The 72089-nt window shown below is 38.2% G+C and overlaps 4 protein-coding genes across 4 annotated transcripts; 2 read left to right on the top strand and 2 right to left on the bottom strand.

Moving 5' to 3' along the window:
- Nucleotides 1–13174: 13174 nt before the first annotated feature.
- On the bottom strand, nt 13175–14883 carry LOC145134059 (cytochrome P450 93A3-like). Its single transcript, XM_079068981.1, has 2 exons — nt 13896–14883; nt 13175–13812 (listed from the first exon to the last, which is right to left on the bottom strand). The coding sequence occupies exons 1-2, from the start codon at nt 14793–14795 to the stop codon at nt 13189–13191; spliced, it is 1524 nt and encodes a 507-aa protein (XP_078925107.1). The 5' UTR covers nt 14796–14883; the 3' UTR covers nt 13175–13188.
- Nucleotides 14884–29529: 14646 nt separating this feature from the next.
- On the bottom strand, nt 29530–31324 carry LOC145128731 (protein POLYCHOME-like). Its single transcript, XM_079063536.1, has 3 exons — nt 31174–31324; nt 30490–30927; nt 29530–30252 (listed from the first exon to the last, which is right to left on the bottom strand). The coding sequence occupies exons 2-3, from the start codon at nt 30910–30912 to the stop codon at nt 29869–29871; spliced, it is 807 nt and encodes a 268-aa protein (XP_078919662.1). The 5' UTR covers nt 30913–30927; nt 31174–31324; the 3' UTR covers nt 29530–29868.
- Nucleotides 31325–60214: 28890 nt separating this feature from the next.
- Nucleotides 60215–62417, top strand: LOC145128981 (Cornichon family protein). The gene is made up of 4 exons (XM_079063747.1): nt 60215–60454; nt 61525–61706; nt 61814–61936; nt 62075–62417. Exons 1-4 carry the CDS (start codon nt 60380–60382, stop codon nt 62145–62147), a joined length of 453 nt encoding a protein of 150 aa, XP_078919873.1. The 5' UTR covers nt 60215–60379; the 3' UTR covers nt 62148–62417.
- Nucleotides 62418–63749: 1332 nt separating this feature from the next.
- Nucleotides 63750–65928, top strand: LOC145128319 (Pentatricopeptide repeat (PPR) superfamily protein). The gene is made up of 2 exons (XM_079063124.1): nt 63750–64328; nt 64403–65928. Exons 1-2 carry the CDS (start codon nt 63818–63820, stop codon nt 65845–65847), a joined length of 1956 nt encoding a protein of 651 aa, XP_078919250.1. The 5' UTR covers nt 63750–63817; the 3' UTR covers nt 65848–65928.
- The last annotated feature ends 6161 nt before the right edge of the window (nt 65929–72089 follow it).

The following is a 72089-nucleotide window of genomic DNA, read 5'->3' as shown; positions in this document are numbered from 1 at the left end:
TAGAAGTACAAAACAATAATAGCCGCCAACCTTAAATAAAGTATACAAATCAAGAACGCAATATATATAAGTTAATTATCTAAGTTGGTTATGTATGTAAAGGTTGAGTCACTCCTATAAATAGCATGATCACCTATGTTTAGTCTTAGATGAACCAATACATCAACTGAATTAGGGTTAGATAAACGATAAAATAGAAACCACACATATACAAACACAAATCAAAAGCATACATAAGTGTATCAGAAATATATCCCACAAAGTAAGTAAAAATAAGTATCAAAATAAAACCCAAAACATCAACCTACTCTCTACTCTCATACTCACCATCCTCGTTCTTCATACCCTCCTCGCTATCATCATCAGTATCCCCGGGATGTATGTTGGAAGTGCCAACACCATCATGACAGGTACCTATCGGCTGAGTAGGTGCTGGAACAACAGGACCCGCCTAAGGAAAAGGTGGATGGTCCATCCCTAGATGTTGCATCACCCCAGCAATCGAAGCCATGATCCAGCGACGCTCCTCCTATGCAGCATCCAAAAGTCGCATCACATCGTGTAGATTCAGCTCTGGCTGATCAAGCTCGACAGGCCTAGGTCTCTGACGCCTCTCGAAGGCAGGCTCGCAGATGACCTCCGGCTCCACCTGTTAAATAGGCTCCACAATATCATCGTCTGGAATCCTCCATTGTTGTCCTACTCCTCGAACCAATACATTCATCTTCCCTAGAGTGGTAGTACTCATGTCTCTGATAGGAATAGGAACCATCACGCTAGTGTCAACCTCATAAGATAGGGCCAACCGAGTGACCTAATGACCCCCGCAAATCCTTCTCGAAGGAAAGGAACCTAGAGTTATACCAGATAAATAGAGAGAAAGAGAAAAGGGAATATGGAGGCAAACCTCAGTCTGAGTGAGGTACCACATATAGAAAAGGTCGTCAGAAGGAACCTTATCACACTCCTCCCGGTGACAAATAGCAGAGGCGCCCAATCAGTGGATCAACCGATAAATAGTAGATCTAAAGGTGCTCTCCTTTGCCGTCCTAGAGACATAGGTCCCCCTAGCATGACCCTAGACCTATATATATTTTACTCTTGTGGTGGATAAGTAATACATCTGTCAAGATAAGTATAAACATGAGGACTTGCAGTCTCCTCCGTTGTATAAATCCCTAGACGTCTCCCCAGCTCAATCAGGCTGCAGGAGTGGGATACGCCTCCCAGGAAAAAGTTAAAGACTGATCTATCAGCACATCTCGTCAACGCCTTGTCGAAGCGGACTGTCGAAAAGAACTCCCATCAGAGCTCTTTGTAGACCACCTCCCGAACCCCAACAGCCCGCCACCATCCATGGCAAACAAAAAGCTCAAGACCCCTATCATCCAGCAAGACACAGATAAGGAATGGCTTTAGACGATTCGTCAACCCAGTCTCATCCGCAACCCTCCAGGAAAGAGCCTGGGGAACGCCGATCTTCTTGGACAGAAGAGCGATTAGGCAAGAGACGAAGGAACTCCGATCAGGTAGATAATCGGGGAACTGTAAGAAAGGGATGTGATGCCAGTTAGGTGCTATCTAGCATGCAGCTTTTTGACCTCATCTCGACATATCTGAAGAAAAAAGGTAGACAAAAGACAGTTAGGAATAAGCTAGATTAGTTAATGCTGCAAATGGTGTTGAAATGGACCACATGCGCAAAGGTGCACGCTGCATGCGATTGCACACATCACACATGCCTTTACACGGCGTGCTCCAAGAACACGAAGAACAGAAGGTTTAGAAAACCGTTGTTTCGTCCAATTTTCAACCCAATAACCATGTACGGATGTTCAACTAGGCTTCTAGAGCACAAACAAGTAGTTCATTTCACCTAAAACATTGCCAATTTACGGATTTAGCTAAAAATTTAGAAATTTTTTCAAAATCTAAAAACTCAAAATGAGGATCAATGGATGAAATAAACTCGAAATGGAGTATCTATGAAGTAAAATTGGTAGTATGATTAGCTAAATTTCTCATCCATTTCACAAAATTAATCAAAATCCATCAATTGGTAAAAACCTTCAAAAAAACCCTAAAACACGAAATTTAGCCTAAATAGGAGATAGGAGTAAGTAAGAAGGATACTTGGAAGTAGAGGAGTCGAAAGAGATGCAGAAGTCGAAGCTTGGGAGCAGGCACGCGATGCGTGCATCGTGTGTGTGGGACCCAATCGAAACAGAAGAAGGGGGCCAACGAAATGTTGGAAAAGTGTAGAATGAGGCTAAAAAATGACTTTAATGTTGATCTGTTGTAGGTACACGCGGCGCAGATTATGTGCGTGGCGCTCATGATCAAAATTTTTGAAAGTTGTCACTTTTTACCCAAAATTTTTGATACCTTTGATATTAAGAACCTTTAGGAATTTTATCTATTTAGAAGCCTAAGGGCAAGGAAGAGAGATTTCCTTGGAATAATAAGAAATTTCCATTTGTAATATAAGTTGCTAGGGAAGCAACAATAGCATACCATAACAAGGAAGCTCCATGAGAGTTGCTAGGGAAGCAACAATAGCATGTCGTAATAAGGGAGAAAATGACAGGTACATAGGATAAAAGCAAAGTCTTTAGGTTAACAAGCGATAAGAAGACAAGTTGTTAGGAAAGCAACTATAATACCCTACAAATGGGAAAGTAGTATTATCCCAATAAATCAAGGATAGAATGACAAAATCATTAGGAACAACGAGTAACCTTCTTGCTGTCATATCAGGATAACAACCCTTCAATGTTAATCTTGATTGCCCCAACCACCATTTATACCATGATTCAACGTCAAGTCTCCGATGTATTAGGGAATCTTAGAGCTAGTAAAGATGAGGTAAGCAATAAGGAAGGTAGTCAAATGACAAAAACCTAACAGGTATTTATTAACAGTAAGCCGAAATCTTTTTATGGAGACATAGGAGTAGATAGTTTGATCCAATGGATAAAAGAGATAGAGAGCAAGTGTGCTGGTGAACATAGAGTTAAGTTCGCAACATGCATGTTTATGTGAAGAGCTCTCATCTGGTGGAATATCCAGGTCAACACTTTAGGCGTAGACAAAGCCTATGCAACCTCCTGGGAAGAGCTAAAGAAGCATATGATAAAGGAATTCTGTTCTGGAAAAGACATGGCACGGGCGGAGCAGGAATTCAGTCATCTTAGCACCAAGGAATCAGGCATGGCCTTCTATACGGTATGCTTTGAGTACCTAGTCACCATATGCTTTGATTTGGGCAACTCGGAGATCCAGAAGATCAATGCATATCTCGAAGGGTTAGTTCGCCATATCAGGATCGAGGTGCAAGCACACCAGCCCAATACATATGAGGAAGCTAAATATTTATAGCCTTCAGTGTCAAGGAACCTGTGCCCCAGAACTCAAGAAGGAGTAAGAAGAATTCCAAAGAACATAAGAACAAGTGGGAAGGAATCACCAAGGGCAAATCTAGTCAACCCTTATGGAAGGAAAGAGATGAAAGGAAGCCTCGTGAGAGATCACCCACTCCACCAAGGGGATACTTAGGAAGACTCCCCGTATGTAGTAATTATGGACTTCATCATATGGGAAAATGTGAGGAGTTTAGGTGCAACAACTGCAAAAGACCGGGGCACATCGCAAACGTTTTCAAGAATCAACCAGGCCAGTAAAAGGGAATATTGGATGTTAGAATAAGAGGTTTAGGAAAATTCTCATACAAATGATTATGTAATGTTTAACAAGGGAATTGGAAACTATTGAAGTTGTACTCATTGTTATTATATATATATATATATATATATATATATATATATATATATATATATATATATATATATATATATATTGAGTACAAGTAGTAATAGGAAAATAAACGTAGAAATCCTTCCAGAAATCCATATCAATACTAAAATAAAAGGTTTAGGTTTCCTATTGGTATAAAATAAGGATGAAATCAAATAGAATTTAAAAAGACAAATGTTAGACTCTAATGATAAGGTTGAAGAATTAGAAGTAGGAACTACAAAGGAAATTTAGTTGTCCCAATAAAAAGGAAAACGCTCGATCCCTTATTAAGAAACCGGTCTCTCCTAATAAGGTTACCCTAAGGGTCCGAGTTTCGGGAAGAAATTCCTAAAACAGGGGGAGAATGTGACAATTGGGATATTCCCATCATCGACCGTCGTTAGAGATTAGCATTAACAAATAATGATAATAGAGCTTTTCATATTTCAAGAAAAATATGATCAGTTATATGATAGAGTAAAAATGAGTGATCAAATAGTTACACCACTTTTAATAATGGCCAGTATATTTAGAAAGTACACAAAAAAGTGGTCCCAATGATATAAACTTTGTAAAAATCCGACTTTGATTGGAGGAGTTATGATTTTATAAAAAGTAAAAATTAACCATGTTAATGACGTTATTAACGTCAAAAGGCATAAAGAAATCGGTTGATTTTTGGCTAACGTCACTAAAAGGAAAATCGTAGTACTCCGAGAGATAAGAACTTTAAAAGGTAAAAGGTCAAAAACGGAGCTCGTATGAATAAGATACGATTTTTCGAAAAATATAAATTACGGGTTAAAAATAAAAGTTAAAATTTGGCAACGCAACCTTAAGGAAAGTTTTAGTACTAGTAGAGATCTACACAAATATATAAAGAGGGTAAGAAACAAGATTCATATAAGGAAGATATGGATTTTTATAAGAGATTTAGATTTGCACGCCAAGTGCGCGCCATGCTCGAGGCGCACGTCTGACACCCATATTCATCGAGATTAGAGAGACGTGGACCATCGGAAGTGTGACACGTGGCAAACTCTGGATGGAGCCACGAGTCGAATGCACCTCACGCGTGAGGTGCGCCGCGCGCATAAACACTATAAATAGAGGTGCTCACATTCTGATTTCCTCACGCCCAAAACTCTCTCTCTCTCTCTCTCTCTCTATCTATCTATCTATCTATCTATCTATCTATCTATCTATCTATCTATTTATCTATCTATCTCTATATGATCTATCTATCTATCTATCTATCTATCTATCTATCTATCTATCTATCTCTCAAGCTATTTCGGAAGTCCTCCCAATGGCACGAAGCTTAGAGTGCAGTAGCAAGGATGTTTCAGATTACGCTACTAGAGTGATTTCATAGCCCCATTTTACTATTTTAAAAGTTTTACGGCGGAATACATGCTTATCAAACTGCTTTATCAAAATATATTTATATTTATAAATATCAATCGTTATATAAAGCATGAAACCTTAGATAATGTAGCTATAGATATTATACCTAGTTGTAAATTATGATATTGTGCCTAAGAGTTATCATGTCTGATAGTCTACGAAGAGATATTACCTAGATGTTATGATGGCCAATTTCCTAGGATAACATAGTACCTAGAAGTAATGCTAGTCAAATATAGGGATATGCATTGTACCTAATCGTTACTCTACCCAAATAGTTCTCAAATTAACCATAATTAGGGAATATATGCATGGAAAGTAATATATATATATATATATATATATATATATATACACACTAGATAATTATGAGATCGAAAAGATATAATTATCAAATATAAAAGTAAAAAAGATTTATATTGTGATAGTTATAGGTAATCACTAATAAAGAAAAGATAAAAGAGAAAATACTTAAGGTTTACGCGTTAGTAAGCTGTTATTATTCATCGTTAGCCTGATTAAATTCGGCTACCCCGAACTTGTAATTATTAATCTTGCGAGAGCTAGAAATATATGTATAGATCTATATGGGGTTTGACACCCCCACCTGCGATTGCTAGCTACAATCCCGACATGATAACTTTCTTATTACTCACTATTCGACGTCCGATGAAGCGTCGTGCGGGGAAATCACTAGTCAAACAACGTTGATTATGAGGGCTCATGATAATACATTATAACCACCTAAGAGATCCTACTATCAAGAGGAATAACTTAGAGTGGTAGATAAAATACGTTAGGATTAATAAAATATCCTAAAAGATAAAAGGATAGGATCGGTAAATGTCCTACAAAGATAGTAAGTGACGATTAATAAAATATCCTGAAATATAATAAGATAGGATCTGTAAATATCCTACAAAGATTGTAAGCTAGGAATGGTAAAGCATCCTATAAAGATAATAAGTTAGGTTTAGCAGAATGTCCTAAAAAGATAATAAGATAAGAGATAATATAATAAAGCATAGGAACCAAGAATTTAAGAAAAACAATTTTAATCATTGTAAAAATTTCTAGAAAGTTTTCAAAAGAGTTTATTATGTTTATCTCAAAACCTGTGAACTCACCAACATCAAGTTGACGTTTCCAAAAATCGCATGTGTTCCTAGGATGAAGAAAGGATCAACACAAGGAAGAAAAATTGGCTTGAAGATAGTTAGGTTTTATTTATTCCATGTAATAAACGACATTGATTTAATAAAAGGTATTTTTCGTTTGCGCTCTATATTTGGGTAATCTATGAAAATATCATCACCATTCGACATTTCCGCCAACGGTCAGGGAAGGTGTGACACGCGAGTTCATTACGTCTGAGATTGCTCACGATATTTTAGAGGTGACTCCTGTGATGTTTGGTACCATCAAGGAGGGGATTATGGAGTTGTTGGATGATCGGCTTGGGGCTTTTCGTGCAGAGATTGTGGTTGGTCAGATTGGGGCACAATCTCTTTATTTTTGGGGGTTCAAGGCTTGCGGAGCCTCAGAGTTCTTCCGGAAAAGGACCCTACCGCTAGTAAGCTAGGGGTGAGCATATTAACCGAAAAACCGAACCATAACCAAATTGATCGATATAACCGAACCATTTTAACCAAACCATTACTAAAAGATATGGTTCGGTTTCTAATTTAAATTAACCAAATACATATGGTTCGGTTATGATTTTACTCAAAAACCGAACCATTATAAACCGAACCGAACGAATAATATTAATAATGTTTTTAATATAATATAATTTTAAATATATGGTATGTAATTATATTGGGAAATGAATATTTAAAAGGTAATTATTTTGAGTTAGATAGGATAAGTAATATTCTATCCATACAATTAAATATACACAATCATTCACTTTTTATAACGAATAGATTTTCTGTTTTTCAATTTTTATAGAATTTTTTTTATTTTTATGTCATCTTTGACCATTTTGGTTAACCGATATTAATCATTAATCATAACCATTAACTGACTAAGACCATTAACCAAAACCAATATTAACGGCTACCCAATGCTTATAGAAATACATTAACCAATTGTAATGGTTACGGTTCGGTGTTGACCAATAACCGAACCAAACCGCCCCATACACACCCCTATAGTAAGCAGTGGATTGTTGACATGGATAATGCTCAGCGAACTAGTTTTTGCCCTGAGGGGTCGAAGGTGGGATTTGCATCTTGCCTTTTGAGGGATGGAGCCCACGACTGGTGGGAGGAGGTCGGTCACTCTTTGGGAGTTGAGGTCATGGCGGCCATGTCTTGGACTGATTTTTTGACGAGGTTCCAGGCGGATTTTGCACCTGCCTTTGAGGTGTAGCAGTTGGCGAGGGAGTTTTAGGACCTTTTCCAAACGACTGAGACTATTGCGGAGATCACCGCCAAGTTCGGGGAGAGGGCATTGTTAGTCCCGCCGTATGGAGTAGATGAGGCAATGAAAAGACAAGGTACCATGATATGTTGTGGGATGACATTATGGAGTTTTTGAGCCTGTCGAGCTAGAGGCCATCAGGGCCGAGGCCATTGCGGCAAGTGCGGGAAACCACACGATGGGCTGTGTCGATCTAGGGGTATGGGCTGCTTCAAGTGCGGCGGGATTGGTCATGTCAGTAGGGATTATCCCCAGGGATCGAGTCCGATCTGCTTTCACTGCAACCAGGTGGTCCACAAGAAGGCCGACTGCCCAGGACTGACGAGTGCAACGGTGAGGGCACCTGCTCCAGCTACGTTGAGGATTACTAATGGTCATTAGGGCAGGGTGAAGGCTGCAACAGTGAGGAGCCGAGCGTTTCAGTAGCAGGTCGTGGAGGCCCGAGCTCCGCCAGATGATGTCGTTGGTATGTATCATATTCTTTTCATTCATGCTTTTATTATTTATATTTATGATTATGTGATTGTATGTGTGAGAGACGCTACGTTCAAAGTGTTTATGTCTCTACCTAAGGTTCAAGGTTTCTTTATGATTGTCTGGTTATTATTATATTTCGAGGGATTTTCATATGACATTTTTGCATACCAAGAGCCGTGTTTAGAGGATATATGAATGAGTCGATTTTAGGCTTCGACGTGGGAGACGTCGACCAAAGATAGAGTGAGCCTTAAGTGGGGGAGAAATGGGTGTTCTGCCAGGAGGATCAGCAACTGGAATGATTTTGATGGTTTCGGCGCAATGGATCTAAGGAAGTTGCAGTGTAAGTTTATTGAATTTTTGGTATTTGGGATTGTAGAGATTTTTCATGGTTGTGAGGTATAAGGGATTGGTCGGAACGTGAGTGCAGGGTTAGTTGTTGTCAAATACATGCCTTCAGGGATGTGCTGGTGGCCCTGGAATTGGAAGATGTTAGGCGAAAATCTTGTTTTGGCCAGTTGTTCCTTCTGGAACACCAAAGATTTGGTCAATAGGCACTTTAACTGCTCTGGTGGAATGTCAGTTGAAAGAATTGGTTAGCTCGTTGAACCAATCACTATATTTAGTATAGGAAGAGTTGTTGTTGAGTTATCAACCAACTTCATGGCGTGCTTGATGCGTTTTCGCTTGGGTCTTGCTTAGTAGTAAGTGGATTATTCGATTTGCGGTCTATCCAATTCTGATAGTTGGTTATTCTTTCTTTTTCATCGGTGGGGTATGTTCAGGGATAGTGGGGTTGTACCAATGGTCAGTGCTTTGAATGCATTAATCTTTCGTCAAGTTTAGCAAGAGTATATATCCTGGTTTTGGTATGTGTGTACCCTAGATTGTTTGGTTATGGAATCTTAGTTCTTACAAGCTCAGGATGGTGAAGGATTTGAGCAGTGAGGTTGTAGAATGGCTTAGAAGATTCGAATGGTTATGAAGTTGTTAGAGCATAGCTGATTCCAAGTGGGGGAGAATCACTTGGGATTAATGGATGTATTTTCAAGTGCGGGTCAACTTGGAATATCATAACCAAGGACAAGAGGATAGCCAGTTCTGGTTGTGGTATGATTTGAAGCTTATGCAAGGAATAATTTTCGTTGGTTATTTGTAATCAGGGAAGCAAAGGTTGAGCATCTAGGTTATCTCGTCCGAGGACATGAAGCATCAGTAGTCGCGCATCTTGGGTTCGCTACTAGGTTTAGGTTGAGAGTTATGTTAGTACCTCTCTGCTTGTTCTTGTCTAATGAAGGCTATGGGGTTTGAAGCACGACCAGAACGCCTTATATACCCTAGCAAGTCGGGGATGTCGGATCGTGTTATTTTCGGCCAGGTATACTTGTAGATAGTTGGCAAGACCATAGGTTGGGCCCATGGCAGTTGTGGAAGTGTTGTAAGACTATGGGGTGACCTGTAGCATTCACTAGGTTGGTAGGAATTTTTGGATGTGTTGTAAGACTGCGGGGTGGCCTGTAGCATTCACTAGGTTGATAGGAAGTTGTGGAAGTATGTTAAGACTCTGGGGTGGCCCGTAGAATTCACTAGGATGAGTTAGACCATCGCAGAAATAGTTGTGAGGCTATGGGAGGGCCACAACATTCATAGTATTAGAATTGGTGGTAGGTCGGATTCGGGACAAGTGTGATCTAAGACTACGGCTTGGTCGTAGCATCCACCTGGGGTGTAACAGACTTGTTGATTGCTCCTGTGTTGGTTGATTAAGACATCCATTGTCTGGACTGGAGGTTTTTTGGAGTCGTGTTGGCAGGTGGGCTAGGATAGCCTTGGTCAGTCATACTTTTGGTTAGATTCTTGATGTGTAGCCATGAGTGAAGTTGTAAGCTTCAGCAATCGGTTGGGAATTATGTATTCTAGTTATTTAGCAGGACAGCGTGGAATCAGGAGATCTCGGATAGATCGAATAAGCGAATTTTGGTTAGTAGGATGTGAGGTATATGTTGGTAAGGCACCAATGGTTGAGACTCGTGTTGGGAACCTCTTTCGTATTCGAGAGCAAGGTTATCGACATCGTAGAATGGTCAGGGGTTCTAATTTCCCGTTATCAGTGTGATAATTCAAGGTCATAGGGGTTTTTAGTCAGTTCGGGTTGCGATTAGAGTCATTGATAGTGGTTTGGATGGCTCTGTCTGTCTGGAAGTTAGGCATGGTATTAGGTTTTCATATTTAGGGCAATGCAGTTGGATTTTCTCTTTGTTGGATTGAGTGTGGCGTGTTAAAGTTCGTTTCTTCGTCAGGGCATGTGAATTCTACTATGATTGGTTTGGTAGCAGTATCGGAAGGTGGTCATCTGTGTGAGAGGATTTCTCAGTTCTGTTTTGTATACAATAAAGTTCAGTCAAGGTTGGCTGGTGCAGTAGAATAAGTTGTAAGGAATGATTTCGAGAATGAAATCTAATTTAAGTAGGGGAGAGTTGTAACACCCGTTTTCCAGACTGGATCAGTTTAGGGCATACAGGAGTCAAAAGCATGATTTTTTGGAAAAATCATGTCTCATGACATGACCATTGGATGGTCACGACGTGACGATCCAATATGTGAACGCACATTCGGAAGAAGGCCACGACGTGACATGAGTATGGTCACGACGTAGCAAGGGCTGCAGCCCAGGCCCATGATTTTTAGGGTTTTCCTTTGTATTTAAACCCCTAATCTCATATTTAGGGTTTCATTTTCAGCCTCCATCACCCTCAAACCTAAGAAACCCTAACCCTAATCCCTCTTGGTGATTCTTGGCTCATTTTCGTGTTTTTGGTAACTTGAAGAAGAAGAAGAAGAAGAAGAAGAAGAAGACGAAGAAGAAGACGAAGAAGAAGAAGAAGAAGAAGAAGAAGAAGAAGAAGAAGAATAAGAAGAAGAAGAAGAAGAAGAAGAAGAAGAAGAAGAAGAAGAAGAAGAAGAAGGTGTTCTAGTGTGTCGATCCAGCAAGAAAACATCATCATCGTCCTCTTGTGCATATTTTGGACTTTTGTAAGTGTCCAAGATTCAAGGTTTTTGGTTGCATGTTTCTAGATCTAAGTTCTTTGTCCCTTTTCTTAATTTTATTGAAGTCAGGAGGAATAGATCCCATAAAGTTGGCAACTTTATGGATCCTTGAGGTCCTTTTGGTGTTATATGTTGTAGATCTGGAGTTTCTTGGAGTCTTTGGTCCCATGAATAAGTTTGATTTCATTTCTTCATGATTTTGACCTTGTTTGGAAAGAGGGCGGGATAGTAAATCTTGTAAAAATCCAAAACAAGTTTTACCACCAAAGGAGAAGAAAAAATAGGTAGGCCACGAACTGCAGATCGAGTAGAGCAACCCAGGAGAGGGTCAAGAGGAGGGAGGTCTAGAGAGGGGAAAGAGGAGCAAAGTCTGAATAGTTGAAGATAGATTAAAAAATTATATGCAAGAAGAAACGTTGAACAAGCATGTGGAAGAAAAGCTACCAATAGAAGAAACAACTGAGTACCCAAGCCCATGGTATATTATTTTCTAGTATCTTACTTTCTATAAAAAAAAATTATGGACACAACGCTATCAAAGTTATCAAAAGGATCTGCTCTAGTGACTCCTTTAGACCTTGAATAGATATGAAGGAATTTGTATGGTGGGTAGATAGGGTTTGGTGGACAGATTTATACCCCTTTTTGATCTTATTTTGTTGGCCTTCTTGACTGTTAAATGCCCTTAATTGAAAAACTCACCCGCAGAGTTTATGCATCTACTTTTTTACTTTTGACCTTTTTTGTAAACATTAAAAGCATATCAAAGTTGTTTGGTGTTATGTTAATGACTTTTTACCAATTCTACTATTTTCTATGTTTTGTATTTTATGCACATGGTACCAAGAATAAAGAAATATTTAAAATCTGAATCAACCAAAACATTGAGATGTATGCATTTTGTCATAAACAACATAGAAACAGAAAAGGATGATTTATTTTTCACCTAATAAAAATGTTTAATCGGCACCAATAGGTGAAAGTGGTTTTGTTGAAGTTTTTTTCCGGTGGTTTCTGTAGAACAAAATAAAATTGGATGGTTAAACCGGATTTGGGCGAAACTTTACTGGTTTTTATGTGTTTTTCCATTTTTTTGATATACGTATTTCAGTTTCTTTAATTTTTACTTAAAATGACATGTAATTAATCTTATATTTGGAAGTATTTCACAAGTTTGTTTTTGGTTCTATATTGCAATTATCTTTAACAAAAAACTAGTTTATAACCCTTGGAAATCATGGTAACAAAATTAATCAAACTTTCATAGTAAAAACTCAAAATTATTAATAAGTTATTTTAAATAAATTATTAATTAACATATTTTTTTTAGTTATATAAAATTATAATCGTTGATTTAAATAAATACGTGATCTTATAATATGTATTAATTTTATTTTAATTTTTATTCTAATGTTATCCTCTCTAATAAATGAAGGTTTTTTTGTCACTTGTCAAACTCTCATTTAATTTGTCAAATGTCATTTTGTGGTTATTTTGAATTAATTTTTTTTCCACATGTCATTTTATGAGTTTTTCTATTTTATTAAATTTCACATAATATTTTAATGTAACAATTGCAACAAATATAGTAATAAATAGATATCAATTTCATTAATAAACTTACCTTTTAATTTCAAAATTCCTAAAACTAAAGCTCATTAGTTTCTTTTCTTTATTTAAATTTAAAAGATAAAAAATATTTTCATTATAATAATTCATTATTTTTCTTATTTTTTTATAAATTCAAAGTTTTCAAATATTTTGATATTTATATTTAATTTTTTTTTTAAATTAACTCATGTAATACATATGTCTAACAACTAGTTATTTAATGTAATTAGAGTGGAAAATTTAAAATTTGAACTTTGAAATAGAAAATCAGTAGGTTGACAAATTACAATGACATTAATTAAGAGAGCTAATATGATATATATATATATATATATATATATATATATATATATATATATATATATATATATATATATATATATATATATATATATATATATATATTATCGACATAACATGTTATTTTTAAGATGGGTTGATTGAATGAAGTTTAGCCACAGGAATACACACCAAAGGATTAGCTCTAGGAAGTGTTATCCCAGGTCCCTCTTCCATATCAACACGAGCCATATCCCCGTCTTGACCAGCCTTCCACTCGAAGCGTTGAACCATCGCACCCAAAGCCACCTGTGCGATTTGCATCGCTAAAGACATCCCAGGACACATTCGTCTCCCGCTCCCAAACGGCAACATCTGGAAGTGTTGTCCTCTAACATCCACCTGACTCCCTTCAAACCTTTCAGGATTGAACTCCAGTGGGTCCTCCCAATTCTCCGGATCCCTACCAAGGCCCCAAACATTTACAAAAACAGTAGTTTTTGAAGGAATATGGTAGCCTCCGACTATGCAATCTTCAGTTGATGTTCTTGGGATTATTGGGGCCGTGGGGTGTAACCTTAGGGTTTCCTTCACGATTGCTTGGAGGTATGGAAGATTCGGTATGTCAGATTCTTCTAGTATTCGGTTTTTTCCGACAACTCTATCTATTTCTTCTATTGCTTTTTTCATTACTCTGGGATGGTTGATTAGTTCGGCTAAACCCCATTCTATAGTAAGTGCGGATGAGTCTGATCCTGCAACGAATAAGTTCTTTGACAAAACAAAGGTTAAGTCAGTCTTTTAAGATTTTCATTAATTGTCGGTGTTAAAGGATTAACTAAAAGAGTAATTACCAGAATAAAGGCTTTAATGTTTTCTCTGCTCACTTTCATCTCCATGGAATCATCTTCTGAAACATTGAGTAGAATGTCCAGAAGGTCCTTCACTTCATCTTTGTCCTTCTTCTTCCTCCTTTCTTCTTCATGTTCACGTATGATCCTTTCTATCAATTTATCGTAAAGTGGGTGTAGCTCCTTTAAACGTTTTCCAAACCCTTGTAAATCAAGATTCTTACAGAACCAGATGTAATCTGCGAGGTTAAATCTACCGGTAATCTCTGTTATCTCGGTAACCAGCTTCATCATATCAGATGCTTCGTTTTCATCCTCCGAACACCTTTCGCTCACAATCATTCTTGAAATCACGTTGTTTGTCAACTTGAAAAGCTCGTCTTTAAGATCCACAGGCAGACCAAGTTTTGCCTTTTGTGATAACATGTTCATGAACCGATTAATCTCGTCTTGTCGCACAGGAAGAAGTAAATCGAGTGTTCTACTGTTTAAGAGCTCGGACATAATCAGTTTCTTCATGAGTTTCCAGTAGGATCCATAAGGAGCAAACATGAAATCTTTTGACCCGTAGGTCAAGTAGACTGTTGTGGTGTTTCTGGGTCGATCTAAGAAGGAAGCTTCGTATGTTCTAAGGAATTCTTTTGCCATTTCCGGTGAAGAAACAGCAACACAAGGTACTGATCCAAGTAAGAATCGGAATACTGGACCATATCTAGTGGAGAGCTTGTGTAAAGCTTGGTGAGGGATTGGAGCAAGGAGGTGGAGGTGTCCGATGATCGGAAGGGCCAAAGGGCTCGGCAGAAGCCGGGATTTGCACAGGGAAGATGCATAGTAGGATCGGATGAATAGAATGGAGATAAACGAAATGAGTAAGAGTATGAAGTAGCTATAGATGTCAACCATTGGTGGAAAAAAAAAGGTCGAAAATGATTGATTCAGATGATGGATATATATAAATGTTTGTGTGCCTTATATATACCAAGAAAGAACATCCTTGTATTGTTAGTTGTTAGAAACAAGAGGAATCGTCATAGATATAAACCAAGAAAGAACAGTATTTTATTGTTTGAAGATTAAACAATATTGCATTTTTATATGGGTGTTTTGGAAAATTCACATTGGCTTCATCTAAACCCAAAAATATTATATAATTCAATATATATGTTCAACCATTAATTTGATATAAAATAATATGATTTAAAATAATATGATTTTTTTATATAGTCGCTTTGGAAAAGTTACTTCTGTTTTTCTTTTCATTTTTTTAAATAAATTCATTAATTTGTAAAACGATATAATCAAAAATATTATAATTCAAATTGATACGATTTTAAAATGTTATCACACGCATGTCCCTACCCTAACAAAAGTTATCCATTTCAAAACTTAACATTTGTTGCCAATGGAGATAATATATTTCTATAATGTGATCTTGTTACAACTGTTAACCACACAATTACAATATAAAGCTTAATGAAAGAAATAGCAAACGCTTTTATTTATTTATGTATTATAGCAACCTATTTTTATTTATTCCAATTTGACACAATGACAAAAGGTTATTCTACTCCATGTACCTTGATTAGGTGATTTCACATATAAAACCAATTTAACTAACCCATACACCAACGTACAAAAGAAATCTGAAACTACGAAGCAAAGTAGGTTGAATATATAATTTTCAAAGAATCATTAATAAACCTCTAACTCAACATGTAGATATTGTTCACAATGGTCTAGGGTGATCATTGAGATTGATGATGCAAAAGTTCAAAAAAAAAAACATACATATGTGATATGTTTTTTTTGTTATACATGCTAACTAACACACTCAGAGGGGATGTCCTGAAACATTGATATATGCAAAAGAAAGTTGACGTGCTCTAGAGACAATGCACAACTCGTAAAAACAAAACAAAAAACAAAAAAACAAAAAACAAAAAAAACAAAAAACAAAAAACAAAAAACAAGGGGATATAAGTTTATCATTTTTAATTTCTTTTGATTCACCATGAACGACCAAGACTCTATTCTTGATCAAGTTCACAAATTTCTTGTTTTGGTGCCTAAGATTAATTTCTTTGAATCCACCATGAATTACCATGACGTTTAGGGTGATAATTGCAAAGTTACCCCTTTCGTGACAAATGCAGTTATAGGAAGAAACTGATGTGTGCAAAGAATCTAAATTGTGCTTGTGTGAAAAGAATCTAAATTGTGCATCAAATTAAAATTTTGTTTGTGTTGATTCTCGAAAATCACAAAACAAGAAAAAAGAAGGATAATTTGATTCTCGCAACATAATCCATAAACGCAAGTAGTCGTTGTCTAAAATTATGCGTTACCCTTACAAAGAAAATGGGCATATAAAACATTATTGTCCAAAGAATAAGAAGCAGAATTCAAACAAGAAGACTAAAGAGGCAATGATAATACAAACATGGTGGAACAAGATGATATTGCTAGAATTATAGTCATGGTTTCTTAAGTAACTGATGGAATGATTCAAGAACTGCACGTGGTTAGTGTGACAATCACAAATGATTGGTGATGTGATTCTGGAGAAACCTCACATGTTTGCAATAACAAAGATTTATTCAAATCATATGAAGAAACAAATGTTGTTTATGGAGTAATGATGGGCGATCATCACACACTAAATATTACTACAATAGGGAATGTTGAAATCGAATTCACTATAGAAAGAAACTAACCCTTAAGGATGCTCTTCACGTTCCTAATCTTAGAAAGAAGCTTGTTTTTGGTTTTGAAATTTCTAAGGGTGAGATAAGGGCTATGATAGAATATGATCATAAGGTTCTATTAAAGAACAATATATTTGATGGAAGAGCGTCTGCTTGTAATGGCATGTTCAAACTTATTATCAACAAAGGTACTACTTTTGCATACTTTGTTGATTATTATTTTGTTTCAAATTTCAATATTGAATGTTCTACTTTTAAATTGTGGTATAATCGTAAACAACACATAAACTATATGACTATGAAAGATATGTCTAATAAGGAACTATATCATATAGTGGTAAACATAAAGATAAATATGAAATATGTATCCAAGCTATAAAAAAAAGAAAATTTAAAATAATAATAATAATAATAATAATAATAATAAAACTTTTCCTAAGGTTAATAGAGAAACATAAATTCTTGAATTAGTGCATTGTACATGTGAATTAAACGGCTAACTAACTAGAGGTGGAAATCAATATTTCATAACTTTCATGGATGATAGATATACTTATCTTTACTTATATAAAACAAAAGATTTGTTTACTACCAAAGGGCTTCTAGCTCAGCGGTACCGGGTGTTGCCCTCTCTCCTAGAGGTTGAGGGTTCAAGTCTCATTGGAGACATAGGTGGTATTAGGAGTAGTTTAGAAGTAGTGTAGATTTGTCGTTCTAAAAAAAATAATAATAAAAAAATAAAAAATAAACATTTTATTAACATGGACTAGCCTAGCACTCATTATATAGTTACACTTAATTAATTATAACTAGAAAGGTTACCCCCGCTACGCGGGACCAGAAGCTTTCAATGTTGTTTCCGAATTGATAAATATGACAGACATAGAAAGTGCAAGGATGAAAAGTCCGGGCTTTGCCCCGGACAAAAAATGTAAAAGTTTTGACTGCAAGGACCAGAAGTGTGAAAATGGCTAAAGAATTAAAGGGGTAGGAATTAGCAACTTTTTAGAAAAGGGATCAAAGTTGTCAAACCGTTAAAGTTTTGTGGCCAAACTTTAAATATTAAAAGGTTCCAAAAAAGTGTAAAAATATTGATTGCAATTACCAAAAGTGTCAAAATTGGTAAAGAATAATGAGCAAAGTTGCCAAAAAAACATCCAAATTTAGTATTCCTAACTTCCAACAATAATACAGGGACCAATTCTGCCAAAAAAAATGGGAAGTTGAATGGAACACAAACAAAAGGACATAAATAAATTAATTAAAGAAGTACAGGGACCGGATATGTAAATCAAGGGACCAAACCTGGACAAAGTATGTCAAGTTTACTATTCCTTTCTTCCACAACTTTAATATATATATAATAATGGCAAGTATGATAATTTATTAAAAGAGAGAAATGGAATTAACTACATTCTAGGTAAATAAGTCAAATCAATTAATAAAAAAATTAAACAAATAAATATTTAGATAAACATTTTTGTAAATTACACACTTTATAAGAAAAATAAACAATTTAAACGTATCGCTTCCTCAAATTTTCAAATGATCCGTTATTAGAAACATTCTTAAAGAATATTAAATATTGATTTTTGAGAATGATTAAAAATCAATTTTTATAGTTAAATAAACATTTTTTAGAATGATTCATATTTAATTTTTTAGTTAAATAAACATTTTTTAGAATGATAAAGAATCAATTTGGTTACGTGAAGCTAGATGCTTATTGACAAGAATGGTTAAGAATGACATTCTCCTAAAACATTCTTGAAGAATCAGAATTCATTCTCCAAGAATAAAAGTTAATTCTTTAAGAACCGATTAATTGATAAATGTATTTGAGCCACTTAGCCAATATTTTCTTGAGAAAAAGAAGTAAATACGTAACTATACATATGTATTCTGGAAGATTAATACATTCCGGAAGAATAATGCATTGTGTGTAAAAAAACAACAAAGTTAAAAAAAATCAATATGTTATCAGACATTCTAAAGTAATAATATTGAAGATATTCTCTGTATTGAAAAAAAATATATTCTTAAACAATCTGGAAAATATAAAATATTCCAAATTTTCTTTTAACGTCATTGACTAAAAAAGATATGTCGCCACCATTAGTTTCTTTTGATGCAGGCATGATCATCATTTTCCAAAATTATAATCTTGGAAGTTTAATTAGTTACCATAATTATAAGGATTTAGTTTTAGATAGCAATTAATTTAATTAGCAAAATTATGAAATTATCTTTATTAAATAATTAGCTCAGAATTGGTTATACATTCATACAATAATTAAGGTTTATATATGAACCTAACTATATATATATATATATATATATATATATATATATATATATATATATATATATATATATATAGAGAGAGAGAGAGAGAAAGAGTCAATATCAAATAAGAAGGAAAAATTTTGGTAGGAGGGTAATAAGTTTTTTTTCTACATATTTTTTTAGCAAACAAACAAAATGAATCATTAGATGATTCAAAAGTTAGATGATTCACAAGAAAAAATTCCCAAAAAAAACATTTTCATGATTCATTTTTAGTGTAAATTAAGAAAAAATTCACTTTTATGACAATTTTAGTGAATAACAACAAAATCATTGTATAAATGAATCATCGAGATATTTTTTTGAGAATTTTTTTTTTTTGTGAATCATGTTATTTTTGATTCATCTAGTGATTCATTTGTTTTGTTCGTCAAAAAAATATGTAGAAAAAAAACTTTCTACCTTCCTACCAAAAAAAATTTCTTACAGGATCTATATATATATATATATATATATATATATATATATATATATATATATATATGTAACGACCCAAAAATCAAGGGTAAAAATTTCTTTTTTAATTTAGCTAAAACATTGATACCATTTATTTCAAACATTTCAAATCATCGTTAAGTAAATCATTTATCAGAGTTCCTTCCAAAACCATTCATTGCGGAAATCATAGGTGTGTGCACTGCGATCAATCCGAGCTTTTTTTTTCCAAATCAATGATACCTAAAACCAAAACTTTAAACCGTAAGCACAAAGCTTAGTGAGTTCCCCAGAGCACACCCCACACACAATCCACATAACACGTATCACATTAGCTATACAAGCTATCTCTACCACATATCACATATCATATTAACTATACAAGCTATCTCTACCACATATCATTAGCTATAAAAGCTATCTCTACCACATAACATTAGCTATAAAAGCTACATAAACCATTTCAATCAGATAACCATATCAATCACATAACCATATCAGTCACATAACCATGCATATAAACATATACGGATGTCGTGGGCTCCCCCCAGGGTCTTACTCCAGGATATCATGGGCTCCTCCCTTGGTCTTACACTTATGTGTCATGGGCTCCCCCAATGGTCTTCAATAGGAAAGTCATGGGCTCTCCACATGGTCTTACATCCAAGTGTCATGGGCTCCCCCCATGGTCTTTAATAGGAAAGCCATGGGCTCTCCACATGGTCTTACATCCGGTGTCATGGGCTCCCCCTATGGTCTTCCATGCAAATATCACAAGGACAGCTAGCATAACACATACCACATAGTCAATAGCATACCACATAATCACTAGCATACCACATATTCATGCATACCATACATATCAGTAGTGAATCTACAATAAACACTACGACTAACTGAATGGGTTGGCATTGGTGCCTTAGACCCATTGGTATGGTGAGGAGACTAACCTGACACTGCTGAACTCCAACGGATAAAACTCTAGCTGTTGGTTGATAGGTTCCCGAACTGTCAATCATCAAAACGACACCCAATTAATAATTGGGTTCCAATACACAACCATCATCTACACTTGGGGTAAATGGACCATTTTACCCCTAACCTAGCTTGGTTCATAACCAAGGCCCAAACTCACACCCTGAAGGCCCAAAAGCCCAACAGTCAATCAAGGCCCAACAAAATTGGGCCCAAACCTCTCTAATGGGTATTATCCTGAAGCCCAATAGTTTCCCTTAGTCCATAAATATGTTCCCAACTGGCCCACCAAGGCCCACAGCAGCTTAGTCCAATAGATGGCCCAACAAGCATCCAAACCCAATTAGGGTTTTTCACATGAAATGACAATTAGGGTTAAGTGTTCCTATTTAACCCATTAAGGACTTAATCCATTAAGTCCAAACATACAATGAAATCGGGCTTGAGTTATATCTTCACTCCAATGGTCCAAAATGCGGGTCCCGATAAGTCTAAACCGATAATACCAAAATTAGGGTTTTCTAAACCCTAATTAGGGTTTCTAACCCATTACAATCCAATTAGGCCCAAAAGCTAAGTCCTTAGGCCCATTATGGTTTAGCTAGTTGGGCACCACCCACTACCTCCTCGGGCAGTGGTGGTCAACGACGGCACACGGCGGCTCACGGCGGCGGCCACCACCTCACGGTGGAGGTTACGGGTTTTCTTATCATTATTTTGCATCGGTTACAATATTACAAGGCAAAACCCGAATAACACACACCCACTAATACAAACACACATACACACAGCCACCCTAGTGGTGGCCGGTGATGGCACATGGCGGCAGCCACCACCTCACGGTGGTGGCGGTGGCTTCCTTGGTTTTCCGGCTAGACAAAATACATAATTAGATAAACAAACACACACTACAAATTTGCGAGATGCACTCCAGCCACCCACTTGGTGGATCACGGTGGCGGCAGCAACAGATTACGATGACAGCCACCACCTCACGGTGGTGGCGGTGGTTTCTTTTGGTCCATTGACCAGCGACCACGTCCACATATGCGAGTCGAACACACACGAACCGACGACGACTTGTCTTCAATCGGAAACGGGTGACGGCATCGCCACCGGAGCCGATACGCAGCGCCGACGGAACGACGACGAACAGAAGGGGAATGGTGGCGTTTCGATGGCGTCTGCAGTGTTCACGGCTTCATCCGCAACCGAAAAGCGACAGGGGTGACGGCGGTGTGTCTTGGTGGTTCTCCGGCTTCAACAGGAACGAACGGCGGTGGAGGGGGGGTAATGAGGTTTGCGTCCGCAAACGGGAGAGATAAGGTGGTGGCGGCTGATTGCTCCTCCTAGGGTTAGGGTTCCCTTAAGGGTTATATACCCGACACCATAAACATATTGCCATAATGGCAGAATTGGTCCCTCCCCATCAACATCTTTGCAAACCAACTCCAAAATTTACAATTTAGCCCCCGCCTTCTGAAACCTCTTTCAAATCAAGTCCAAAATGTTACCAATCAGCCCCTGCTTCCATAAATCCTTACATATTAAGCCCAAATAATACCAAACACCCCCTGACTTCTAAAATCTTTTGCAAAACAAGTCCTGAAATTACACTTTAACCCCCGAAAGTCTAAAATATATCATTTGGCTCCCCGAAACCACTCTCCGCTAAATATTATTGGTTTTAGGGCGATTATTCATTCATCAATTTTTATCAATTTATTTATTAAATAAACAGAATGTTACAATATATATATATATATATATATATATATATATATATATATATATAATGATATAAAAAGAGATTTAAAAGAATGTGTTTCTATAATTAACTAAGGGTTATATTTGAAAAATAAAAGCTAGTTTATAACCTACTTTTTGGTTTGCGCCAACTTAAAAATCTAGAAAAATAAGCTAGCTTATCAGCTAGCTGTGACGTGCCAAATACAACCTAAAATAACTTATCGACTTATTTATTTTTTATACCAAATAAGCTAATTCAAATATTTTTAAAACTTCATTTTAACATCAGTTAAGATAATATACTCTTTTACAAACAATCATAAGTTGTTTTAAATATGCAATCCCAAATGCCCCCTAAATAAAGTAATATAAAATATTTGTGTGATAGATCTAGATATACTTATGTTTCCTTACAAAAAACAAAAGATTGGGATTTTGAAACATTCAAGACTTATAAAGCTGAGGTAGAAAACCAAAGGGAATTTGACTTATTAAGGTAATTAAGTATTTCAAATGTTCACATATGGGTAATATTGTTTTTTTTGTACTCATTTACCTAACTAACTTGTTTCACTCGTTCACAAATAACCAACTTTACCGGCTATTGTAGGTTTTGGGTGATGTGGCATCTACGTGGCTTGTACGCTGCAATACTCATCACATACGTGGCATTGAGAAGTGTTTACATTATAAGAAGGGTGAGATACGACTGCTTATTAATTAAAACCCTAGATCGATCGATGGCATCTTCTTCCTCATCCTTTTCTTCCAAACGACAAGACGAATTGCAACCAGATCATCCATGTGATTGCGACTTGCCATCTCGTGTGAAGACATCAAGAACCCCAGACAATCCTGGAAGGAAATTCAGAGTTTGTCAAAACTCACTGGTAATTCATATTTTTTTACTTCTTCTTCATCCTCCAATTTAACATGTTTTTATAAATTTCTTGAAGAATGGAAAAAGTCCAAGCTGTAAATTTTGGCAATGGTTGGATGAGGATGAAGGGAGGAAAGATGGAAGAGGGCATTACAGGATGAAAGCAGAAGAAAGCTGCAATCTTACCTTCAAAATTTGTACCTTGGAGAATGAAATCAGCATATGCAGGATGAAGATTGAAGAAGAGAAGAACAAGAATAAACAAGAACTTGACAAAGTCAATTGGAAATTGTTTACACATAGACTTGCATTAATTTTCTTGTTTCTCTTGTATGTCAAAATGTTGTTTTAAATTATGTATTATGATGTAGTATGACTAAATTATGTATGCTTTTGTGATGTTTTCAATGAAAAAGGTTATATTCAATCATTGGAATGGAATTGTACATTGTAATGGAATTGAATCATTGTAATTGAATCATTGGAATTGAATCATTGGAATGGTAGTGTACAAAACTTGTAATGTTATTGTGAATCATTGGAATTACATTGTTCAAACAATGTAATGGAATTGTGATTACACTGTAATGGAATTGTGATTACAATTGATATTCTAAAAGATGGTAATAAATTATAAACAATACAAATGGTATTAGAAAGATGTGCAAAAGGTGGTAATACATTATAAACATTCCAGGGAACATTGACTTCAAAAGATGTGTCAAAAGTTTTACATAACATAGTTAGACATTCATTACACCCAAAAGATGTGCAAAAAGTTAAACACTACACACTTAAACATGCATTTAAGCTATTCCAAAGATGTGCAAAAGATTCCAAAGTTAAAAGATGCCAGTCAAAGATGCCAAAAACATTAACAACAGTACAATAAGCCAAAAGTTAATCCAACTCATACGGTTTGTCATCATTGCTTCCCTGTTTTCCCTCCCACATCTTTCTTATCTTCAGTTTTGTAATTCTTTCTGAAGGTTTCCTTGCCCTCTTTCCCACTACAACTTGAAAAGCTGGTATTTCCACTTGATCTTGAACTACAATTTGGTTAGCATCTTCAACTTGAACTTGCACTTCAGGTTCAACTTCAGCTTGAACTGCAGGGTAAACTTCAACTTGGTTAGCATCATGAACTTCAGGATGTATTTCAGGTTCAACTTCAGCTTGCACTTCATCTTGAACTTCATGTTGCACTCCATCTTGGACTTCAGGTTCTACTCCATCTTCAACTTCAGGTTGCACATCATCTTCAAATTCAAGATCAAAAGACTCAACATCACTTTCAGGTTCTATTTCAACTTCACTGTCACTGTCAATATCAACTTCATGTGCCAATGCATTATCTTCAAATGCAACAATCACTTTACATGTTTTGCATTACTTGAAAAGTTAAGTTATGCCAAATATGTTAAGTTATACAAGTTATATATAAATAAATATATCAAACATACCATCTTTCTTGGATTTCTTTTTCTTTGAACTTGCATTTGATGATTCCCCAATTGGTTTCTGAGGACAGGTTGTTCTATTATGCCCACTTTCCCTACATATGCTGCATTTCATCACACTTCCTCTTTTTGTGATTGAATGCTTTTTTCCTTGGTTTTCCCTCTCAATCTGATCCTTTTTTCCTTTTTGTTGATGGTCTTCCTGGTAGCCTTCTCCTTTTGGGGGGCAATGGGCTGATGTAGTCTACATGAGGCCACATGTCACTACCATTTAGTGGGTTAATGGTATACCTGTAACAGTTTAGGTACATTGATGTGGTAAACCATGGTGACACATACTCCTCTACATCCCTGTTGAGGCTTGCAATGCAAGCATACCCATGCACACAAGGGTAACCTGTTAACTGCCAAGTTCTGCAGGCACATGTCCTGCTACCAATATCCACAACATATGCATCATACCCAAGTCTGACTTCATACTGTTGATAACCAGATGGTATTACTTTCCAAAACCTGTCCATATACACATGTTAAAAAACAAACATATATAAGGACAAACATTTTTAAGCACTTACCTTTGAAGATCCTTAAGCTTGGACAACTTCAGCATAATGGTAGGACATATGGTTAAATCCCAAGATTGCCCCTTAATCTTCTGTCTATAAAGCCTCTCCATCACATAAATTCGAATTTCTTCTAACATGGTGATTAGTGGTCTCTTCCTGGCAACTTCAATCACAGAGTTGAAACTCTCAGATATACCATTTTCATATGCATCACAAGCCCTATCAGTCTGAAAAAATGCTTTACTCCAAGTTTTAGGGTCCCTTTCCATCAAATGGCCATAAGATAGTGGCTCTAATTTCTTGATTTCATTCATGTGTTGTTCAAATTTTGCAGGGGTAGTAGCTGCAGCAGCATACCAGAAAAGCTTTCTAAACAGTTGGCCCTTAAACCTTTTCATGAAGTTAGCACATATGTGCCTAGTACATTGCCTATGCTCTGCTGCTGGGACCCTTTCCTTCACAGCCTCAAGTAATCCCTGTTAGCAATAGACACAAAACTTAAACAACAAAAACATAACATAAGCTAAAATAAAGATGGAAATAATAGAAATTGATTAATTTGTGTTGGTCTGATATCAAGGTTAGTCCATGCCCAACTCCCATTCCAAGGTCCTCAATTAGAAGGTCAATAAACCACTTCCATGTTTCTTTACTTTCCACTGATACAACAGCCCAAGCAATGGGATATATATGGTTATTTGCATCTCTACCTATAGCAGAGAGCAACTGACCTCTACATATGCCCTTTAGGAAGCAACCATCTAGTCCAATTACCCTCCTACAACCTTCAATCCATCCATCCTTCAATCCTTTGAAACATACATAAAACTTTGAGAAATATGTGGTTCCAACAGTTTTATCAAAAGTATGTTCCTCTTCATCATCCCATTCATGTTCATATTCCATTGTCATTGTCACTTCAGAATCCTTGTCATCCTCTTCATCCATATAATCCGACTCATACCCTTTACCATCTGCTAATAACTCGTTATCAGCCCAATCAAGAACTGGTTCATTTCGGTGGTCAATGTACACATCTAACTCACTCTGAAGACTATCACTCTCCAGACTATAAACAGTTTCCACAAACTCCCAATAATCAGCATCACAGGCGATTCTTCTAATACCCTCACACAAGCTTTCCTTTCTCATACAGTAGTAGACATTATCACAGGCTCCATTGGTTAATTTCGTAAGCCACAAAAGAAACTCTTTATACGTAAATCCCCCAAAATCCACATCACGTACATTTGTTTTTACGGGGTCTAAGTACACCAATGGGTTTGGCGAAAAGAATCCATTGTAATGAAAATCTATAGATACATACATACCTGTGGATGAGGATGCCATGCTAGCAGTCGACTTCAATTCCAACTTCAATTTCAAGCCCTAATCGTCGATTTGATGTATCGATTGATTTCTCACATAAGAAGGTAATCGAGGTGTGTTAGCTGACGATGACGAACCCTAATTAAATGAGAAAGGGGTGTAATGGCCACGTAAGATTCCACGTAATGTTTTCAACCCAGCTAAATCAATGTTACCGACTAAAACAGGTAATAGCCGGTAATGTTGGTTATTTTTGAACGGATGAAAAAAGTTAATTGGGTAAATGAGTACAAAAAAACAATATTACCCATATGTGAACATTTGAAATACTTAATTACCTTAATAAGTCAAATTCCCAAAACCAAAAGGGCAAAACTAGTTGAACACTAAGAAGTGAATTTTGTCCCGTTGGATTTTCTTCCTATTATGAATCATATTGGGTAATTCATCAAAGAACATCACCATAGAACAAAAAAATAGTGTTGCAAAAAAGTTACGATAAGCAAACTTACAAATAAAACAATCAATATTGTTCAAAAATAATAATTTGCAGATTTATGAATAATAATTATAATTTTTATAGTCCCTATGTTTTTTATTATCATATATTAAATTACTTACTTATTCATCATTTCGATTGTATTTCTTTCAAAACTTTACTTTTATAAATTGCTTAAAGTTTACACATTAATATTTAACTTTTTTTTAAGGGATAATGACTTCAAAGGGTAATATATTTTTGTACATATTTGGTCACTGAGTTTCTTTTTCGTCCACATTTACCCCTTCAACTTGTTAAACTGTACACATTCAGTCCTTATGACCGGTTACTCCAGGTTAGCCGGGAAAAATGACTTAATATGGTAATATATTTTTTATTTTACACACATTTAGTCCTTAATATTTTTGTACACATTTTTACTCATTAATATTTTTTTGTTTCAAAATAAGTCTTTTGTTTTTGTACTCATTCAGTACTTATGTATGATTTTTTTAGGTTTTCTCACGACATCTTTACATGTGACAATCATTAATGAGGTATTTGGGGTTGTTGATGCTTATGTTTATCGCGATCTCGATTGATTAGTTGCGTAGATCTTCTGGTTTGACTTAGGACTTGTGTTCTAAACATCGTAACTTCTTTATTCGATATCATATTTTAACGACCTTTATATCCATGTATTCGTTTTTTGAGTCTACTATAACTTTCGTTAAGATTACTCCCGTTAAAATGTAACATATTTTTATTTACGATTTTATAAAAATAAAAAAAAACATTCATACATGTATTCATAAAAAACTTATGGATATAAAGATCGTAAGTAAATATATATTACTTTTTAACTAATCTAAACGAAAGTTGTAGTAGATTAAAAGATGAACGTGTGGATATAATGATCGTTAAAATCCGAGATCGTATGCAGAAGTTATGATGTTCAGAACACATGACCTAAGCAACCAAGTAGTCGAGATCGCGATGGACATAACCATCAACAACCCCAAATATTTCATTAATGATTGTCCCACGTAAGATGTCGTGTGAAACCTAAAGAAATCATTCATAAATATTGAATGAGTACAAAAACAAAAATGACTTATTTTACAATAAAAAAATATTAAGGACTAAATGTGTACAAAAATATTAAGGATTAAATGTGTACAAAATGAAAAATATATTACCCTATTAAGTTATTTTTATCGGCTAACATGGAGTAGCTGCTCATAAGGACTGAATGTGTACAGTTTAACAAGTTGAAGGGTAAATGTAGACAAAAAAAAAACTCAGTGTTCAAATGTGCACAAATCGAAAAATATATTACCCTTTAAAGTCACTATCCCTTTTTTAATCAATTTTTATAATACAAAAGTCTCACACCTAGGTTCTAACAAACTAACATACACAATCATTTTGTCATAACATGGTTAACACCCCATTCCTAATATACACAGTCATATTGTCCATATTTTGAAAACCGGACCGGACCGACCGGTTCAACCGAAAACCAGAAACCGATTCTTATTAGGTCTGGCAATTCTCGACACGACCCACGACACGATACGAAATAAACGGGTTTGGGTTAAGTTTTTCAACCCGTCAACTAGTTTATTAAACAAGTCATATATAAGTTTCTCAAAAAATATATTGGTTGACCTGCCAACCCATTTAGAATTTTAATAAAAAAAAGTTATATATTTACTATAATAAATAAATCTACTATAATAAATTAAGATAATTTTGACACATGTCAAACTATAATGACTTTTGACACTTGTCATTTTATGATATTTTTTAAACAAATAATATTCACATGTCAATTTTTGGTTTTTCCAATTTTTAAAATTAAAAAACCACATAATACTTATACTTATATATATAAAGTATCAAATGTAATAAATATTATACTAAATTGCAATTATTATGTTCTTTCATTCTTTATTTCAAAATTTTATTTTAAAAAATAATTATTATTTATATTTTAATATTTTATTTTTTTTAATCAACTCATATAATACACAGGTTTTACCTAGTTTTTAAATACACTATATAGTTTATACTTTAAAAACCCTATTCGATTGAACCGGTAAAAAGCGGTAAATTTAAAAAAAATATTATTTTATTCATTCTTTTATATAATTAAAATTAATAATAATATAATTATAACATTATCTAACTTTTCCGGTTTTTGAGATCGGTTGGACCAATTAAACCATCAAACCGGTAAGAAAATCGGTTTGATCTACCGTCCAGTTTTGAAAACCTTGTATTTTGTCATAAACCTTTAATATAGAACAACTATTTTAGACGATGCGGTATGGGCCAACAACGAGAAGCAACCGGAACACCGCCCCCCCTTCTCGTTTCTTCTCGTTATGGCACTTTTCGTGCTCGTCACAACTTATTGAAACGGGAATAACAACCAATCAAAATCATTTTTCTTCCTCCTCTCTCTCTCTCTCTACATTTTTCTACCTCTTAACAAGTTATAACATTGGAACACCATTTCCTACATGGTGTTATGGTGGTGTTAAGGTTGATGTGGCATGTAAGATGGCATTATAACACCGGCCAATACCCAATGCTCTTAGAGACCCGTCTATTTGGTGTCTTTTGTGATCACTCCTCAGCTTATTTTGATTATAATTATCTATAACAAAAAACAATGTGACAAATAGGACCGTGGAAAAGACAAATATATCAAATTTTTATGACCATTAAACTGTGCCAAAAATTCTATTACTCGAATCAATAGTTTTGAACAACTCTATTACAAAAAGTAAACGCCTGTGGATACAAGAAATATCGTCAGCAGTTCATCTGATTCTGATGTCTATACCAAAAACAAAAGGAGGAAAATTTAACCTTTCAAGCAAAAAGGATAACAAAACCAGTAGTATACTACGAGCCCAATCATCAGTGGATGATCTATCAAAACATACCTCACCGATCCTCATGGTGCTCAACGAGAGTAGAGCCTTCTTCTTTAACAACATACTGAATCTAAGAAAGATTCTACAAAAAGATTCCGCCATCTAACGCATTGACATCAAAGTCCTGACCCTTTTCTCCCTTTCAGCTTTTTTAGCAGTTGGGGTTCTCTTCAATCTGTGCAATTCCTCCATCACCACCTTCTCAACAATGTCAATGGAGTTTAGCAGCTTCTTTTGGGGTGTCAGGAACTCTGAATCTCCGCCATCTTGATTTGTAACGTCTGTAAATATCTTCAATGGCGGTGGTCTGAATGTCTTCGTTGCTAATTTGGGGTTTGGGGTCACTAAAGAAAGCTCGTGCTCGAGGTGAGCACCTAATGGTGAAGGATCATGAACAGCAGGTTGATGATCAATCCTTATTGGGGTTGGGCTCCCCAAAACTTGACCTCCGCCATCTACCAAATGCGCTCTTCTTCTCTCAATGGCCTGTGTAACGAATTCATCATATAATCAATACCATGTTTCTGTGCAATCCAATAACTGGCGACATTGATCAAGAAATAAATCAAGAAATGCTAATTGGAAGCCATTGAAAGGAATTAAGGGACATAATCGAAGGAAGGTTTTACAAAATCCAGATCTACATGGAAACATATAACCGCAATCTATCGATTTGATGTCTTGATTAAGAATAAGATATTAATTGTGTTAAGAGAATCATACCCGAACGACATGAGTGATGTCACCGAGAGGAGTACGTGGATACCAAGAAGGTAACACGCTCTGAGATCCAGGACGTCTTCCTCTACCTCGTCGGACAGTGCTACCTGACGGCGGCGTGTTCTGATTCCGGCTACCACGCCGATAAACCGTCCCCGGTGTTCCAAAAAGACCCCTCCCAGCACCACCTCCTCTAGCGGCGGCACCGGTAATGGTTCGAGTAGAAGGGGCCCCATCCATCGGTTGACCTGAAGTCCCACCAGTCAACGGCGTCGCACCCCACCTGAAAGGAGTCCGGTTAAAACCCCTCTCATTATCACCATCGTCCGGAAGAATCCCTAAGCTATCGACCGAACCCCGACGAATACGGTATATCTCTGCAACTCCGTTGTTTGGCCTCGCTAATCGGTCTCTTGCTTCCGGCATTTTTAATATTTTAATCTGCATAACAAAATCGATTATAGATCAACTAACTATTCACGAGAATCTACGACAGAAATGGGATATAAAATCACATTTCATCGACGTAAGATCTATTCACAATTTGAAACCAATTACTACTTTCACTATTCAGATGTTTCGCCGGAAATGGGATACTATGGAAACCTAGGTAGATTTAGACGAAAAGATTCCATTTCTCATTGACCTAGATGATAAATTGTTGAGTTGAAAATGAATAATGTTTACCTGATAACTGGTGTATTGGGGGTAAGAAATGTTGAAGGTGCTCAGATGAAACAACAATGGAGGCGACCCCCTACTTTTGAAGACGCCGTGGATGAACTGAAAGAGAAAGAGAGCTTTGGAAGAGGCGAAAATGGCGAATTTTGAAATGAAAATCGGGCGGTTTATATAACCCAAAAGCATTTTCCATTCCGAAATGCGAAAATTATTTTTGAATAATTTTTAATTGTCGAGCACGAGACTGAAATTTCAGTGTAAGTTTTCAAAATTCAAATGTGTTTTCAATTGGCGGGGTGAATTTGCTCTTGTTAAGTTACTAAAATACCCTTGGTGGTGGAAGACTGGAAGTTGTGTTTGTTCGTTTGTAGGGGGTTTGGAAGCGTAAAAATGTCAAAGCCACATGTCATATTAAATACTTTGAACATCAGTAAATAAGTCAAAGCAAACAATTAACAAATAATAATCACCATTTTATTAGTTTGGCTAAATTACGGTTTCCTCCCCATAGTTTGTTGAACATTAGAGACGACGTTCCAATAAAATAAATTTTAAAAGTATATGTAACTAAAATCAAGTTTTATAATATTATGTTAAATAAATTTTAAAAGTATTTCTTACAAAAATCAAGTTTTTATTATATTGGGTTAATGATTTTGTAATGATAATGCATTTGTTGGTATACACATTTAATCAATGAAAATTAATTTCTAGGATACCATCAAATTAAGAGTAGAAAAAACTAAAATTAATAGGGTTTTTTTAGCTTCATAACACAACTTTAGCTTGCATTAGTTTGTAATGTTTTTTAAATGCTCCAAATCATCTTCAATCTTCTCTCCGATTTCAGTTTGTCTTCGGTCGGTCTTCAATGCAAATGTGTATAAAAAAACAAACACAGTCCATATCGGTGGAACGTGAGAGGCATTTCAAGTGTGATCTTGTGCTATGATGAAACACAATGATTTTGGACTATATTTTTCGGCTTCTCTCAACTAGCAACTCATATGGGCCATTTTTTCTCGTAATATATTGTGTGCTTCAAGCTTCAAGCACAAAGAGATGCATACAAAACAATTCAAAATAGTAAATTATCAGACGTTCTGAATCAAAACTATAAGTGTGCCAATTTATTGATGAAATACAGTAAACAAAAACTAAAAGGAAGTGTTATGCAAAATTAAACATGCAAAATAAGTATATAACTATGCCTATCAGTTGCCGCAAAACCAATAGCCAGTCAAAATTGTGTTTTTGTTTAACATAAAGTGAGTTTGATGGTTAATCGCTTACAAAAAAAAAAAAAAATAAATAAATAAATATATATATAAGTAGGGCAAAGTTCATTACCTAAATCACTAACCCTAAGATGTTTTTAACCTCGTTATCTCAAATGATTTATTCACAGTAACTTATTAACATCATATAAAAAACTATTTGGCATTTGCCTTTTCACTCATTATTATTTTTATTATTATATTCTGATGTTACTTTGGTTGTATTATTCGGTCATCGATAGACAAATTCCTTCGACACAAAAAGCGATTAAGACATGTTCGGTACAGAGCTTTCGTTTTAGAAGAAGAGTTTCATTTGGCACTACGAGCTATCAGCGTTTATTTATTAAAAAAAAACTCTTAATTCAAAAATGATTTAAAGTAACTTTTGAAACTTTTAGTTATCAATAACTTTTATCTTTTTATTTCTATGTAATTTCATATATTTAAAAGTTAACAGTTATTTTTGTCGGACATTAATGTTTAACTAAAAGTTACTGACTAGTTTTACCAAACACCATAAATATATAAATTTATGTTTTCAAATGACTATGTATGTCTTGAGTATATTGTAATATTCGTTGGTTATATGTTTTGCAAATTAAAAATCATTAGAATTAAATTAAATTTTCAAATGGAATATATTTTGTAGGTAATATTCAAAGAAATGGATGATGGTGTCTTTAAAAAGGATACATAAGGTAAATGACATCTACTTTATACTAAACATTTGTGGGTTGTGTGATAACCTTTGACGTCTGAATGGAACCAATTAAATGTCACATCGTAGTCATTTAGCATTCAAATAGTTATCTATAACCTTTGAATGAATCAAAATCTTCTAAACGGTTAAGGAGCCATATATTCTCTCAACGATTAAGATGTTGGAATCATTCATCACTAAATTGTTTAGTTTTATCAACAATGCCTTAATTAGGAACACTATAAACTTGGAGCGCCAAAGGTTGAAATGACTTGTGGACTCTTAGGTCAGCCGGTATGGAGAGAAAAAAACATGCGTATGAACCAACGTGGCAGGAGAAAACCATGCGTGAACACCACCCCGTAAGGGCGTAGGTATATTGTGGATTAAAGACATTTACGGGCGATTATGGCGCAGTTGATTAGGTAGAAGAAAACGATCAATATTTTGATTGTTGATGTATATGCTGGGGATAAAAAAAACTATTAATTTTTAAATTTTGAACTAAACCACATTTACCTATAAATACTAAAACTTTTATATATTTTCCACACTACAAACATATTTGTTTATTTCTATTCTCTCAAATTTTTCATCTAGTTACTATGGATCAAAATCAAAATACTTTAACCACTCTAAACACCCCAAATGACATGTACACGCATGTTGGTGGATACATGCACATGTTAACATCACCAATTCAACAACAACACCTATTTACTAACCATCCATACACCACAAAACTACTTCCAACAACCTATACCACACTAATTTCATCATTCCCAATTCCAAGTTTTTTAACAACAACTTTCTCAATCTCAACCATTTCAGCACAACCATCTTAAACCCAAACTCAAGTCTCATTTTCTCAAACCCAACATACAAACCTTGAAGATGACGACGACGAAAGGGTCCAAGAAACTCAACTAGCACCAACAAGAAGATAAAGGAAAGGAGAAGGGTAAAAAACTTAATCGAGTTGGATCGAAGAAGAGGAAGAGATATTAGCGAAATCTTAGATATCTATATTAGAAGACAAAAAAAAACAGGCAATGTATCAAGAAGAATAGCCAATTATGATCAAGCCCCGGTTGTACATATATTTCTCTTTATTTAGATTACAATCATTCCATGTATAGTCTCTAACTTCTTACTTACCTTTTGTACAAATCCATATTTATGTACTTGTGTAATTAGTAAATATAACATGAATTACAAGCCTCTTTATGGTATCAGAGCTTCACCTAATCTAACGAGTCTCAATCATTTCTTCTTCTCCATATCGAAAACCTAATTCCAGCTGCTCTCATGGCACCTTCTGAAACCATCATTCAACTAATAGCCACAAGTCACTTTCCAATCAAACTCACAGCCACAAACTTCCCAGTATGGTGCAAGCAAGTTCAATCAGCCCTCATTGGCCTTGCCCTAGACGATTTCATTACTGGCTCTACAATAGAACCATCCAAAATTCTCACTAAAGATGCCACCATTACGCCAAACTACACACACTGGTACAGACAATACCATATCAACTTCAGCGATATACTTTCCAATTGTTCTAATGTTATTCAACCGATCCTCACCTCAACCTCATCTGTAAAGGAAGTCTGTGATCGATTAGGTACAAGTTATGCTAGTCAATCTCGGTCCATAATTATCTCCCTCAAGTCTAAAATCACAAAGAACCCTAAAGGAAATTGTCCTATTGTTGATTTTCTCAATGATATGAGGATGATTGCAGATAAACTTGCAATTGCATAAAGCCCCATTGATAAGGAGGATCTCATGGTTCGTATACTAATTCAACTTGGAGACGAATATGGACCCATCACTACTGCCCTCAATATTTGAGAAACATCCATACCTTTCTTTGAACTTTGTGACAAATTAGTTAATCTCTCAAGCTCTTATTCGTATATTTCATTCTATGGGTATCTATCGCTATACCACACCCCCACATACCCCTGAACATAATGGGATTGCTAAACATCGTCACCACTACATAGTGGAAACGAGTCTTGCTCTCCTACACTTTGCGGGTCTCCCTCTTTCTTTCTGGTCTCATGCATTTCAAACAGCGATCCATCTCATAAACTGCCTACTAACCCCTATTTTAAACTAAAAGTCTATTTGATGTTCTATATGGTTACTATCCCAACTACACCAAACTCAAGCCATTTGGTTGCCTTTGCTATCCATGGCTTCGTCCCTACTCCCCCTCAAAGCTTCATCCACGGTCTGCCCCGTGCCTTTTTCCTAGGTTACTCCACAAACAAGTCTGCATATAAGTGTTATCATCTTGACACCCACCGTATTTATCACTCCCGACGTGTTGAGTTTATCACCAACCAGTTCCCTTACAAAGTTTTTCCATCTACTCTTCCAACTACATATGATTTCTTCACGCTTACATCATTACCCTTTACCCCCTTCCCCTCCAAACCCTACCAACACAGTCAACCCCACCACCGATCCTCTCACTCCCATTAGCCCTTCACCTTCCGAACCAGCCTCCCCCATTATCTCCGATCTAGCCTCTCCTACCATATATGAACTGGCCTCCAACTCTCCCTAATCACCCGATGAACCTCAATCACCACCTTCCCCCATTCCATTGCCGCCTCTATCACTAAAACAATCTCCCAATCGTACTACTTGCCTACACAAACCAAACTCTAAATATTTTAATTCATCTTTTTATCAACAAACACAGTTGTTCATCCTATTCTTGCTACCCTTGAACCGACCACTCCTACCTAAGCTTTCAAAGATCCTTTATGGCATCAAACAATGGAAGATGAATACAATGCTTTGATTCACAACGTCACATGGGAGCTAGTTCCTCCAAGTTCTCATCGTCCCATTGGCTACAAGTGGGTTTGTCGTATTAAAAGACACCCTGATGGTATTATAGAAAAATACAAAGCTCGTCTTGTAGCCAAAGGTTTTCTACAATAGTATGGGAAATACTACTTTGAAACTATCAGCCCTATAACCAAACCAGTTACAATACGCACAATTCTTTCCCTTGCTCTCTCTAATTATTGGCCCCTCAGGCAACTAGATGTGAACAACACATTTCTCCATGACACACTACAAGAAGAGGTGTACATGGTTCAACCACCAGGCTTTATCAAATCTGACTACTCGAATCACATTTGTAAGCTTTGAAAATCACTCTATGACCTCAAACAAGCATCGCGTGCATGGTATTTAGTCCTAAGCTCGTTTCTCCTTGAGAATGGTTTTCGCAAATCACAAGCTGATGCTTATTTATTTGTTTACAATTGTAACTGTATTATGTGTTATTTCATGGTTTATGTTGATGATATTTTTTCTCACCGGGAATAATCTATCTTTTATTAACAAGTTTGTAGACATGCTTGCTCACACGTTCTCAATCAAGGATTTTGGTCAACCCAATCATTTTTTTGGGGGTGAAATTATTCCAACGAAGTATGTACTTTTTTTATCATGGCATGCTCACATTTGTGACATTCTTATTCAATTCAAGATGGATGGCACAAAGGAAGTAACAACTCATTTATGCATATTTGTTACACTTACTGAACACGATGAAGCTCCCAAAGTTTATCCTACATGAAACATCCCAAAAAATACGGTCCAAAAAATTTCGTTTTGATTATTTATAAAAACCATAAATATCACTTGTCATTCCACAAAACCATAAATAATATATCTCAAATCATCATAATAAAATATTGTATCAAAATCATGTGCCAAATATCAGAGTCTAAACATCCCAGGCTAAAAGTTGTGGTGTGTGCCATGCAGTCATCCCGAGCTCTTCCCCTTGCTAGTGGAAGTACCTGAAACCAAAGCTGAAAACTGTAATCACGAAGCTTAGTGAGTCTCCCCAAACTACCACATATCATACACATAATCACATAATAACATACATTGGGCCTTGCCAGCTACATCGCCCCGCCCGGCATCGGACCGAAGTCCGACATCGGCCCCGCCGGCATCGGGCCCCGCCCGGCATCAGACCATAGTCCGGCATCGGGCCGAAGTCTGGTATACATATAACATAGAAATAGGAAAATAACACATAAACATATAAACGTTCCTCGTGCTTGCCCCGACATCGGACCAGAGTCCGGAACACATAACGCATAACATATAAGCTAGACCTTCCTCGGGCTTGCCCTGGCATCGGACCGAAGCCCGAAATACATAAACAAACGCATGCAAGAATCACGAAGACATCAAGCATACAAACATTCCTCGGGCTTGCCCCGGCATCGGACTGAAGTCCGGAAACATATAACTAGATCGGGCTAACCCCGACAATGCTAACATACATAAACGGGTCGACCTTGGTGCCTTAGACCCGTTCCTAATGGAAGAGGACTCACCTCGCAAACCTGAAAACTAAATCTCTCGGTAAGGAATCTCTAACGGCTGCTTCCGCGACTCCCCGAATATCATTATCACAATTAATACTTGGTCAAAATCCAATAATCCTTCTTAGGGTAAAATGACCATTTTACCCCTAATCTAGTTTGGTCCATGACCTAGGCCCAAGTCCATAGCACGAAACCCAATTCTTTATGGCTTGGACCAACCTACTAACGGCCTACTTATGGCCCAATTTCTAAATTGGGCCCAACTCCTAGAATGGACCCTTCATCAAGTCCAACAAATGACTTAGTCCACTACAACCCCAAAAGAATACTCCAGTAGGCCCATAGTAACATAGCCCACGAAAATGGACCAATTTTCTATCCTTCTGTCCTCACATCGTGGGCTTCCTTGTCTCACGTCGTGAGAGTCAACTCGACTTGGGTCGACACAGCGAGTCAACCTGGTACTCGTATCAGGGTTTCAGACTGGGGACATCGTCGTGCTCACGTCGTGAGGCTATACCCCTCACGTCGTGAGAACTGTTCTTTGAACATTAAGCTCTTAATCCTTTAAGATGAGCGTCGGGACTTTCCAGAATACCTTATCTAGACTAAAGGACCATAAAAATCATATCTTTTCAGCCATGCATATCCAATGAATGATTTAATCACTAGTTAGGTCAAAAGTTGATATAATCATAAAGAGTCAAGCTTGGGGGCCATAACTTGCACCAAAGTCCAGATCCAAGGTTTTCAATACAACAATTGACTCAATGGTTCATAAAGTTGCTAACTTTATGAACCTCATGCTTGATAAGTCAAGGTCTCATGCAAAGAAAATAGCCAAAACCTAGATCTAGCAACCTTAAGTAAAAAGGTAGGATCTTTATACCTTACTGGATCTCACAAGCTCAGCTAGTCCCCAAAGATGTGCTTATCTTGCCAAAATGAGTCACCATCAGAGCTTTTTCTTCTTCTTCTTCTTCAGAGAAAACAAAACACCATTAACACCAAAACCTCCAACAATGGATCAAGGGGCTCAAAAGGATCAAATTTAGGGTTTTCAGTGACTTGAGAGTGAAAGAGGCTGAGGATGGGCAACCCTAGCCTCCTCTTTCTGTTTTATACCCGGTTTTTAGGGTTTGGGGGCATCAGGTCTGACTCACGTCGTGAGAACTAATGCCTCACGTTGTGAGGTTCGAGGACGCGGGTCAAAGAGTCAACTTCCCTACTCATGACATGACCACTATGGCTCACGTCGTGAGCCTCTTCCAAGTGCAAAGACCAATATTTTATACCTCATGATTCAGATGTTATATTTCTTCCCCACTTGAATTAGACTTCGTCCTCAAAGTCTTCTGTCTCGAATATCTCCGGATAGTGCTCTTTCATATCCTCCTCTGGCTCCTAAGTCCACTCTGAGCCCTTACGGTGCTGCCACCGCAGCTTCACCAACTGCACAACCTTATTCCTCAAGGTTTTCGTCTTCCGGTCTAGAATCTCAACAGGCTTCTCAATGTAATTAAGGCGGTCATCCACATGTATATCCTCCAAAGGAATAATTACGGAATCATCCACCAAACACTTCCGCAGCTGAGAGACATGAAAAGTGATGTGGATCTGGTTGAGCTCTGCTGGAAGATCCAATCGGTAAGCAACCCGGTCCACCCGAGTCAAAAGCCCGAATGGACCGATGTATTTGGGGCTCAGTTTTCCCCGCTTCCTGAGCCGGATGACACCTTTCCAAGGTGACACCTTCAGGAGAACCATGTCGCCCAACTGAAATTCCAAGTCTGAACGCCGCTTGTCGGCATAGCTCTTTTGCCGACTCTGAGCAGTCTGGAGCCTACTCCGGACCTGCTGGATCCTCCCAGTAGTATTAAGTACTACCTCAGTACGCCGCATGACTCTCTGACCGACCTCACCCCAACAGATTGGGGTCCTACACTTCCTCCTGTAGAGCATCTCGAAGGGAGGTCGATCTATGCTAGCGTGGTAACTGTTGTTATACTAAAATTCCGCTAATGGAAGATACGTATCCCAACAGCCACCGAAATCCAAAACACATGCGCGTAGCATGTTCTCGAGAGTTTGTATCGTCCTCTCGCTCTCGTCCGTCTGTCTAAGGGTGGAAAGCGGTGCTGAAGTGGAGACGAGTACCCATCTCCTCGTGGAACCGCTTCCAAAATCTGGAAGTGAAACGGACATCTCGGTCTTACACCACCGAGACAGGTACTCCATACCGTGCCACTATCTCCTGCACATATATCCGGCCGATATGCTCTCCTAGATCGGGATAAAATGAGCACTCTTGGTCAACCGATCCACGATGACCCAAATCGAATCTACTCCATGAGTCCTGGGAAGCTTGGTAATGAAATCCATGGTGATATCCTCCCATTTCCATACGAGAATGTCTAACAGCTGCATCTTTCCGTGTGGTCTCTGGTGCTCAGCCTTAACCTTCATGCAGGTCAAGCACCTCTCCACGTACCAAGCAACGTCCTGCTTCATGCAGGGCCACCAGTAATCAGGGCGAAGATCATGTACATCTTCGTCGCCTCAGGATGGATGGAGAACCTTGACTTATGGGCCTCATCCATCAGAACATGTCGTACTCCGCCCAATACGGAACCCAGACCCTCCCATGCAGGGTCAACGACCCTCGGTTGTCATAATTAAATGAGGCCACCCGACCTACAATCCGCTCGTACTTCTGGCGCTCTTCCTTCAGGCCCTCAACCTGCGACTCTCTAATTTGTTCTAGCAGCGGAGTAATCATTGTCATCCTCAAACATATATCTCTAATCGGAGCCGCCACCGCCTTGCGGCTTAGGGCATCGGCCACCACATTGGCCTTGCCCGGGTGGTAAAGGATCTCACAGTCATAACCCTTCACCACATCTAACCACCGACGCTGCCTCATGTTCTGATTCGGTTGATCCATGAGGTACCTCCAACTCTTGTAATCCATGTAAATGGTACAACGAACCCCGTAGAGGTAATACCGCCAAATCTTGAGGGCGAAAACCACAGCCCCCAATTCTAAATCATGCGTCTGATAGTTAGCCTCGTGAGGCTTCAGCGGCTTCGACCCGTAATATATCACATGACCCCTCTGCATCAAAACTGCACCCATGCCCGTAATCGACGTGTCACAATAAACCACGAAGTCATCAACTCCATCGGTCATAGTCAAAATCGGTGCCTCGCATAACCGCTGTCTAAGAGTATCGAAGGTTGCCTGCTGCTCAGGCCCCCAGCGGAATGTCACCGACTTCTTGGTCAGTCGGGTCAAAGGAACAACGATCTTGGAGAAATCCTAGATAAATCTCCGGTAATAACCCGCTAGACCAAGAAAACTCTGAATCTCAGTTAGAGACCTCGGAACCTCCCACTGCATCACGGCCTCTATCTTGGCCGAATCGACCAGAATACCCTTCTGGTTGATGAGATGCCCAAGAAACTGCACCTTGCATAACCAGAACTCACACTTGGAGAACTTCGTGAAAAGTCTCTCCCTCCTCAGTGTCTCCAGCACCTCCCTCAGGTGCTCCTCATGCTGCTCCTAAGTCTTGGCATAGACCAAGATACCATCGATGAAGACTATCACAGACCGATCCAACATCGGTCTGCACATGCGGTTCATGAGATCCATGAACGCGGCTGGAGCATTGGTGAGCCCAAACGACATCACCACAAACTCATAGTGATCATAGTGAGTCCTAAAAGTTGTCTTCTACACATCCTCGTCCCTGACTCGCATCTGGTGATAACCCGATCGTAGATCAATCTTGGAGAACCAATATGCACCCTGTAGCTGGTCAAATAAATCATCAATCCTCGGGAGGGGATAACGGTTCTTCACCGTTACCTTATTCAACTCCCGGTAGTCTATACACATGCGATGTGACCCGTCCTTCTTCTTCACAAACAGGATTGGGGCTCCCCATGGCGAACTACTCGGCCTGATAAATCCATTATCTAGCAGCTCTTGCAGCTGCATAGATAACTCCTGCATCTCGGGAGGAGCCAATCGATATGGTGTCTTGGCTATCGGAGCCGCACCAGGAACTAGGTCAATCCTAAACTCGACTTGTCTCCCCGGAGGTATCCCAGGCAAATCCTCTGGAAATACATCCGGATACTTTCGCACCACCGGTACGTCATCCACTGTTGTCTTACCCTTGTCCCGGGTATCCATAACATACGCAATGTAACCCGCGCAACCCTGCTGAAGGTAGCGCCTCGCTCTTGCTGCTGAACACAGAGTCGGTCCACCATGCGGCCTTTCGCCCTGAATCACTAACCCTCCCCCTCTAGGATTCTGAACCCTCACTAGCTGCTGCTCGCAGTCGATCATTGCCCCATTGGGGCTCAACCAGTCCATACCAACTATAACCTTATTCCTTCGCAGAGGAATAGGGACTAGATCCACTGAAAACTGCTCATCGAACATCTGAAGTGTACATCCTCGGTGAACTCTCGCAACCCTGACGGTCCTATCATCTGCTATCTCTACATCAAGTGGGAAAATCTAAATCCCCAAGAGCCCCTTTGAATCGCTTGCCGAACGCGAGCGACACAAAAGATCGGGTGACACCCAAATCAAACAGTACCAAAGCTGACATACCGTTCACTAAGAACTATCCTATAACAAAACACATAAACATAAAGCAATAATCAATATCAATAAAGAGATAAGGGAAAGATACATACCCGTCACCACGTCGGGAGCTGCTCGTGTGTAACACCTAAATTTTCAAAACAATTTTTCACTTTTTAAAACCATATAAATTCATCCACAATTGCTTTCAAAAACAATGTATCAATTTTATCTCACTACAAATCCCAATATCAAATCATAATAAACTCTGCGGGTGTGTGTACAAATCATGTCGGCACCTTCGCGCGATCACCACTGGTACCTGAAACACATAACACATAACACCGTAAGTATAAAGCTTAGTGAGTTCCCCAAAATACCACTCTAACATATATTAGCCACTCGAGGCTATAACTCTGCTGACCCTCTGGTCAGTGTGTCTCAGTGGGACCCTCCAGTCCCAACTCTCTGTGGGCTCTCTAGCCCTAACTCTATGGACCCAAAGGTCCTAACTCTGATAACTCTGGATCATGCATATCACATATCACAATAAATCTCAACACATAAATAGCATACAAATACACTGGCACATAACTATAGAACATAACACACATTAGCCACTCGAGGCTATAACTCTGTGGGCCCTAACTCTGTGGACCCTCTTGTCCTAGCTCTTTGGACCTTCCGGTCCTAACTCTGGTATACACACAACATAAATCACATAGAAATAATGACGTGCCACAAATCACATAGATAGAATACAATAACTCTGTCACATAACTCTGTTACCACTCTAGGTAAAGTATAGTGAGAAGACTCACCTCGGATGTCTCGGATAATATCCCGCTCGCGTATACACTGATCTAGCCTCTGCCTAAACACATAACATAATCACCTCAATCAATAACGGCCCTCTAGGCTAGACTAGACTCTCACATGTTCTCTAAGAAGGCAAAAAGGCTATTTTACCCCTCAAACAGTCCACAAGTCCCATTGTTGACCAAACCCTAAAAGTCAACAAAAGTCAACGGTCAACCCTTGACCAGACTCGCCGAGTGCACAAATGTGACTCGGCGAGTTCAGTCGTGAACCCGAGTCCTCTATTCCCCCTCTGACTCACTGAGTCATTCCCCCAACTCGGCAAGTCACTCACTGAGTGATTCACGGGAAACCCTAACCCTACTCGCCGAGTCTGCCCTTGGACTCGGCGAGTTCATGTCATGCACCAACTCAAATGACCTCCTGAGGTCAGATCTGTTCCTCTAATCCATAGATCTGGCCTTCCCAACCACTATAATCACGTAAAGTCTCGATCTTGATGCACAAGCAACATTTATATGACCATATATGATGATTTAGCCCCAAATACCTTAACCCAAGGCCATGACCTCTATTGTTCTTCATAAAGCTTGATGAATAAGGCTCTCTGGACCTCTATGGATCCAGATCCAAAGCCTTATCACCAGAAGGGGCTATTTGGACATCAAATCTAACCAACAAAGGGTCTAAGAAACCCTAAATCCATATGATCATCATAAGAACAGAAGGAGAGTCGAATTACTACCTCAAATGTGAAGATCTTAGCTCCAAATCCACAGAATAGCAACCTCCTATGCTTCCTCTTGGCTAGTACCTCCTTCTTCTTGCTAAACAACACTTCCAAGGTCAATAATGGCTTCCTTTCTCTCTCAAAACGCTCAAGCACTCTAGGGTTTCTCTCTATGGTCTGGTAGCCGCCATTGAAGGCCATAAGGGCCTTTAAATAGGTCCCAAACCCAAGAAATTAGGGTTTCATTAAACAGCGTGGACTCGCCGAGTCCACGTATGGACTCGCCGAGTCCGGTCATTAACCCGGATGGAGATTCACGACTCTACTCGGCGAGTCTGAGCGCCTACTCGCCGAGTCTCTCTCCAAAACTCAATAAAATACATAATTTAAGATACCTGGGAATCCGGATGTTACAATTCTCCCCCACTAGAATCAGACTTCGCCCTCGAAGTCTCACTCCACAAATAACTCTGGATACTGCTCGCGCATCTCTAACTCCGGCTCCCATGTCATTTTAGAACCCTTCCGATGTTGCCACTGGACTTGAACCAATGTCACCTCCTTGTTTCTCAAAGTCTTGATCCTTCGATCCACAATCGCAACCGGTCTCTCAACATAATTCAGGCTCGCATCTACCTGAATGTCCTCTAACGAAACCACTGCCGACTCATCAGCGATACACTTCCTCAACTGAGACACGTGGAAGGTATCGTGAATCTGGCTCAACTCCGTAGGTAGCTCCAAACGATACGCTACCCTGCCCACCCTGGCAGTCACCCTGAAAGGACCAATATACCGAGGTCCCAACTTACCCCTCTTCCTGAATCGGATCACCTCCTTCCAAGGAGATACCTTCAAGAGTACTAAATCGCCAACCTGGAACTCAAGCTCCGAGCGACGTCTGTCCGCATAACTCTTCTGGCGGCTCTGAGCGGTCAACAACCTCTGTCTGACCTGCTGAATCTGCTCAGTCGTCTGGAGTACTATCTCTGTACTACCCATCACACGCTGCCCGACCTCACCCCAGCAAATAGGAGTCCGACACCTCCTCCCATACAACAGCTCAAAGGGTGGCATACCAATGCTCGAATGATGGTTGTTGTTATAGGAAAACTCAACCAAGGGTAAATACGTGTCCCAACTTCCTCCGAAATCCAATACACATGCCCGAAGCATGTCCTCGAGCGTCCGAATCGTTCGCCCGCTCTGCCCGTCTGTCTGTGGGTGGTAGGCGGTACTGAAATGCAACCTCGTACCCAACTGGAGATCGACTCAACCCCGACCTCTATCATCTGATACTCATCGTTGGACCCTTCAGTCCGGTCTATATCGTTGGACCCTTCAGTCCGGTCTGTACAACACATCACCAGGACTCAACTCAACTCAAGAGTTTGGTCCGCCCGTAGTTGGAATCGCTCGTTCCAATGACTCATTCAACTCATAGCTTGGGGACCCGCAACCCATGCGTACTTTACTTATCCAATCCCTTCGGATTGGATGTCCACACTTACTCAGAATGTAATGATTCCCAATCATTGAGGAGACCCCGGTCTCACCCCTGGTCCAACCACCAGGCTCCCAAAACTCATGCGTAGGGCTTTTCAAGCCTAAAACCCTCCTGTGTCATGCTCAGATCAAGAAGGCTTCCTCATAACAACCTCTCGCTAATTAGTGCGTATTACGGCTCCCCATAACATCACCACAACCTCCCACTGACTAGTGAGTACTACGGCTCCCCGTAGCATCACAATGCCCTGTTCTGACTAGTGAGTACTACGACTCCCCATAGCATCACAACGCCCTCTCTCTGACTGGTGAGTACTACGGCTCCCCGTAGCATCACAACACCCTCTCTCTGACTGGTGAGTACTACGGCTCCCCGTAACATCACAACACCCTCTCTCTGACTAGTGAGTACTACGGCTCCCCATAGCATCACAACGCCCTCCTCTGACTGGTGATTACTACGGCTCCCCGTAGCATCACAATACCCTTTCTCTGACTAGTGAGTACTACGGCTCCCCCATAGCATCACAACGCCCTCTTCTGACTGGTGAGTACTACGGCTCCCCGTAGCATCACAATACCCTGTTCTGACTAGTGAGTACTACGGCTTCCCGTAACATCACAACACCCTTCCCTAGTAGCTCCTGAAGCTGCGAGGATAACTACTACATCTCTGGCGGCGCAAGGCGATAAGGCGCCTTGGCGATAGGCGCTGCCCCCGGAACCAACTCGATGCGAAACTCTACTTGCCTCTCAGAAGTCACACCCGACAACTCCTCGGGAAAACATCCGGGAACTCACGCACTATCGGAACGTCACCCATCGAATTTGGCCTCCCAACGGCCTCTTGTATGTCCGTCACATAGGCCACATACCCGCTGCAGCCTTGCTGCAATCTCTGTCTCGCTCTGGCGGCTGAACAAAACGCCGATCCACATCGGGTACCCTCGCCGTACACCGTAAGTACTCCCCCACTGGGGTCTCGTATCGTCACCAACTGTCGCTCGCAGTCTATGACAGCCCCAAATCGGCTTAACCCAACCATGCCCACTATGACACACACGTCCCCCATCGCTATCGGGACCAGATCTATCGGGGACTCAACACCGAAGATCTCGAGTACACATCCTCGACTCACATTCATAACATACTCCGCTCGCTCGTCCGCTATGGAAACTCGTAGAGGTCGACTCAACGCCTCTCGTCGGCTACTGATGTGCCGACCAAACGTTATTGACACAAATGATCGACTCGCTCCCGAGTCAATTATCACCAAAACAAGTACGGAACCCACAAAAAGTACCAGCCACAACATCGGGCGATGCGCGGAACTCCTTCGCTGTCAACTATAAAGTTCTCCCGCGAGCCTTCGGTGCCTCGACCTTCGCTGGCCGAACCTCGGTAACTCTAGCAGCAGGTGCGGATTCCTCAATTCAAATACTCGGTTCTTCCCCGCTTAGGGTTCGAACCACCACCAATTGGTGCACCAACACTCTATCCCTCATGCTGTCTCCACCAGTAACATCGCACCTAATTCCGCAAGGTGCTATGCAACGCTTGATGATTTATCTGACAAGGATCAAACAACTCCAGATACCAAGGTCTCGTATGCAACCTTCAGAACTTACCATCGTGACTACCTCTAGTCATTCAGGACCTCACGCTATACTCTCACCGGACCTCCCAATTGTCCCGTGTTAACACTAACTCTGGATCTGGAAATAATGAACCATCATACTCCTCATCCTTGACTCCTTGCCCAATGTTCCAACATGCTCCTTATCACAAGAGCCGAAACCACATTTCCACCCCTTATACCTCTCAGAAACAATAGGAGTCACTGCCCTGATATACCCTTCTTGATCGCCCAATACTGCACCTAACACCTGCCCTATTATACTCAAATAGGGTGCATCCTGATCCTTGACCATTTCGGTCTCCACTGTCAACCTGCTCAAACTATATCACTCCCTCGCGGCAGACCTATTGCCGAATACTCTGATTGAAAAGTCACCATCAGTGCGATCCCACAGGGTTCACTCCAACTCAGAAACCGAAATCTCAACACCTCTTACGTCTCCCACAAGAAACGGAAATAGCACCACTCGGGTCACGGAAAGTGACATATCTACTATCGGCCGGCTCTCCAGCTCAGACCGTATCCCACCATAACGCACCGTCCCTACTCTACTCTGATTCTTGCGACTCGAATGGCATATCACCAACAATCCCTTGGAGCTAACTCGGTTTCCCTATCAAGGGATGCTCCACTAAAACTCGTTCTTCCTGGCCTTCTGGGCCCATACTCCTTCACATCCGACCTTGGTCTAGATAATCGCTGCGGAATAACCGGCAAAACCAGAAGCACTCACCGCCACATTTCATGGTACTCGAACCATGTCCTCTCTTCTCAACCCGCCTCAAATCATGGTACTCGAACCACAAAATCACCCCTCGATCTGCCACCAATCATGGTACTCGAACCATGACATCACCTCTTGATCTGCTACCAATCATGGTACCCGAACCATGACATCACCTCTCGACCTGTCACCAATCATGGTACTCGAACCATGACATCACCTCTCGATCTGCTACTAATCATGGTACTCGAACCATGACATCACCTCTCGATCTGTCACCAATCATGGTACTCGAACCATGGCATCACCTCTCATTTTGCCACCAATCATGGTACTCGAACCATGACATCACCTCTCGATCTGCTACTAATCATGGTACTCGAATCATGACATCACCCCTCGATCCGCTACTCACAATCCTCCGGATCGCCACGGTCATTTCGTCAAAATCATACTGCGAATCTCTTCATCGCTAATACCGCTGCCCTCCGGCGTGTGCGGTGTTCCAACCACGATGTCTCTGAAACATAATATGAAGATACCAGAGACTCAATCGAGTATACTCGCACTCGATAACTCAACCCTACTTGTTCCTGAGTACCCAATGGATTCTTACTTAGGGTGCGCACTGCTCCGGTGTCTTCAGTAGTACGGGCCCTATACTACCGTCCACACCGCATCAGTATTCACTCTAAGTCCTCCTCCTTGGATCCCAAGTCCTAAGTACTCTACTCTCTTTAACCATATGCTACTCACTAGCAGCTCTCTCATAACTCCTCGCTGCTATCTAAACACTCTCAAGTATCCCTAGCAGCAAAACTCCTAGACTAAGGCATCACATATCAGGCCACTCTAGTCCTAATAAGAACACCTAGTCTACTCTAGCATGCATAGCATAACTCATCGCATATCATAACATAATATATCTCATAACACTAATTGCAAGGGTATTTTGGGAATTCACCGTTCGGGCGCTGGCTGATCGTACACACGGCTCTGCTCTGTTTGTCTCAAAACTCTTTACTCTTGTGAAAAATTTTGCAAATTTTATTTTGAAAATCTCTCAATTCCTCAGTTTGAGTTCAGATACGCCCAAAGATGTATCCGAATCCCTCAAACCAAGGCTCTGATACCAACTTGTAACACCCAAATTTTCAAAACAATTTTTCACTTTTTAAAACCATATAAATTCATCCACAATTGCTTTCAAAAACAATGTATCAATTTTATCTCACTACAAATCCCAAGATCAAATCATAATAAACTTTGCGGGTGTGTGTACAGATCATGCCGGCGCCTTCCCGCGATCACCACTGGTACCTGAAACACATAACACATAACACCGTAAGCATAAAGCTTAGTGAGTTCCCCAAAATACCACTCTAACATATATTAGCCACTCGAGGCTATAACTCTGCTGACCCTCTGGTCAGTGTGTCTCAGTGGGACCCTCCAGTCCCAACTCTCTGTGGGCTCTCTAGCCCTAACTCTATGGACCCAAAGGTCCTAACTCTGATAACTCTGGATCATGCATATCACATATCATAATAAATCTCAACACATAAATAGCATACAAATACACTGGCACATAACTATAGAACATAACACACATTAGCCACTCGAGGCTATAACTCTGTGGGCCCTAACTCTGTGGACCCTCTTGTCCTAGCTCTTTGGACCTTCCGGTCCTAACTCTGGTATACACACAACATAAATCACATAGAAATAATGACGTGCCACAAATCACATAGATAGAATACAATAACTCTGTCACATAACTCTGTTACCACTCTAGGTAAAGTATAGTGAGAAGACTCACCTCGGATGTCTCGGATAATATCCCGCTCGCGTATACACTGATCTAGCCTCTGCCTAAACACATAACATAATCACCTCAATCAATAACGGCCCTCTAGGCTAGACTAGACTCTCACATGTTCTCTAAGAAGGCAAAAAGGCTATTTTACCCCTCAAACAGTCCACAAGTCCCATTGTTGACCAAACCCTAAAAGTCAACAAAAGTCAACGGTCAACCCTTGACCAGACTCGCCGAGTGCACAAATGTGACTCGGCGAGTTCAGTCGTGAACCCGAGTCCTCTATTCCCCCTCTGACTCACTGAGTCATTCCCCCAACTCGGCAAGTCACTCACTGAGTGATTCACGGGAAACCCTAACCCTACTCGCCGAGTCTGCCCTTGGACTCGGCGAGTTCATGTCATGCACCAACTCAAATGACCTCCTGAGGTCAGATCTGTTCCTCTAATCCATAGATCTGGCCTTCCCAACCACTATAATCACGTAAAGTCTCGATCTTGATGCACAAGCAACATTTATATGACCATATATGATGATTTAGCCCCAAATACCTTAACCCAAGGCCATGACCTCTATTGTTCTTCATAAAGCTTGATGAATAAGGCTCTCTGGACCTCTATGGATCCAGATCCAAAGCCTTATCACCAGAAGGGGCTATTTGGACATCAAATCTAACCAACAAAGGGTCTAAGAAACCCTAAATCCATATGATCATCATAAGAACAGAAGGAGAGTCGAATTACTACCTCAAATGTGAAGATCTTAGCTCCAAATCCACAGAATAGCAACCTCCTATGCTTCCTCTTGGCTAGTACCTCCTTCTTCTTGCTAAACAACACTTCCAAGGTCAATAATGGCTTCCTTTCTCTCTCAAAACGCTCAAGCACTCTAGGGTTTCTCTCTATGGTCTGGTAGCTGCCATTGAAGGCCATAAGGGCCTTTAAATAGGTCCAAAACCCAAGAAATTAGGGTTTCATTAAACAGCGTGGACTCGCCGAGTCCACGTATGGACTCGCCGAGTCCGGTCATTAACCCGGATGGAGATTCGCGACTCTACTTGGCGAGTCTGAGCGCCTACTCGCCGAGTCTCTCTCCAAAACTCAATAAAATACATAATTTAAGATACCTGGGAATCCGGATGTTACATCGTGCCTCCTCTGCTATCAACTGAAAGGCCCTGCTCTTCGCCATAGGTGCCTCACCCCGACCCTGACGGCCATTTGTAATCCTCAATGTAGCAGGGGCGGGTGCTGCCACCTGCCCTGCTGCTGCTAAACTCGGGCACTGGGACCACTTGTGTCCCCTCTGATTGCACTGAAAGCAAATCAGATATAATACTATCGTGGTGGTGGTAGTAGCTGTAGAATCTCTGCTCATATGTCCAGTTCGGCCGCACTTGAAGCAGCCAGAACTCTCTGCCTTGCACGTCCCATTGTTCATCTTGCTGCATTTGCCACAACGGTGGCGGCACTGCTGACTCCTTGGTTTGTGATCTGATACCTTGGGCTTCTTGCCCGCACTCCCTGTCTGGACCCCCTTCGGGTTTCCTCTTCCTCTCCATCTCCAAAGCCAACTATCTCTCTATCGAGCCCTAGCAATCATGTCCTCCAGCGTCTTGCAGCTGGAGCGGCTCATAAACTGGCGGATATCACTCTGTAACATCTCATGATATCGGGCCTTTTTCATCTCCTCGTCCGCTACGTACTGCGAAATGAGAAGGGCCCTCTCCCTGAACATCGCGGTGATCTCAGTCACCGTCTCAGTCGTCTGCTGGAGATCCCGGAACTCCCTGGAAAGCTGTTGTACCTCAATGACAGGTGCAAACTCGGCCCTGAACCTAGCCGAAAAATCACTCCAAGTCATCGAATCTAGAACTGCATCATCTCCAAGGGCTCGTCCGACCTCTTCCCACCAGTCACGTGCCATGTCCTTCAGAAGACAGGACGCAAGTCTAACCTTGTCCCCCGGGACATCTGCTGGTGCGGAATGCGTTGGCGACATCCGACAACCATCTGGTGCTAGCAATGGGGTCCCGAGCCCCATGGTAGTCGAGAGCTACACAAGCCCTGAACTCCCTGAAAGTCATTGTGCGCGACCCCATCATGGTCACCACCTCGGTGCGGAAAGCGCTCAACTTCTCATCCAGAAACTCCAAAATACCCTCCTTGACCGAACCAAAGATCACAGGAGTCTGGTCTAGAATGGTACGTGTGATCTCAGATGAGATGAACTCCCTTGTCTGCTCGTCAAGCTGCCCGACTCCATTGCTCGAGCATGATCCCTCACCAGTGCCAGAAGTGCCAACTGGCCTAGTGTGTAGCGTCACCATACTGAAAATACACCATAACAAACATCAGTATACTCATCATATCTCGAGGGATCTAATACACTACAAGTTTCCTGGATTCATCTCAGCCCTCCTTGATTCAAGTACGGATCCTCTGCTATCAGTAGTACGAGCCCGTACTACCTTCCACATCTATTCGTACTTTCCTCAAGAACTGCCTCGACTCCACCAAGTCCCTTCTACCACTACTTCTGATCTCATGCTAAACTCATCTTAGGCTTGCCTTAGTGTAACCACCAACCCAATCTCCGCTATCAGCTGCATAAGAAGTCCCTGTTATCTTCCCTTAACTAGCTCGTGAGTACTATTACATATCACTAAGACTAGATAATTCTTCGAATGAGAGATCCTACTCTACAACGGTTGGACTCAAACAAGAACTGCGCAATAGAGCTAGACCTAACCTTCTGAAATTATTTAGTCCTTGCAATATGTAACTTAACATATTCATTTACTAGTTAGTGAAAGATAACTAGAACTCCTAAAAGCACAAAGCAAGCAACATTCGAGCATCGAGTACACATAATCAAGCATATCTTATTCAAGACATCACTAACTAATATGTACTATCATGCGGTTCATAAAGCTAAGACACATATAACAGGAACATAAGGCATCCTTCCTAGATCCTTAGTCCTAATCTAGCATGCAGTTCTCATAAACATATCATAACATAAACTTGTATGGGTAACTTGGGAGTACTTACTTGAGCTCGGCTGATTGCATGCACCACACCTTTTTTTTCTTTTTAAAATTCTTTTCTCTGTGCAAGGTTCTTTTTATCAAAATGATTTTCTTTTGAAAATTTTCATACCAAGCCCTCAGTTTGAGTTCAGATACACTCGAGAGTGTGCCTGAATCCCTCAAACCAAGGCTCTGATACCAACTTGAAACATCCCAAAAAACACGGTCCAAAAATTTCGTTTTGATTATTTATAATAACCATAAATATCACTTGTCATTCCACAAAACCATAAGTGATACATCTCAAACCATCATAATAAAATATTGTATCAAAATCATGTGCCAAATATCAGAGTCTAAACATCCTAGGCTAAAAGATGTGGTGTGTGCCATGCAGTCATCCCGAGCTCTTCCCCTTGCTAGTGGAAGTACCTGAAACCAAAACTGAAAACTGTAAGCACGAAGCTTAGTGAGTCTCCCTAAACTACCACATACCATACACATAGTCACATAATAACATACATTGGGCCTTGCCCGTTACATCGGGCCTCGCCCGACATCGGATCGAAGTCCGGCATCGGGCTCCGCCCGGCATCGGACCGAAGTCCGGTATACATATAACATAACAATAAGCAAATAACACATAAACATATAAACGTTCCTCAGGCTTGCCCCGACATCGGACCGGAGTCCGGAACACATAACGCATAACATATAATCTAGACCTTCCTCGGGCTTGACCTGACATCGGACCGAAGCCCGGAATACATAAACAAACACATGCAAGAATCACTAAGACATCAAACATACAAACATTCCTCGGGCTTGCCCCGGCATCGGACTGAAGTTCGGAAACATATAACTTGATCGGGCTAACCCCGTCAATGCTAACATACATAAACGGGCCGACCTTGGTGCCTTAGACCCGTTCCTAATGGAAGAGGACTCACCTCACAAACCTGAAAACTAAATCTCTCGGTAAGGAATCTCTAACGGCTGCTTCCGCGACTCCCCGAATATCATTATCACAATTAATACTTGGTCAAAATCCAATAATCCTTCTTAGGGTAAAATGACCATTTTACCCCTAATCTAGTTTGGTCCATGACCTAGGCCCAAGTCCATAGCACAAAACCCAATTCTTTATGGCTTGGACCAACCTACTAACGGCCTACTTATGGCCCAATTTCTAAATTGGGCCCAACTCCTAGAATGGACCCTTCATCAAGTCCAACAAATGACTTAGTCCACTACCAGCCCCAAAAGAATACTCCAATAGGCCCATAGTAACATAGCCCACGAAAATGGACCAATTTTCTATCCTTCTGTCCTCACATCGTGGGCTTCCTTGTCTCACGTCGTGAGAGTCAACTCGGCTTGGGTCGACACAGCGAGTCAACCTGGTACTCGTATCAGGGTTTCAGACTGGGGACATCGTCGTGCTCACGTCGTGAGGCTATACCCCTCACGTCGTGAGAACTGTTCTTTGAACATTAAGCTCTTAATCCTTTAAGATGAACGTCGTGAGAGTCAACTCGGCTTGGGTCGACACAGCGAGTCAACCCGGTACTCGTTTCATGGTTTCAGACTGGGGACATCGTCGTGCTGATGTCGTGAGGCTATACCCCTCACGTCATGAGAACTGTTCTGTGAGCATTAAGCTCTTAATCCTTTAAGATGAGCGTTGGGACTTTCCAGAATACCTTATCTAGTCTAAAGGACCATAAAAATCATATATTTTCAGCCATGCATGTCCAATGCATGATTTAATCAATAGCTAGGTCAAAAGTTGATATAATCATAAAGATTCAAGCTTGGGGGCCATAACTTGCACCAAAGTCCAGATCCAAGGGTTTTAATACAACAATTGACTCAATGGTTCATGAAGTTGCTAACTTTATGAACCTCATGCTTGATAAGTCAAGGTATCATGCAAATAAAGTAGCCAAAACCTAGATCTAGCAACCTTAAGTAAAAAGGTAGAATCTTTATACCTTACTGGAGCTCACAAGCTCAGTTAGTCCCCAAAGATGTGCTAATATTGCCAAAATGAGTCACCACAAGAACTTATTATTCTTCTTCTTCTACAAAGAAAACAAAACACCATTAACACCAAAACCTCCAACAATGGCTCAAGGGGCTCAAAAGGATCAAATTTAGGGTTTCCAGTGACTTGAGAGCGAAAGAGGCTGAGGATGGGCGACCCTAGCATCCTCATTTTGTTTTATACCCGATTTTTAGGGTTTGGGGGCATCAGTTCTGACTCACGTCGTGAGAGCTAATGCCTCACGTCGTCAGGTTCGAGGACTCGGGTCAAAGAGTCAACTGCCCTACTCACGACGTGACCACTATGGCTCACGTTGCGAGCCTCTTCCAAGTGCAAAGACCAATATTTTATACCTCATGATTCGGATGTTACACTACACCATACCGCAAACTTGTTGGTACTCTCCAATATATTCCTTTTACTCGTCCTGACATCTTATTTGATGTCAACAAATTGTCACAGTTCATGCATGCTCCGTCTGATGTACATTGGCAAGCCCTTAAACGTTTGCTTCGCCATTTAAAAGGTACTATACACCATGACCTTTACTTGCATCGTCACTCTCCCCTTGGAGCTCACCACATTTTCAGACTCTGATTGGAGCGGAGTTTGCACCAGAGGGCACTTTAAAACAACGTATCTCATTTACCTTGGTAAAAATATTATCTCTTGGCGGTCTTCTCGCTAAAATTCAGTCTCTAGATCTTCGACTAAAGCCGAGTACAAAGTTATGGCTAATGCAACAACTGAGCTATCATGTGTTAAAAATCTCCTCCGTAAACTTGGTGTACATATCTCCCATTTTTTTGTGAACAAGTAGTTGCTGACACCCTCAAAGTTTGACACATTCATACTATTGGTCAACCTGCTGATGCTCTCACCAAACATTGGGACATGTATATTTTCTAAAACTCAAGTCCAAGATTGCAGTCACTGACGGATCCGCCATCTTGCGGGGGCATATCAAGGAGAATCGCCAATTATGATCAAGCACCGACTGTACATATATTTATTTGTATTTCGATTACAATCATTCCATGTATAGTCTCTAATTTCTGACTTACCTTTTGTACAAATCCCTATTTATGTACATGTGTAATCAGTGATTAAAATATGAATTACAAGCCTCTTTATAGTGCACAATCGTAATAACATTTTTGGAATCATGATTTACTTGTCTTTCACGTATAGCTTTGTTCCTTCTCAACCTTTTTGTTGGAGTCTGTGGTCGATTCTGAAAGTGATTCCGGATTAAGGACCCATTTTGGACCCTCACAACAAACTATGGCTAGTTTGGCCTAGACATCAATGTTGACTTCGACGAGACCGAGGGGAGGGTTCACCGTAAGTCCTACTTCGTCGACCGATAAGAAAGGACAGAGCTATACGTGCGACATCGTCGTATGCAACAAAGAAGACCGATGACGTACTTTCAGAAAAAATAGACAAACATTTAAATTTTCTCGAAAGAAAGTTTAAAAAAAAACGGAGGAAGCTCGTCTCCAAAAAAATAATACTTACTAATCTTAAAATTTTGAACAAAAAGCTCCAATCGGAATCGTGCGGGAAAATCTTCAAACTTTTTTAAAACTTCTACAAAAGGTCCGTGAAAAATACGACAATTAGTTTCTATATATTTTTTTATCCATATATACAGGTTTTAATTTATATATTTTTTTATTAGTAATGGAGGTTTAAATTTTTATGTTTAAATTTTATGTATTTTTAATTTGTAATGTAAGTTTTTTAATGTAATCTTTTTTTTAATTAGTAAAATATTTTTTGGTTTTGAAAATTAGGTATTTTTATTTAATATGATTATATATATATATATATATATATATATATATATATATATTTATATATATATCAGTGATGTATTTCCAAGGGTTTGTGATATTGTAGTAAGGATGTGACGAAGATGACGTGGCGTTGATGTGACATCGCTTTCTAATATACATGTAATGAATATACCCTCAGAGCAACGAGCAACTCCAGCCATCCAATATTTAACATCATTTTTGTATTATGGAGGCCAAGAATCCTCCAATCAACTTCAAATTTAACATCATTTTTGTGTAAACTCCATTCTAACACCAAATATGAAGGTTAAGAGCTTATCCAACCACAAACACCAAAATGATGATTATTTAACACGAATTTAGTGATTGCATTCCAACCTGGATTTTAAAGGCTTTCCTATTTTGGCATCTATATTTGGTGTTAAAAATGAGTCAACATAAAAATTGTGTGATTTTTGAAGGTTGATTTGAATAAAAATGGCCTCTAAATTGGTGTTTTAGAGGTCTATTGGAGTTGACCTGAATATTGAGGCCTCTAATAAAACATAATTGTAGTGTCAAACGAGACTTTATGTTCAAAACAAAGAGTTTTGTCAAACGCTAGAAGCTAGAAACTCACAAACGCTTCGTGCCAAACACGCCCTAAGTTTCAAGAAAATGAATATATATATATATATATATATATATATATATATATATATATATATAGAGAGAGAGAGAGAGAGAGAAGGAGAGAGAGAAAGAGGTAGGTTTAAATGTGAATGAACAAATATTGTGTGGACATAGGGATTAAAGTGGACCAAGTATTATTTAATTTTAATAAATAATTAATTAAATCATTTACCCTTTTTTTTCAATTTAAAGAAAATTTCATTCCACCAATATTTTAATTGTCATCGTACAATGAGTGAGATGGCAAACGGACAACAAGCTGTGCCGCTAAGCCTTTTTTAATTTAGGCAAATTACTTTATTTAAAACCCTATTGCCTCTTCCATCACACCCACAAAACCGTATCCCTCCTGCCCCCAAACGACTTCTCATCACATTCATCATCGTCCGTTATATAATCTCGCCACTGCCGCTTCTTCCTTCTCCTTCTTCACCATCAGACATCGCCATTCTACACCAGAATGTTCACAATTGTCGTCGTAGGCTCCTATGAAACAATCGTTCATATCGTCTTCATCATCTTCACACACCACTGTGTGTCGCTAGTATAGAGAGAAAGGAGGACCGAAGTCTCCAAGTGTGCTCGATCAATGGGGTTGTCGCCGTCGGAACGTCTATCCACCACCGTGTCCGCTACCAACAACCACGATAACAACACATACCACCAACAATCGTGTTTCTATCTAAACCTAATTATCTTTCTCTCTTTTTTCTCTAAAATATCTGCCTATCAACGACCATCACGACCTCCTAGAATCAATCCAATCCAATTTATGTAAGTTTTTCTAATCTAATCCAGTTTTCTAATCTAAGTTTTTCTAATCTAATTTGATGGTTAAATCCAGAGCAAGTGTGTATCTGATTTATGTCCTCTTGCGTGGGCTTAAGGAGTAGTGTCAAGTTTTGAAAATGTGGTTTTCAATTTTGACTGTTCATGGCTGGGTTTCGGTGGTCGTCGGTTGGATTTAGGGAATGGGGAGACCCCAATTGAAGCCAAGCCTTTCCCATTTAATTGAACGACCCCAAGAACCCCTGTGGTTTTGGGGGTGTGTGTCGGTGGTGGTTTTGGTCTCGCCATATTTAACCCAAAGTGCCTAAATCCGTCTTTTCACAAGGATTTGATTCAAATATTGGAATGAATTCACAGATACGAATTGCTAGGCCTCCTGTTGAGGGGCGTATTAAAAATCAGCTTCTTCCTTGCTATTGGCCTAGAATTACAGAACAAGAGCTGCAACAGATATCTGGAGAGTATCATCTTTAACCATGTTTTGATTATTTATATTACATTAATCTAAAATAAATATATTAATCTATCTTTACAATGTAATATTTTCCTTGATTCTGCTTCTTTAAGTTCAAATGCTACAGTTGTTCCACTATTTGAGAAGGTTCTGAGTGCCAGTGATGCTGGTAGAATTGGTCGTTTGGTTCTCCCAACAACATGTGCTGAAGTAAGTATATTGTATATTGATGAGAAAAGACAATTATGTCATTTGAATAATACTCAAGTTCACATATTCTACATGCATATTTTCCACCTATTTATCAACCAAAAGGGCTTCCAATAAGAATGCAGGATGTAGTAAAGTTGTTTGGAAGAACAATGTTAGATGGAAATTAAGAGACAATTTCATGACAATTGAGATTCACCACATCAAAATGTCAAAATATAACAGCATGAAACAAGAATGAGAATGAAGATTCTTTCATGAATGATATTGTATTCTTATAGAATGAAGATTTTTTTTCAAGAACGACTCACTATAAAGCTTGTATTCTAATAGAATGTGGAAAAAATTCAAAAAATAACTGTATTTTTATAGAATGTGACAGTAAAAATTGTTTTTTTTTTGTTTATTTTTGGACCTTAGATTCTTCAATAATGTTAATAATTGATGATTATTCTTTAAGAATTTGGTTATTCTTCAACTCATGGTTCAAAATTTTGTTATTCTTCAAAATGTTCATTCAATCAGAATATGTATTCTGTCAGAATTTGTGTGGAATTAGAATATGTATTTTAAACTATTGGTCCACATTAATTCCTACATCCACACAATACTTACCATCTACATTATAACTTAGCCCTATATATATATATATATATATATATATATATAGAGAGAGAGAGAGAGAGAGAGAGAGAGAGAGAGGAAAAAAACACAACAAATATTTTTGGGAAAGAAATTTATATGTTTGTGTAAAAAAAATGTAGAGACTCGAGACAATTTTAGATTGGAATAAAATGGTAGATGGATTTTATATCATTTTTCAGCACTATCCATCTTACTATTATGAGAAAATGACTTATGAGACCATCAAAGTTTCAAATTCGTTTAAAAAAAACCATTCAAATATTATATGTTCAAAAAACACAAACGAAATAAATGTTATGGTTTGGGGTAACTTACATGTTTAGTCCCTAATTTTTTTCTCAACTCGGGTGGTTCCTACAGTTCAATTTTTTTGACTTCGGACCCCGATCGAGTTGAAAGACTAATATACCCTTATTACTTTCATTTAACATTATTTTTATTATTTATTATTTATTTATATAATTTATGTCATTATTTATTATAAATATATCAATTGTATAAATAATTAACAAGTAATAAAGATAAATGTTAAATGAAAGTAATAAGAGTATGTTAGTCTTTTAACTCAATCATGGTCAAAAGGCAAAGCAAATATAAACATTATAGATGGTCGGAATTAAAAATAAAAAGGTTAGAGGCTAAATATGTAAAATGCTCAAAACCATATAGATGTTTTTTGAATAAAACATGTACTTTGTTGTTGTTTTTTGAATGTATGTCTTAGTTTGATTTTGATGGTGTTTTTTGAACAGTTAATATTAAATGGTATTTTTTGAATAAAATTTAAAACTTTAATAGTCTCCTAAGTCATTTTCCCTACTATTATTTATGAAACTAAGGCGGTGTTTGGATAAATAGTTTTTAACTTATTAGCTTATTGTTTATTTGCTTATTGTGGTGAGAATAAGCATTTTTTTAAAATGTGTTTGGATTAGCTTATTGTGGTGGGAATAAGCAATAAACAATAAGCATTTAAGTGTTTGGCAAAATAAAACAGCTTATATGAGTAAAATGACCAATAAACAATAAATATTTCCCCCTTGCTTATTAAAATCAGCTTATTTTGCTTATTCCTACCACAATAAACTATTTTTTAAGCATCGTATCCAAAAACTTAAATTAGCTTATTGTGATGAGAATAAAGCTAATAAGCAGCCATTTTTTTACTATAAACGCCCCCTAAAATTCAACAAGGAATAGAATGTAATTAGCCCTCCAACATACACAGTTTTCTCTACTTTACTGAAACACTGTTCTTTAGAAACATAAACCGGGTTTCGATCATTCATCCCTTTTACAAACGAGACGGTTTCCCTTCATATTTGTCTGAGGTTGGGTGTTCCTGTTCCTCGATTCAGCCTCTGCTGCGTTAATGGCGTGGGAAGTGATTCTATGGGTCATCTTCTTTATACTGAACATATCCCTCATCGCCGCTAATCTATATCAGGTACTACATCGTCACCTTCTGCACTCTACCTCTGTAATGCTTCACGCATTTGATCAGAAATACCGTGCTGATACTAAGTCAAGCTAATGAATTTCTAATTACACCGATTTGGCTGTAGGGTTTTGATTTTCAGCTTTTCCCCTTTCTGGTCTATCAGTAAATAACAGTTGTTGTCCACAGCATAATGTGCATATTCCTCTTTACAGCGTTTCACTTTTCACAATAGAAGCCATTGCTTTACTAATTTTTGCTGGCATGTAATACATTAGACGTTTTCCAGTGTTCAAAAGAGACTCTTTCATAACCTTCGAATCAACATAGAACCATAGTGGTCTTTGATTAATTGGTTGTACAGTTGTGACTTGTATCGGTGACCTTGCAAATGTGTGCTTTGATAGCATGTTAATTAACATAAAGAGTCTGTAATCACTAACAAAACATTAACAACGGTATATTTTCCCAAATGTCCAGTATCTTATCATCTTTATAACACTTAAATGCCCCCAAAATCTAGATCTAGGTTTAAGATTTCCAACATTAAAACCCAAATTCTAATTCTTCATAAATGTTTCATACTTTCATTTTGGCATGTTTGAGCAGAAATCACTAACTAAACATCATCTCCAAGTTTTTAATATCTTTCTACACTACTCACTTCCAACAACTACACCCAATCTACATGAAATCAAGATCTATTAAAAGTAAACTAAGTTTAATAGAGCAAGTTTGACTCGAAACCTCAAATTACTCAAAATTATCAATAACTTTTCCTCTAATTCACCTTTTTTTGCCACAAAACAATGGCCATTTGACAACAATAGCTCCTCAAACTTACATAATCACTAATACGCTTGTGTATTGCTTCTTATTTTCAAATCAACAATCTATACACCTAACATTAAGTTTTCCCAATATTATTTATCACTCAAGATCATATTCATTACAACAAATTCCAAACTTTAGGATGTTACACATGGTTTTCTTTTTTTTCCTTTGTAATTTGCTGATTGCCACAAGATTTTCATGCAATTATTTTTTGATAGATGTTTCTAATGTTCTTTAAATTGTAGATTGTGTGCCTAACAGATTTGGAAGCTGACTACATGAACCCATATGACTCATCATCTCGCATTAATGCTGTGGTAATTCCCGAGATGTTGATCCATGGTGTATTTTGTGGTCTTTTTCTTGTAACAGGGCATTGGTTCATGTTCATACTTACACTCCCCATTACTATATATAGTGCCATGTTGTAAGTTCTATTTTGCTCATCTACTCAGGTTTACATATATTATAATTATATGTATATTTGTTTCATGAATTCTATGATTTTCAACTTTGTATTTTGGTCTGTTTCAGATACTCGAAAAGACGACATCTTATTGATGTAACTGAAGTTTTTAGATCCATTGATGCTGAGAAGAAGTACCGAATTGTGAAGCTTGCTTTTTATTTGCTTCTATTTGTTCTAATCATTATCAGGTCAGATGTTTTTTTATCTCTTAAATACATTCTTTTCACACATTATATTAAAAATTTAGAGATTTATACTTTTTAAATTGTTTATTGTGGGATAGAGGTTATTCTCTGTTGTTGCTGACAGATATTGTAATTGTGCAGGTTGGTAATAGAGGTTGTGAACAATTTGATAGATGATGATGAAGAAGGTGTACATTTATTTGGAATATTTTGATTTTTTTGGTGATGTTGATTATTGGATTTGTAACATTAGTTGTAATTTTTATGGGGGCAGAGTGGTTCCTAAAAGATCCTTTTCAGGTTTTTGTATGATTTTAGTAGTGTTTGTTTGTTGTTAAGGTACAATGTTGTTTTTTGAGGTTGTGGGTTTATGGCCACAACAAAGTGGATTCCATCGAAGTTGGTCCATGTATCATTGTTAACAGATTACATATGTTTTGTTAAGTTCTCATTTTGAAAAAGAGATCGATATTGCTTGGTTTAAGTTCCCTTGTTTAACTTTCATTTGTTTAATCTAATTTTTAAAAACTAGTTAAATGGGTTATCAATCTCCTTCTAATCTTTAATTACCTTGGAAATATGAATGACAGAAAAACTAGGGTATTTCATGAACATAAAGCATCCTTCATAAGTTGGTGTAAAACTAAAAGCCTAGGGATTTTTGCCACTGCAAATCTAAGCATAACATAGAGTTGATCATCTGATTCTAATCGGTTATCTCATTACAAAAATCGTTATTTATCAACTTCATTGTTAATAATACATGCTTCATGGTGGATGTTGCAATAAACAAAACCAATCATTTTAGTATAAAGAATACCACCGGATATTTTGTAAACTTGTGTGTTTTCAGTATCATCTTTGCCAACTTTTTAATTCTATTCAAGTTATTATTTCATGCATCTCAACATACATCCGCAATATAATTTTGAAGATTTGCTCTGAATACTTGAAGATCATTTTAAGAATTCATCAAGATAAAATTAATCCATTTTGAATGGTAACAAACTTTCTCTTTTGATCTTTGGCACAAACAAATCATAGAAATAAATCATATATGTGTTATTTTGATCTTCAAAATCAAACCAAAACTTTAGCAATGGGTCATTTGGTATTTACATTAGGTAAAATCTTTCTAAATATAATTGCTTTAAAAACACAATCAATGTACAACCTATTTATAAAAGAATATACGATCAGATTAAATCAAATCAAAATCCAAAGAAGTTGAACCATATTTGGATGTGTAATATATAAGTATTCACTACACATACTTTACATAGTTAATATTCATTTGATTAAAGTTGATCATTATAAGATGTTATTTTGGAGTTCAATGGTGGATGGTTATTGAACTTTTCAATATTTTTCTTTCATCCTTAAATAAATGTCATAAATTAGATTTTATAATAAATATTTTTTTTTTGAATTCTATAAAATTCAATGTATTTTATGAAAATATTATATAAATTATAGATATATCATATACATAATTAATTACGTGTGTATCCATTAAATAGGTGTTTGAGATTACTTGTTAAACTCAAAAGTTCTTTTTGTAAAAGTTTTTTTAAATTCAAAAGTTCTTTTTGTAAAAAAAATTTTAAACTCAAAAGTTTTTTTTGTAAAAGTTTTTTTTTTACTTTGACCAAAAGTTGTTTTTTTTGCAAAAAGGTTTACTTTGAAAATGATTTTTTATTTCCCAAACATTGAATTTTTGACTTTTTTTTACTTAAAAGTCAAAAAAGCGAAGACCCTCTAAATCGTAAAGCTCAATGCGTTTCACTGTTTTGATCGGCTTCAAGCATCTGGCTGATAGATTGTTGTAAATGAAATGAAACCGCCCCGTACTTTAAATTTTTTTACAAATATCGCACCTTTAATATGTTATGCACCTGCAAGATGCGGCTGAAAATCAACCTTTTCTTCGATGCTCTTAGACATGAATTCTATCCACTTTCATTTCACTTCACCTGCCGACTTGCTTCTTCTTCTTCTTCTTCTTCTATCCCACAAGAGTTATCAACCAATTTACAGATGTTGTGCTCCAATGGTGACCTCAACTATGCGTTGACAGATATGTCCAGATTAGGCCTTCAAATAAATTTCCAAGAGTACGACACTCTTTTAAATGAGTGTGTAAAACAGAAATCTCTGAGAGGTGGTCAGAGGGTTCATGCCCACATGATCAAAACTCAGTATAAACCACCCGTGTATCTTGGAACAAGGTTGCTTGTTTTGTACAATAAATGTGATTGTTTATCGGATGCTCAACAGGTGTTTGATGAAATGCCTGATAGGAATGTGGTTTCCTGGACAGGTTTGATGTCAGCTTATTCGAAGAGAGGGTACACCTCTGAAGCATTGAATCTTCTTGTGAAGATGTTACGATCAGGTATTCTTCTACACATTTGCAACTGCGATATATCACTTGTATTCTCTGTTTCTGATAGCATATTGTTCTTGTAGGTACTGAGCCAAATGAGCACACGTTTTCATCTGCGCTCACTTGTTGCATTGGAGTTTATGGGCTTCAGCATGGAAGACAAATCCACAATCTTACAATCAAAAGCAATTTTGAATCTCATTTATATGTCGGATCTTCCCTCCTTGATATGTATGCTAAGGCTGGTGAAATCCATGAAGCTCGTCTTGTTTTCGAAGACCTACCAGAAAGAGATGTTGTTTGTTGCACAGCCATTATCTCAGGCTATGCCCAATTGGGTCTTGATGAAGACGCCTTGAAGCTGTTCCATAGGTTTCAGAAGGAAGGAATGGCTTCAAACTATGTTACCTACGCTAGTGTTTTAACTGCAGTATCTGGACTTGCAGCATATGAAACAGGTAGGCAAATTCACAGTCATGTCCTTCGGTCTAAACTTCCCTTCTATGTGATTCTTGAAAACTCTCTCATTGACATGTACACGAAATGTGGTCAACTAAGTTACGCAAGAAGGGTGTTCGATAAAATGTCTGAAAGAAGCGTTATTTCATGGAACGCGATGCTTGTGGGATACAGTAAACATGGAATGGGTAGAGAAGTGGCTAACCTTTTTGAACTCATGAGGAAAGAAAACCAAGTGAAACCAGATAAAGTTACATTCTTGGCTATATTATCAGGTTGTAGTCATGGAGAGATGGAAAATAAAGGGTTACAAGTGTTTGATGAAATGCTTACAGGAAAAGACGGTGTTGTCCCTGATATTGAACATTATGGATGTGTAGTTGACTTGTTAGGTCGTTCAGGTAAAGTAGAAAAAGCATTTGAATTTATTAAAAATATGCCTCTTGAGCCAAATGCTGCCATTTTGGGTTCTTTATTGGGGGCTTGTTTGGTGCATTCAAATGTTGATATTGGTGAAATTGTTGGTAATCGGTTATTAGAAATAGAGCCTGAAAATCCTGGGAATTATGTGATTCTTTCTAATTTATTTGCTTCTAAAGGGAGATGGGATGATGTGAGAATGATAAGAAATTTGATGAGTTTAAAGGCTGTGGCAAAAGATCCAGGAAAAAGTTGGATTGAAATTGATCAAACACTTCATACGTTTCATTCAGGGGATCAATCACACCCCAAAATGGAGGTGGTTTATGGTAAAATGAAACAATTATTAGTAAAACTTAAAGAAAACGGATATTTTCCTGATTTGAGTCGTGTTTTATATGATGTGGATGATGAACAAAAAGAGAAGATAGTTTTAGGACATAGTGAAAAATTGGCATTGGCATTTGGGTTGATTTTTAGTCCTAAAGGGAAGGCGATTAGGATCATGAAGAATCTTCGGGTGTGTGTTGATTGTCATAATTTTGCAAAAGTTGTGTCTCGAGTTTGTGAAAGGGAAGTGTTTATGAGGGATAAAAATCGGTTTCATCATATTGTTAATGGTGTTTGTTCATGTGGAGATTATTGGTAAAATGAATATAGCTTGTGGTTGCTCTTATTATGAAAATTTGTTCTATACAGATATCAAATGAATCAGAATTTTGTTTGTGTAGTGACCAATGAACAAATTTTAGGATTGTTTGTTTGTTATATCTAATTTAAGAATGTGTTATAGAGTTCTTTTTGTAATAACTAAATCTAAGTCTATATATGTGAGAAACTGTTCATGTTATTATGGACACTGTAGTTTTTCTTTTATTAAATTAGTAACTCTTTAAGGGACATTATATAGTTTTTCTTTTATAAATTTTTTTTTGAGATATTTTTTTTTCTAATGTCATCATTGAAAGCATTAGTAATCACAAAACAATGAGTGAGAATGCAAACGGTAACAAGGTGCGCCATTAAACCTTTTTGTATCATCAAACCGTTTTTTTGAAAACTAAATCCATAGATTAATTTGGGGACATAACATTGATATGCATGATCCATTATACTCTATTAAGAAGCTCTATCGCATTCGACGCCGGGAAATCAAACGTATCAAACGCGAATGATATGAACACATGTTGATTTTCCATGCATGATTTCTCGTGTTTTTTGACTTTGCATGTAGCAGCTTTTAAAGCAGGTTGTCTCGCCTTGAAATGTAACACCCGTTTCGATTTCCGGTACGAATTTCATTATAATTGTTCAAAATAATAATAATAATAATAATAATGGTAGAAATAATAATCAAATAATCAAATAAAATAAAAATAAAAGTAATACTAATGATTTAATTAAAATAAATCAGATTATTTTGAATATATGAAATATATGGATGTCTAGGGGCTTATTGGTATTTTTTATGAAACTTGTTTAGTAAAAATAAGTTGGGAATAGGGTAGAATACGTCATAATGCCAAATATGAGGGACTTATTGTGTCAAAAGCCAAAACTTGGTGTCCTGGTCCGCTGGTCGTTCCCAACAATCGCTGACCTGTCGGCAGCTTCCTTCCCGTTTTGGGGTACATGCAACCGTCGAATCTTCTAAAGTAAATTAACCTAATCCGTCAATGTCCTTCCCTTCGACTTTTGGACCGAACCAACTCCTCTTTGTAGCTTATAATCTCGAGAATCGACTGTGCTTGGGAGAGTTCATCATCTAGGGTTTTCGGAGGTGTAGCAGCCGAAAATCTCAGTCACAACTATATTTGAGGTACTTTCCAGTCCTCCTTCGTCCCTAGAAGTACCCTTGACTCCTTCCCAGTGTTGTGTTCTTCAAATGTTGCTGTCAAGTTTTATGAGTTATAACTCTTATCAACCATCTCTAATGATGTATTTTACTTCTGTCAGCACTTCAAGTCAAGTATGGTTCGTTAGAATCATGGAAATGGCCTCAAATGCTTGCAAACTCTCATAAACACACACACATTTCAGGATGCTTTGATGATAAATGAGTTTGATCTTCTTTTGTGTCCAAGCTTGTGAATCTCTTTTTACACCTTGATTAGGTTGCTAGGATTGTTACTTAGCTTCCTTAACTTTGCACTACAAGAATACTAAGCTATGCCGACGACATCTATCCCGACGACAAGAGTCGTCGCTACAGGTCACCCTATCCCGACGACATGTCGTCGCCATATCTTTTGGAACCTTTGACCAATTTCCTTTGACCGCGATATCTGTGCTGACGACAAGTCGTCGCCAAGTCTGGCGGGAACGATGAAAATGCATCATTGGCGGCATGTATTCCGGGCTTCCAACCACCAACATTTCCTAACTTTCTATTCAACTCTAACACACAAGCAACTACCTCTCAACAAGTTGCCGAAAGGATGGAAGAAGAAGGAGGAGAAGGAGAAGAAGGAGAAGAAGGAGAAGGAGAAGAAGGAGAAGAATATGATTATGATAATGATGTTTGATGTTTTTTTTAGTGTTTTGAACAATGTTAGTTAACTATTTGAATTTGATGTTTTGAATTTGAACAATGGTACTTAGTTAATGTATTTCAATTGATATATGTTGGAATGTGTTTTGGATTTGTTAAAAATGCAGGAATGGCAATGTACTAAATCTGTAAAATTGAAAAAAAAAACAAACAGTGCCTATCCCGACGACAAGTCGTCGCTATAGGTATGTCATTGGCTCCTGTTAAAACCCTATAGCGACGACTTGTCATCGTAATAGACATATCCTGTAGCGACAACATGTCGTCGCTATAGGTAATTAATAAAACTTTATCTTTTATCCCCGAAAATATGATTGCAAGAACCTATCCCGACGACTTGTTGTCGCGATAGGTGAAGCTATCGCGACGACGTCTATACCGCCGACACTATTGACCTATGCCGACGACTCTATCCCGACGACATGTTGTCGGCATACCCTATGTCGACGACATGTCGTCGGGATAGAGTCTGAATTCGTCGTCGCCATAGGGTGTTAATGTTGTAGTGTTGCTTTGTCTTTGTTGAAGTCTAGACCAAGAAAACAACATCTTTTTATCCTTATTTTTCCCTAGAAACCCTAGATCCGACTGTTCTTGGTCCATGAAAGTTGACTTCAAACTAAGTTTTATGACTTAAACACAACTCATACTACGTGGATCGAAGACACCAATGTCGGCCCGCTAGATTGTGTTATGTATCCTTGTGTATAAGATGTTGCTATGCTATAGAGATCTGTAAGATTGATAGATCTGTATGTTTATCAGCACTTGCTCGTTATTGATTATTGTTTGCATATGTCGACATAGTGTGGTTGGGTTGAGGCGGTACTGCTTTGTGCTGTAGGCCAACACACCCGGGAGCGGTCCAGCTTTATGCTATAGGCTTGGGAGCGGTCCATCTTTATGTTGTAGGCTCGGGACCGGTCTAGCTTTATGTTGTAGGCTTGGGAGTGGTCCAACTTTATGCTGTAGGCTCAGGAGCGGTCCAACTCTATGTTGTAGGCTCGACGGCGGTCCAGTCTTGTGTTGTAGGCCCAGGAGCGGTCCAGTCTTATGCTGTAGGCCCAGTATGCATGCACTGTAAATGTATTGTTGTGTGGGGTATTTTAGAAGAACTCACTAAGGTCCTATTTGATAAATGTCTTTCCAGCCCTAAAAAGATTTTTCCGGCTGAATGGGCTGGAAAGACCGTTTGATTTGCACAAAAAACTCCGTCTTTCCCGGTAAGATTGGTCTTTCCCACAAAGCCACAAAACAAGTCTGGATGGAAAAAAGGGACGCGTTGGACATTTGTGCCTTAACAAAAAAAACGCATACACGCCTCCATCTTCCCATCTTCAATCAACCATCATCGGCTCTACCCACCTTCCATCGCCTCCATCTTCCGTCGTCGGCCAACCTCCTCCCGCCAAGCAACCCAACGCCGCCCTAAAGGTTTCAACTTTTTTTTTTCCGATCCATCATCAAGTTTCTCATCTTTTTTTTTTTTTTTTTTTTTTTTTTTTTTTTTTCCCGATCCATTAGCAAGGGTTTTCGATTCATCTTTCTTTTTTTCCTGATTTTCGAAATTATGAGAGAAATCTAAATCAAAACTTGTTTTTGTGAAGAAGTTCTTTTTTCCAGAATTTCTTGTTTTTCAGAATTTGTGCATTATACTTGTTTTTGTGGTTAAAATCAAAATCAGAACATGTTTTTGTGGTTATTGAAGCATACATTCAAGTTGTGGGTTTTTCAAACATGTTGATTTTGGTTCAAATATGTTGATTTTTGGACATACATGCTGAATTTATGAAAATATATGCTGAATTTATGAACATATATGCTGTTTTTTGTATATATATATATATATATATATATATATATATATATATATATATATATATATATATATATATGTAAAATTGTGGTTATAAATGTTGTTTTTTGTATATACATGCAAAATTTTGGTTATAAATATGTTGTTTTTTGAATATACATGCTGAATTTATGAACATATATGTTGTTTTTTTGTATACAAATGCAGAAATTCGGTTATATATATGCTGTTTTTTGTACATACATGCTGAATTTTGGTTATATATGCTGTTTTTTTGTATATACATGTTGAATTTTGGTTATATATATATGTTTTTTTTTGTATATGCATGCTGAATTTTGGTTATATATGCTGTTTTTTTGTATATACATGTTGAATTTTGGTTATATATATATGTTTTTTTTTGTATATGCATGCTGAATTTTGGTTATATATGCTGTTTTTTTGTATATACATGTTGATTTTTGGTTATATATGTTGTTTTTTATACATACATGCTGAATTATATATATATATATATATATATATATATATATATATATATATATATGTTGATTTTTGGTTATATATGTTGTTTAGACAAAACTTTTCTTGATGCATGTATCAATGAAGTAACCACTAATGGTCGTGAGGGTAGTGCCCTCAAACCAAACTCGTGGAAGATTGTAGCCGAAAAATTATTAAAGGAACACGGTTTAGTCGTTGACAAAAAACAGATGAGAAACCACTACGACTACTACAAAGGAAAGTATCAAGCTTGGGTGACACTTAAAAGCAAAACCAGAAATATATATGATCCTTTAACAAATAAATTTAATTTGACTGTCGAACAATGGGAGACGGAGATGAAGGTAATAATTTTAAAACAAATAGTAGAAATATGATTATTTTCTTTTAATGGTTTGATAATTTCAAAATTTTAAACAGTTGAACAAGATTGTAGGAGCTTTGAAAATTGTGCCCCTCCTTTTCCCTAATCTGTGCACCCAATTATTTGAAGGGTCAACCTCTACCGACTTTGATAGTTGGGGGCCATCTTCTACTATCCCTCGTCCTACTCTGAATACACTTTGCATGACTTTGATGAGGTTCAATACACCCAAACGGAAACACCCGACTCAACCCAACACATAGCTGCAAGTGAAGAATCCTGCGGACATTCGAAAAGTAAAAGAGTAGGTGGAAACAAGAGAAACGCAAGGTGTAACATACACGTTTTGAAATCGTGTTATGTAATTTGAAAAGTTAATAATATTATGAAATATTATGTGAAATTGAGTGTTGAGTTCTAACAGATAGTTTTTACTAGAAATAAGGTAAAACTATGTTTAGAATCACTCATAAATTATTGGAAGTCTTATGAGATTCAAATTAAAAGCCAAATAGTGAAATTTAGCGAAAATATAAAATTTGAAATAAGTAAAATTTTATTATTGAAAGTTGTAGATAATCTCGTTAGAAACACGTAGGCAAAAACCTCGTCGAAATCCGAGTTATATCGAAGAAGTTATGACCAATCGAAGATCCGCGACAAAACGGGCACGGTGCCGAATGACGTAAAAAGTGAGTTTTTGATAAACTACTTTTTAGCCTTAGTGATCTAAATGAATGTCGTAGTATTTGTTAAACCGAGAATTTTGATAAAAAGAACGCCAAAATCTGACTTCATATGAGGAAGTTATGATTTTTCTAAGTTTCACTTTAGCAATAGACAGCTAAAAACTCGATTTTTAGATCGAGTGATTTTTAGCCGACACAACCTAAACGAGAATCGAAGGTCTCGTCATTATCAGTACAACGGTAAAAAGTCTGACGAAAACGGACGTCGGATGAAGAAGTTATGAATTTTTAACGGATTTATCAGTCCCGGTCTGTTAAAAATAATAATATAAAAATAAAGTCAAAACTTTCCGACGAAGTCTAAACGAAAGTTGTAGAGCATAATTTTCTCTACGCGTGCATATAAAGAACGTCAAAAACGGAGCCCGTATGCAAAAGTTACGGATTTTAGAAGGTCGGGGCACAATTTCCGAGAAACCTCGCAAGGATAAGGCTGATTTCGGTGAGTCATCACGCCACGTGTCCGAGCCGAACACCCAGCTGCTGACGCGTCGCCTTCTGATTCGTCCGAGCAACGGCCCAATCCCCGTCCGACGTGCTGCTGTCTCCGTGTCCTTCCGAGCCTCGCTGGCCCCTCGCATGCGAAGCCACCCGGAGCCTCTCGCTGCTGCCACGCGCCTTGCTCCTGCTGCTGCCATCTGTCCGAGCTCGACCGACCTTCGGACCCTATAAAAGGGAGGCTGCGAGCCTTCCCGGGTAGAATGAGAATTTTGCTATTTTTCACTCAAAAATCAATATTCTTACTATTTTGACATCCCCCGAAGCCCCGAGATTATTTCCAACGCCCGAAACACGCCCCGAAGTGCCCGAAGACCCGGAAAATTTATCTTTTTGGTTTCGAAGCCCAACCTTCGCAAGGCCTGTTTTTCAAGAAAACTCCCGGTTTTCAACGAAGAAAGTCATA

Source organism: Lactuca virosa, chromosome 8 (assembly GCF_052849685.1).
Source record: "Lactuca virosa cultivar CGN04683 chromosome 8, Lactuca_virosa_CGN04683_v6, whole genome shotgun sequence".
Classification (NCBI taxonomy): Eukaryota; Viridiplantae; Streptophyta; class Magnoliopsida; order Asterales; family Asteraceae; genus Lactuca; species Lactuca virosa.
The sequence above is the reverse complement of the archived record's forward strand: the minus strand, read 5'-3'. Positions and strand labels throughout refer to the sequence as shown.

Bases quoted from the DNA above. Each gene is read 5' to 3' on its own strand.
- LOC145134059 (XM_079068981.1), bottom strand. From the start codon at position 14,795: ATGGTTGACATCTATAGCTACTTCATACTCTTACTCATTTCGTTTATC. The intron at 13,813-13,895 runs GTAATTACTCTT...GTTTTGTCAAAG, and splicing joins ACATTAAAGCCTTTATTCTG to AACTTATTCGTTGCAGGATC.
- LOC145128731 (XM_079063536.1), bottom strand. From the start codon at position 30,912: ATGCCGGAAGCAAGAGACCGATTAGCGAGGCCAAACAACGGAGTTGCA. The intron at 30,253-30,489 runs GTATGATTCTCT...TTCGTTACACAG, and splicing joins ACATCACTCATGTCGTTCGG to GCCATTGAGAGAAGAAGAGC.
- LOC145128981 (XM_079063747.1), top strand. From the start codon at position 60,380: ATGGCGTGGGAAGTGATTCTATGGGTCATCTTCTTTATACTGAACATA. The intron at 60,455-61,524 runs GTACTACATCGT...TTTAAATTGTAG, and splicing joins TCGCCGCTAATCTATATCAG to ATTGTGTGCCTAACAGATTT. The intron at 61,937-62,074 runs GTCAGATGTTTT...GTAATTGTGCAG, and splicing joins TTTGTTCTAATCATTATCAG to GTTGGTAATAGAGGTTGTGA.
- LOC145128319 (XM_079063124.1), top strand. From the start codon at position 63,818: ATGTTATGCACCTGCAAGATGCGGCTGAAAATCAACCTTTTCTTCGAT. The intron at 64,329-64,402 runs GTATTCTTCTAC...TTGTTCTTGTAG, and splicing joins TGTGAAGATGTTACGATCAG to GTACTGAGCCAAATGAGCAC.